A 71,716-nucleotide genomic window follows, 5' to 3' on the forward strand; every position below is an offset into this window, starting at 1 on the left:
TACTTACCATTTTGGCTGCAGGATGTAGAACCTGCATTTGTTTCAGAATAGTTGCACCGTCATTTGTAATTGTCACATCTCCTTTACCATCTTGAATCTGGGGGAAAAAAAACAAAAAAAACCCACCACATATTTATAACTAAGGCTGACAGTTTGTCAAGGAGGTCACGGATTTCATGACTTCTGCAGTGGCCGGTGTACCTGGACAGGGGACTGCCTGAGCAGCTCGGGCAGCCCCTGGGCCAGTTGCACCAGCCACTGCTGGGGCAGTATCCAGCCACCCCTCCCCCATCAGAAGCAGGAGTCTGGGTGTGGGAGGGGCATGGGACAGGGAGATGTGGGCTCTGGGCAGTGCTTACCTAGGGGGCTCCCCAGAAGCTGCGACATTCCCCTCCCTCAGCTCCTAGGCGGAAGTGTGGCCACAGGGCCAGCTCCAAGCACCAGAGCAGCAAGCAGGTGCTTGGGGCAGCCAATGGGAAGGAGCGGCATGTCCAGCTCTTTAGCGGTGGGTCCCTCACTCCCTCTCGGAAGGAAGAGCCTGCTGCCGAAGAATGAAGCGGTGGCGGTATAGCTGCTGCCGATCTTGGCTTGGGGGGGGGGGGGGAGCCACTTGGCGCAGCAAAAACGCTGGAGCCAGCCCTGTGTGGCCAGACAGCTCTGCGCACTGCCACCACCTGCTGGCACCACCCCTACTGGCCATGGTTCCCAGCCAATGGGAGCTGCAGAGCCATTGCTTGGGGCAGAGGCAGCGTGAAGAGCTGGCTGGTCACACCTCCACCTAGGAGCTGAGCGAAGAGGCTGTTGCCCCTTCCGGGGAGGCATGGAGCCCGGTAGGGAGCCCGCCCAGCCCCCCAAAGATTTAGTCAGGGTATATGGTAGAAATCATGGACAGGTCACGGGCCGTGAATTTTTGTTTACGGCCTATGACCTGTCCATTACTTTTAATAAAAATACCCATGACTAAAACGTAGCCTTATTTATGAGCTTAGATGCAGAAGACATTTTTTAACATTAAGATCCATAAAATATTTGATGTTCCCTTTAAACCAAAGGACTTCTTACTACTACTAAAGTTTCAGTGTATTGCCTCTTCCAACAACAATCATCAATACATATTCATGTAACTAGAAGTTATCTTGATGATTAGCAAATACAAAAAAACAAAACTATTCTTGTAAAAAACCGTTGAAATTTGCTTAAGTATTTATAATTGGTTTTAAAAATAATTAATTAGACACTTGTCTCAAAGCTTACCATTTTATCCATTCCTTTTGGTCCAAGGCTTGTTCTAATAGCATCAGCAACGGCTGAAGAGGAAGTGAAAATGAGATGCTTTTATGCAATAGTCACTGACATTCAGCTTTAAATTAAAACTGGTAAATGCTAAGAAAATTTACAAAAAACTTTAACAGTCTGAACATAATCAGTTCTTCTGTACAGAAAAGGACAAACAACCCTGATAAACTCTCATATGGAGCCATTTAGTTCCACTTTATTAAAAGTCTTACTAGTTTATTAAAAGTTTGAAAAACTTACTGATATGGCATAAATACATGGTCGATTCTAACACCTGGGCCTTGTTTACACTACGAAGTTTTGTCACCAAAAGCTGCCTTTTGCTTACAAAACAGGGGTGTACACACTACAAAGCTATTTTGGCGGCAAAACTCTGCTGTCTTGCCAACAAATTAAAGCCACCTCAATGAGAAGTATAAAACTTTTTGCCGCAAAGTTAAAGTGACAAAGCGTTAGTGTAGACACTGCTGTTTGTTTTGTCCACATAACTGGCTTCTGCCAGTATCCCACAATGCCTGCCCTGACCACTCTGCTCACTGTTTTGATCTTTGCTGCCCTGCAGGCATGTGCTCCTCTCCTTTCAAAGCTCTGGGAAGTAACTGAGAGCTGAGCATGCTGCTGCATTTGGGGAACAAAGAGCAAATCACTACCATGAAATGCTCCTGTTCTGCCCTGCACTAGTAACACAGGGGCAGGCAGACTGCTGCTGCAAGGAGCAAGGGGGGGGGGGGAGAGATGGGGCAGACTGCTGTGCTGCTTTGACATTCCTCAGCAGGGAGAGCTCACAGAGTTGCTCCCAGCAGCTGAGGAGGCTGTGGAAGAGCTTAAAGGGAATCAGAACCATAGGCAGGCAGAAGGAGCTGCTTCGGACAGCTGTGCAGAGGTGGGGCTGATGAGGGGGGTCCCTGTCCCCCAGGACAGGTTGGCCAGCCTGCAGTCTCCCATGCCTCAGACACACCACTCTGCTCTCCCTACACACTTCCATTGAAAAAGCAGCTCACAATCTACTAGGGCGCCCCTGGAACCATGGGATTGAGAAACAGGGATCATGTGAAGCTGTACCTGCCCCAAGAGGCATTGCAAATCCTTTCCAAAGCACCCTGCTGCCAATTGCAGTGGGATAGGTACCATGGTGCACTGCTCTCTGTGTCGATGCCACAGCTGTTAGCGTGGCACTCTGTCGACACAAGCAGGTAGTGTGGACATGCAACAGTGCTTTTCATTAAAGTGCTTTAATTAAAGTGGCATAACTTTTGCTGACAAAACTCTGTAGCGTAGACCAGACCCTGGGATGTAATAAACACAATCAACACTTGATTTGTATGAAGTATTTTAAAATCCAATGGGGGTACTAATGATATTACATGACACACAGGCTTAAAAATGCTGAAGGGTTTCACTCATCTGATAGTGGGTTATAATGCCTTTTCTCCAGGTACTCTGACCAGGGCTTGTGTCAATAGCCACCTATAGCCTTTCCCTCCCACCAGCCTCTGGTCCTGGCGCCACACAGTTACGTTTAAATAAAACCCCCACACTAGCAAAAAACAAAACCAAGGAACAAACCCCGAACAAGTCCAGCGGGGTGGGAAGCGGCTCTTCCCAACAGAAACGGCCCATGCCGTGTTCACTAAAGGGCAGAACTGGCCCAGCGGCTGTGCCTGAAGCGGTCAGGCCCACACGAACAGGAAACCCGCACACGATGATGGAGCAAAACGGAACCGCCGAGCCGGCCTGACAGCGGAGGGCCCCGACTGCCCCACCACTCGCTCACAATGAAGGCGTCTGGCCCCGCCGGCGGGGGAGGGGCAGGGTCCGTGTGATGGAGCCGCCCCCCGACTATGGGGCTAAGGAGGGGGGGGGGGGGGATCAGCGACTTCAGGAAGAAGCTGCCGCATCCTCATACTCCCCACACAGAGTCCGGAGGAGGAAACGGACAGCGAGCGAGTCTGAGCGAGCCGCTCCCCGGAGACCCTCCCCCGCCTCCGCCCGGAGCTGGGGGAGAAAGATTCCCTCAGTCCCCTTCCTTCGCCTCGCCAGGCCAACCCCCCTCCCGCCCCCCGCAGGCCGAGCCGCTCCCTCCCCTGCCCCGCTACAGCCCCACCCGGCCCAGGCCGCTCTTCCCCTACCCCCGCCCCGCCACAGCCCCTCCCGGGCAGGCCGCACCTTTGCCGGCGGAGATGTTGCTGAAGCGGATCTGCGCGGGCTTGTCCCGGTCCTGGTAGGCGCTTCGCTTGCGGCCCCCGTTGCCGCCCGTGAAAGCTCTGGACCCCGCGTTCTCCGGCATGGCGACTCCTCCGCGCCCCGCTGCTGCTAAGCTCTGGATGGAGACGGATCGGCCTGGCCTGGCCCGCCCGCACTAACGATCCCCGCCGCGAAGCTTCCAGAACGCGCCGCCTCAGCCTCTGCACTTCAGGGCCGACAGGAGAAAGGGGGGAGGGGCTGGGCTGGAGCGGCGCGTGACGTCACTGCGGACCGCCTCTCCCGCGCGTGCTCGTCGGCCGGGGCCGGAGGCAATGTCTGCGCGAGGGGAGGGGTGGGGCTGGAGCGGCCATCTTGGGAGGCGGGGCTTCGCTACTAGCAACGGAAGCTCCAAGTCCGCTACCTTGCGGCGAGCACAGTCCGCCGGCTGCCAGCCCTGCCCGCAGAAGGAGCGGCTCGTGCGGAGTGGGCGGGGGCGCTCTCAGGAGCGGCCCGAGCCTGGTCCGTGCGGAGCGGGACTGGGAGGGAGGGTCTGTCAGGAGTCAGAAGCAGCCTGGGCATGGTGCAGTGATTTCCCTGTACACCCCCCCCCCGCATTTCCCCAACACCCCCTCCAGTTTTGTGAATTAGTTACATGCCAAACCTGGTGGCTGGACTTTGCGGCTTTGTCCTCACCCACAACTATTTCCCTTTTTGGGACACTCTATACCTTCAAGTCAGCGGCACTGCTATGGGTACCCGCATGGCCCCACAGTATGCCAACATTTTTATGGCTGACTTGGAACAATGGTTTCTTAGCTCTCGTGCCCTAATGCCCCTACTCTACTTGCACTACATTGATGACATCTTCATCATCTGGACCCATGGAAAAGAAACCCTTGAGGAATTCCACCATGATTGCAACAATTTCCATCCCACCATCTACATCAGCCTAGACCAATCCACACAAACACTTAACACTACTGTTAGCCAAAAGGAGCTTACCTAATTACACCAAGGAGGCACGGAGGACAGGAAGACGAGTACCACACCCTTTATTGATCAGTCAGCTGAGCGGGTGTTCTCATCGGCTAGTGCCAGAAGAGAGAGACACTCCCCAAGCCCGGACAGGCCCTTTTTATAATCAGTAACAAACAACTTAGCCTACGTTCGTCTACGTCAGTTGGCTGACCTGCAGAACCTGTACATGTATCTGGTAGGGGATAATTGGGTACGCAGGATACATATATCATTTTGTGGGGGACACAAGATACATCTGTTGAGGATACATTTGTCATTCTAAAGGGGACACAAGATACATCTGTTGACCCTTTGTACTAAATACTTTGGAGACTTACATGGGAACACAGCTGCATACACTTGGGGAGCCAACATATACTTGGGGAGCCAAACAAAACTGATAAGCGAAATAGCTGACATAGGTAGAAACACATCCTTTGTTCTATTGAGTTCTTCAAGCTTTCCAACACTACTGTGCTAATAAGCCATGGGCACATAAACACTACCCTATAGCAGAAACCTACTGACTGCTATACTTATCTACATGCCTCTAGCTTCCATCCAAGACACACCACACGATCCACTGTCTTCAGCCAAGCTCTAAAGTACAACCTTATGTTCTTATGTTCTTAACTGCATTTACTCCAATCCCTCAGACAGAGACAAACAACTATAAGATTCAAAGATTCTTAAAACTACAATACCCACCTGCTGAAGTGAAAAAAACAGACTGACAGAGCCAGAAGAGTACCCAGAAGTCACCTATTACAAGATAGGCCCAACATAGAAAATAACAACGCCACTAGCCATTACCTTCAGCCCCCAACTAAAACCTCTCCAGCGCATCATCAAAGATCTACAACCTATCCTGAAGGACAACCCCTCACTCTCACAGATCTTGGGAGACAGACCTATCCTCGCTTACAGACAGGCCCACCAACCTGAAGCAAATACTCACCAGCAACCATACACCACAGAACAAAAACACTAACCCAGGAACCTATCCTTGCAACAAAGCCCAATACCAACTCCGTCCCAATATCTATTCAAGTGACACCATAATAGGACCTAATCACATCAGCCACACCATCAGGGGCTCGTTCACCTGCACATCTACCAACGTGATATATGCCATCATGTGCCAGCAATGCCCCTCTGCCATGTACATTGGGCAAACCAGACAGTCCATATGCAAAAGAATAAATGGACACGAATCTCACATCAGGAATCATAACATTAAAAAACCAGTAGGAGAACACTTCAACCTCTCTGGCCATCAGTAACAGATTTAAAAGTGGAAATTTTGCAACAGAAAAGCTTCAAAAACAGACTCCAACAAGAAACAGCTAAACTTGAATTAATATGCAAACTAGATACAATTAATTTAGGCTTAAATAGAAACTGGGAATGGCTGAGCCATTACACACATTGAATCTATTTCCCCATGTTAAGTATCCTCACACCTTCTTGTCAAACTGTCTTAAATGGGTCATCTTGATTATCACCACAAGTTTTTTTTTCTCCTGCTGACAATAACTCATCTTAATTAATTAGCCTCTTAGAGGTGGTTGGGCAACTCCCACCTTTTCATGTTCTCTGTATGTATATATATATCCTCACTATATGTTCCATTCTATGCATCCAATGAAGTGAGCATCCAATGTAGCACACGAAAGCTTATGCTCAAATAAATTTGTTAGTCTCTAAGGTGCCACAAGTACTGTTCTTTTTGCGGATACAGACTAACACCGCTGCTACCCTGAAACATGCCAATGTAGTGACTGTTTGGAAATTTGAATTGAAATTGAAACATTAATACACACTTTAAAAGCATATACAGTGTATGATAAAATACATGTATCTGAAAAAGTATAATAGATTTCAGAAGTATGAACATAGACTAGCTTCCTTATACAGCTGCTGTTTTTTATGACAAGGTCAGTGCATTCATTTCAGTGATGTCAGCCAAGAGCGTGAACCAACCTAATAATTTCAAATGATGATTCGTAAGCAAAGTCTAAATGAGCTCTCTCTGACAGCTAGTAATGAGCTGGGGGCTGGGGGGAAAAGCCTTTGGTGGGTGCTGGGCAGGTGGTCTGGGGCGGACCCGTCTGTTCCGAGGCCATCCTGGGGGGCAGGGCATGGACCCACGGGCACGGGGCAGCAGGTTTCGTGCTGGGCGGGGGCAGCTACGAAACTCCGTGTCACAGCACCAACCCTGCTGGCAGTGCCTCTCCCGGAGGCAGCAGCTTGGGGTCCTCCTGCCCCCCTGGGTCACCAAGCGAAGTGCTGCCCTCACACTTGCCGTTGCAATGCTGAGCCCGCGCCCTTCCCTGGCTGTGGCGGCCTCACTCGGCCCGCAGGGCTGGCGCTGCTTGCAGGCGGTGACCGTTAGTACTGGCGGGAACAAAGACCTGCTGCAGACCCCCACCTCAGGGAGGTTACAGTGTTAGGCCCCAGTTCCGCACACACTTAAATGCCACTGTAAGTTTTCATAAACTGCACTGAATTCCCATACGCAATAGGTGGAGTACAGCAAGTGGGATTTATTTTTGTTGCACATCTACAGCAAGAGACTGCATATCACGGGTTCCCAGACTCGGCACCCTAGATGCCCTGTTTAAAATATACATTGAAGTAAAAATGTACCCTCAATTAGCCACACAGCACAATATCTCACTATATGCTGGGGATGCACCAGCCAGGAAAGGTGGAATCCCCATCCATACAACAACACAGCTCCACTTAGGACTTCCATTAATGAAGATGCAAAGCAACCCATAACAGTATCACCATCCCATGGAGGTATCATCTCTCTCTCCAGCCGAGGTTTCCCCCACAACCAGCTCCTGGTCCCTGCAGATATCTCTCTCAGGCTTTTCCATCTAACAAGTGCAGAAAGCCAAGTCCTTTCCTGATCCTGGGGCTCCCTTGTCTGTTGCCTTGAAGCCATATGTGCAATTGTGGCAAGGCACATGACTAGAAGCAAGCATGTGACTTAAAACTAAATATCTGAAGTTTAAAGGACTAAAGCGGGACAATAGGCATATTAGGCCTATTTGAAACTGTGAAGCTGTTGGAGCATTTAAAGGGGCTCCACAAGAAGCAAGGCCTAAACATGTCCAGTTTTTTAACCTTTTCTCATAGGTCAGGTTTTCTAAACTTTTAGCATTTTTGTTGCTTTCCTCTGGATGCTTCAATTCATCCACATCTGTCCTACAGTGTGGCACCCAGAATCAGACATAGTACTGCAGCTGGGGCTGCCCTAGTGCCAATAGAGCAGGAGATGTCCTACATTCAACACTCCTGCTAAAACACCTGAGTGATACCAGCCCTTTTCACAGGAGCACCATGGGGCAGGCTGGCTCCTGTTCACCCTGGCTTGTTCCAGTAGCGCTACCCCAGCTGGTTCTTCCACACCTGGTGGCAGTGCACGTCTAAATCGGCTTCTCTGGGGAACTGCCGCCAACCTCCGTGGCAGCCCTATCAGCGAGGCTGTGCCCCGATGGGGCTGAAGGGCAGGTGATGGGTGAGGCACAACAGGGTCTGGGCAGGCAGGGAACAACGCCACCCATAGGACCCACCCGGAGGCAGAGCCTAGGCTGGCAGCAGGCCCCCTACTGGCCCTGACGGGAGCTTGCTCTACCCAAGCCTTGCCCGCGTGAGCCCCACAGGCACGTGTGGAGACACGGGAACCGCCATTGCGCTCAGGCCTCTCCCGTCCCGCCCCTGTTAAGGCGCACACGTGCGATGGGGGGAGGGAGAAGAGCGCATCGATGATTGGGTGCGCGATATGTCGATTGTGCATGAGCTCGACTCTTCTGCCTGCGTACGTGAGGTCACGCGTCAGGGTGCGGCGCGCGGCGTTGGGAACGGTGGGCAGGCGCGCGCGCGGGCAGCGAGTGCAGCCGGGTGAGGGACGGGTTTGTGCCCCGTCTGCCCCTCTGCTGGGCGATGCGGCGCGGGGGACCCCGTGCCTGTGTCCGGGGAGGTATCTGGGGCGCTCCCCTCTGGGGGCAGGCGCGCTGAGCCTGTCTCGGCGGGCGGGCGGGCTCGCCCAGCCGCGTTGGGATTGGCCCAAAATAGCCACGAGCTGTGAATTCCTCAGAGCCGGGTGTGGGGCAGCTGGGGCGAAAGTGGCTGGGTGCGTGGGCGGGCTGCATGAGGGGGGGGCTGGGGTGCTTGGAGGGGGGCTGGTGTATGGGGGGGCTGGCTGTCAGGGCCGGTGCAAGGATGTTTTGTGCCCTAGGTGAAACTTCCACCTTGCACCCCGCTCTGAGGCCCCCCCCCATGGTAGCTCACCCCTTCTGCCCTGAGGTGCTGCCTCCCCCCCTTGCGGCAGCTCCATACCCCCCACCCTCTGCCCTGAGGCACCCCCCCGCCCCAGCTCACCCCTGCTCTGTGCACGAGCACTCTGAACATGCCGTCGCTGCTTCACTTCTCCCACCTCCCAGGCTTGCGGCGCCAGTCAGCTTAGGCACCGCAAGCCTGGGAGGCGGGAGAAGTGAAGCAGACACGGTGCGCTTGGGGAGGAGGCGGGGCAGGGGTGAGCTGTGGTGGGGAGTTCCCCTGCGTGCCGCCCTCCCCCCCTTACTTGCTGCAGGTGGCCCTCCCCGTGCTCCCCTGCCCCAGCTCCTTCTGCCTAAATGCCGGTGGTGGCCGAAGGTCCGGCCGCTGCGGTCACTGCAGAAGAAAATGGTGCCCCCCCCCAAATCCCAGCGCCCTAGGCAACTACCTAGGTCGCCTAAATGGTTGCACCGGCTCTGCTGGCTGTGGTGTATGAGGGGGGCTGTGGTGTATGGGGGAGGCTGCGCTTGGAGGAGCTGGCTGTGTGGTGCAGTGGTGGGTCCATGCAGGCGGTGGGGGGGCATCGATGTTTATATATGAAAGCGATAGGAACCATAAACACTTCAGAGCATTATAGATGAAAAGGGCAGTGAAAGAGCTGTGTGGGGATGATCGTGGTACAACTGCCCACGCAGAGCTTGATGCTTTCTCAGTGACTTGGGTCCCTGTACTAGGCTATATCTTTCTGTACCTTGAGAGGTGATGGACTTTTGTTAGTATATGAAAAGTGTATAGCTTTAAAACCTGTGTGCTAGAAAGTGCTTCCTTTTCACCGTTGAGTGAGACAGTTCTGATCCTGTTTTATATAGGCTGATTCTGGCAACACCTGTTTGACCTAAACAAACTCTATTATTATGAATTTATCTTCATAAATGTAAGTATTTTTAACACATTGTGCTTGTTTCTCTTTTTTCTAGGCTCTTGTATAAGCAAGTTAGAAGATGGATATCAGACCAAACCATACCATTTATATCAATAATATAAATGACAACATTAAAAAAGACGGTATGAATAATTTAAAGTTCATATTTTTCATCAGTGTGTTGGGGAAACTATCTCAGAGTAGTATATTTTTACTATCTTCTAGAAATATAACCTAGACATAAAATGCACTAGCAATCTTGTAATGTCAGCATGTTTGTGCTGTGCCTAGCCCAACAGAATCCCAATCTGTTTTGATCTCTAGGTACTACTGTAATGCAAATCAATAATTATAACCAAAGTAGTCAGAAAATATAAATTAAGATCTCTATGCTTAATTACTGCCAATGGGGAAGAAGTTAAAATTGGTAACTTCAGAACTAAGTGTAAGTCTTAATGCACATTTGGGTGGCTTTTTTTTTTTTTAAACTTTCTGGCTTTCTTTTTATCATCTTAGGGTCCAATTCTACAAACCCTTATGAATGTAAGTAATTTAGTTGTGTGGGTAGTCCCACTGAATCTTGCGTTTATCTTCAGATTGAGACTCATGGCTCCAGTCTTGCAAACCCATACTTACATGAATAGTCTTTCATAATACAAGTGATTCTACTGACTTTATTGATACTGCAGTACTTGTGAGTAGTCGGTTATCAGATCAGGCTCTCGTGGTCTGGATGTGGTTTTCCAAAAGTAGTGGTGGTTCTTTTTTCATAGACACACTCCCTGCTGGGATGTAAACAATGTGGAATTATTGTGTAACTAAACCTAGTGAAATAACAGTGGTAATTAGATAGAAACCCAGGTGGTAACCAATGGAACCTGGCAGCCAGGTGATGTGTTTTGGGATCCTCCATATGGAGATGTGTATCGGTATAAAAATGTAAATGAAACTAAAAGCACTGTAGAGTTGATAGCAACCAGTGTAACTAGTTACCAGTATACATTCAAGTTTAATACTGCTGTAAAGTGGTGCTCTAAATGTCTGAAAATTGAGTCCCAAAGATTGCCCCTTAGTAATGCGAAGATCAGGGAGTGGATTAAGAAAAAACAAACAAACATAGTGCAAGTCTCCATGATTCTTAAATCTCCCGATGGGATATTGAACATATTGATGTATGTCAGGAAAGCCAAGTAGGAAAAACTAGAGAAACAGGACAATGGGGGGACACAGTGTGCTGCCAAAAGCCAGTTAGAGAAACAATCCTTAATATCGAGTAAAGGGTAAAAGTGGTCTGGTCAAGCATGCATGATCAGCAGAGATCTTAGAAATCTGCTTGCTGCTGAAAACCACATAATTTGTGTTTTTTACAGAGAATTTTTAGTTTTAACAGTTTGTTAAAAATAAATAAAAACACACTCAGTGGAACCCTGATTATTTGATATTGCCCCAGTATCAATTAGATCAATTAGGTAGGGCTTTGGCTATCAACCCCGGGCAGTGGGGCTCTGGCTGTCAGCTTAAAAATTGTAAATATATCAATAAAACATCGTGTTCAACTGATACCTATATATATTGTGGCTAGGAAAACTAAAGTTCAGCGTTTCATTTTAATTGTGGAAAAACACGGATTACTTTTTTTTTTTTAAATCAATGTTTTTTAATCACTGGAAAACTAGGATCCCTGGTCATCGGTGTGTGAGAACTGGAAATTAATTAATTAGAAAAGAGAAATAACATGAAAATAGCAAGGACAGCAAAAGTTATGCCCATTTACACATGCATATTGTATGAGTTGCATAAGATATGTGATAGTCATAACACTTTATGATGATTGGAAGAGAACTAAATGAATATGTAATTTGGATATGTATAATATGTTGGAGATTTTAAGTGATAGAGCTTCATAGAAGAAATCCATTGTGATTGCCTGTGCACCAGAAGGTAACTGGCCATTTCCTTTTCTGTATGTGTCTGTCTTTTCTTTAATAGTAATTGTAATCAAAAGGTATGCTTTAGGCTCAAAGGTTTGAATTAATAAAGCTGAGTGTCTCAGACCTGAGCATGTAGCATTCTCGCACAAGAAATACCTAACCATTACCTGGCCTTAGCGTGAAGCAGTCTTATTTGGGCCTGCTGTGGCTTAGCTCCATGAAACCAACTGCCTCTGGCAGCACAAGCACTAACTTCCAGTGCCTCTGCCAACCCCCCTGCCCACTGTGAAGGCCTTGCTCTCTCTGTATGTCTATAGGCACACACTTATCCCAAAGTCCTTAGAGTGTTCCCTGCAATGTCTAGCCCGGGGTAGTCAATAGATGGACCATGGGCCAAATCCAGACCACCAGATGCTTTTGAATGGACTTGAAAATCTTTTTATTTACTTATCATTGTTGGGCTTTAAAAAAAAAAAAAATTCTGGAGTCTGGACTTGACTATATCTTGACCAAGAAATTTGGACCTTGACAAAAAATAGACTACCCCGGTCTAGTCTCTTATCCATTGAACACTCATAAAATTACCAGGCCTGCTATTCCCCAGGGAACAGTACATCCCAGCTTGTGAAATTCAACAGAAGACCATCACTTTGCTTAACACCACAGACCTTAGATCAGGGTTTCTCAAACTTTTTTGCACTAGTGACCCCTTTCACACAGCAAGCCTCTGAGTGCAACCCCCCTCATAAATTAAAAACACTTTTTAAAAAAAATATTTAACACTATTATAAATGCTGGAGGGATCCATAGCAGGGTTTGGGGGGTGGAGGCTGATAGCTTGCAAACCCCCACGTAATAATCCCCAGTTTGAGAACCCCTGCCTTAAATATACTTCTAGTGGGGAAAAAAAAAGTTTATTATCAAAGAACAAATTAGAGTAATAGTAAGAATACTGGAAACAAATGGTTACTTAAAACAAAATCATGTCATGCTTTCTAGAGACTAATCTAACAAATTACTCTTGTATCTAAAGAAGCTGATCTCATGCAGGATTCTTTCCAGTATTTTTAGCCAACCCTACTTGAGACCCCTTTTTCATAGAGCAAGAGTGCTGTTCTTTTTCTTCGTCAATGAAGGATGCATGGGCGTCTTTTCTGCCCCAAAATATAATAAAGCAAACACCTTTGTGTTCCTCCAAATAAGGTTCTGTGCACCTACTGTGTTTCTTTCCCTTTTAGTTTTCTGAAATTCTTTCTTACAATCCTTCATTTGTATTCAGTGATGATGTAGCTGGGTCAGTCCCTGGATATATTAGAGAGACAAAGAGAGTGAGTAATATGTTTTATTGGAGCTGTTGGTGGGAGAGACAAGCTTTCAAGCCATGCCAGAGCTCTTGTACACTTCCCAGACCTGAACTAAGGCCAGGTCCTTACTACAGACCTATATTGGTATAACTGTGTTGCTCAAGCGTGTGAAAAATCAAGAGCGTCTCCCGTTGACATAGCTATCGCCTCCACCAGTGAGGTGGATTAACTATGCTGACAGGAGACACTCTTCCCTCAGTGTAGTAGAATCTTCACTAAAGCTGTAGCACTGTACATGATGACAAGCCGTCAGAGTGGCACAGCTAAATACAAGGTGGAACAGATGGCTTAGTGTAAACAGTTAACCTGTATCAAGAGACTGTTCAATGTGAAGTAACTCTTTAGCGGACCTCCAATCATGGGGGGTGGGGGGGGAGGAAGAGAAGGGGAGGCAGGTAGGGGAGTTGTTAGTGGATTATAGATTTGTTGGAATAAGCCATAAATCCAGTGTCTCTATTCAGTCCATGATTTTTAGTGTCTAGCAAAGTTGTGAATTTAAGCTCCTGGGCTTGACTTTTGAACGTGTGCAGGTTTCTTTTGAGGATAAGGTCAGAGTTTTCACAAAGTGTTCACCCACAGGTGACATGGTGTTTCTGTCTTATATCATTTTCCTTGTGTGAGCTCATTCAAGAGCCTAGTGATTGTCTAGCTTCACCCACATAGTTGCTATTGAGGCAATTAGTGCACCAGAGAAGGTACACCACATGTTGTGATAGGTACATGTAGGACATACGGATCTTGAAAGGTGTGTAGTGTTGTGGGTATTGATCACTCTAGCAGTAGAGGTATGTCTGAAGGTTTTGCATCTGTTGCTCTGACAAGGTCTGGTACCGATTTGAGTTGGTGTGTCCTTGTTTGTGGGGAGCTTGTTTCTGATGATAAGCTTGAAGAGGAGGGTTCTGGAAAGTTTTTTCACGATGTGGATCCCATAAAGTATGGGTTGTAGTTTGTTTGATACCCTGTAGGGGTTCAACTGTGGGGTGGTAGGTGGCAAGTAGGGGTGTACAGTCAAAGGGGGTTTTGTATCTGTATTGAAGCAGATTCTCTTGGGGTGTATGGGTGGCCCATTATATGATGCTTTCTCCTTCTCTGGTGGAGCATCCTTGTTTTGGTGAAGGCGGTTCTGAGAGTGTTCAGATGTCTGTCCTGGACTTTTCTTGGAGCATATTCGGTGGTATCTGAGTGCCTGGCTGTAGGTAACAGATTTTTTTTTTTTTTGTGTGTGGTGTGTTTGGGGGTGGTTACACACACAACTCCTTACATGGTATCTATATTTTCACAATGATATCGATGACCAGCATGACACTGGCTTTCATTTGAGACCCCACATGACATTCTTAAGTGAATTAGAATATACATACCAGAATCAGGAGATTCTGGTAATCCTTTGTACCTCCTTGCCAGTTGACATTGAGGTTCTTGGGTCACTTTGCAATATTATACAATGCACGTTACATGATAGTGTCTGAATGTTCCAGTGGGAAAATTAAGCATAGTTTTCATTTAGAGCACACACTATATTCCCAATAAACCAGAAGGTTGGCATTGTGGAAAATACTTGGTTATAGTCTTTGAAGGGTAAAACTGCATTTAGAATACAGCTTTTATACCTACAACTTTCCATTACCATAGTGTACAGGAGAGCATTCCTTTTAAAGGGAGACTTTCATGACATAAATTTAGGAGAATCTTCACACACAAAGCAATTTATGTGGCCATATGTATCTGATTTCTTGGTCTGTGCTTAGAGAGATTGTCTCTAAGTATGTTTTCTCCCAGCTTCTCTTGCATGACTTGTTATGGTCCCTAAAGTAATATGATTGATGTCAGATAATTTTTGTTTACCTTAGTTGAAAAGAAAAACACAAAAGAATCATGATCTGATATTGTCAGACTTCAGCAATGACAAAACAAGATACTTGATACTTCAACAACTGAAGTATCAGGGGGTAGCCGTCTTAGTCTGTATCCACAAAAAATAAGGAATCTGGTGGCACCTTAAAGACTAACAGTTATTTGGGCATAAGCTTTCGTGGGTTAAAAAAAAAAACAACCTCACTTCTTCAGATGCATGGAGCAAAAGTACTGAAGTATGTATCTTAAATGCAAGAACAGTGAGGCAATAGAATAAGTGTTCAGTGCAGGGTGATGAACATAGGTTAACTGGATATGTTTAAGGCCAGACTTTGCACCTACTTTTAAGATTGTGACAATTCAGTGGGATGGGCTGATGATCCAGAAAGCCTATTCTAATTCACATTTAACTCTTGAAAGAACTGGTTAAGCAAGACAGACATGGAAAAAATCTCTTAATGCTATCACCTGCCTGATTTTAATTAATAATGTGATTGAATCAGGAAGAATAATAATAATAAACAACCCACATCAGTTCTTACACTAATATGAGTGGTATGGCTTTGATTTTATAGCTTTGGCTCTGACTTTTTTGAGTAAAGTAGAATAGCATGTGTTATGTATTTTTCAGAGTTGTAACTTCCTGTTTGAGGATAGGATAACTTTTATAAAAGCACAGTGACATATCCAACCTATATACAGTAATGGCTTTTCTATGTTCTCAACAGAACTGAAGAGATCCTTGTATGCGCTGTTCTCACAGTTTGGTCATGTAGTAGACATTGTGGCTCTAAAGACGATGAAAATGAGAGGACAGGCCTTTGTCATATTTAAAGAACTTGGATCATCCACCAATGCTTTGAGACAGTTACAAGGTTTTCCATTTTACGGCAAACCAATGGTAAGTCTCTCTCTCTCTCTCTTTAATGGCACCAGGACAGTACAGTATTTTGCAACTGGGAATCAGATTTTTGTATTTTTCTATCTAGGGTGTGTCTGCTATTTATTTTTCATTGTCATTTTTTTTTCTATGTGAACATATATATATATTCATGCATATTTGAGGGGCAATATGCTTAGCTTTCAGATAAGACTGCTTTATTCCAACATCATACTACTTTACGTTTATAAATTAGAAGTCTAAATTTTGTATGTCTTCTAAATAAAGGCTTTCAATAATTTTTCTGTGGCAGAGTAAAATTGTATGACATTTAAATGCCTCTAGTTTGCCTTTTTGTTTTTTGTCTTGTATAAGTCCAAGTTTTTGTAGTGATGCCATAACATTTGGCTGCATTTACTTATGTTGAGGTTAAGCATTTTTAATTGTTCAATGTTGTCATAGTATTTCTACTTCATAATAAATATTGCTAATACTGAAACTGTTACCCTCTTTAGGATTACAAAATAAAGTTCAGAACAATTTATATGAGATGATGATGCTAGATTCTGAATTGCCTTATACTACAAGTATTTACACATTGTATAACTATGCACATGAGTAGTCCTACTGACTTCAGTGGCTTTGTGTGAGAGAGCGCTTTTTTCCTATGTTGGTGAGCCTAGAAATCTTGATTTGCATGCGTCTTCCACCCATTTTTTGTAGTGTGGAGGAACACACGAACAAGGAAACTCTGTACAGAGACATTTTAATATAATACACACACACAGTTGTCTTTGCTGTGTGTGGAACACTTTCCAATAGCTTGCCACTCTGTCTGCATCCACCTTCTCCATATGTGAGAGAGAACCAGTAGAATTCATCTGTGCATGGTGTGGGAATAGCCAGATATTTATGAAATTTTATAGTCTAGCAGAAAAAACAGATGCTTAGACACCTGTGGTACAGCTCTGAATTCTCCAAACTAAAAAGATACTTCATCCATCCTGTTCAGCTGAACACTTCACTTAAAAAATTAATGTGTTGAGAAATGCTGATGACGGGTTCTGCTCAATAACTATCCAAAGCTGCGTGCACCAACGCATGTTCATTTTCATCATCTGAGTCAGATGCCAGCAGAAGGTTGATTTTCTTTTTCTTTTTTGGTGGTTCAGATTCTGTATTTCTTCATCAGAGTGTTGCTTTTTTAAGGCTTTGGACTGTATTTTCCACATCTCATCCCTCTCAGATTTTGGAAGGCACTTCAGATTCTTAGACCTTGGGTTGAATGCTCTTGCTATCTTTAGAAATTTCCTATTGGTTCCTTCTCTCACTGCAGATTTGACAAGTGTTTTAAAATCGAACAACATATGCTGGGTCATCCTCTGAGACCACCCATAACATGAAATATATGGCAGAATGTGGGTAAAACCATGGAGCGGGGAGACATACAATTATTCCCCATGGAGTTCAGTCACAAATGTAATTAACACATTTTTAACGCGTATCATCAGCATGGAAGCATGTCCTGTGGAATGGTGGTCAAAGCATGAAGGGGCATACGGATGTTGAGCATATTTGGCATGTAAATACCTTGCAACTCTGGCTACAACAGTGTAGTGCGAATGCCTGTACTCACTTTCAGATCACATTGTAAATAAGAATTGGGCAGCATTATCTCCTGTAAATGTAAGTAAACTTGTTTGTCTTCGTGATTGGCTGAACAAGAAATAGGACTGAGTCGACTTGTAGGTGCTACAGTTTTTTACATTGTTTTTTAAAAAAAACATTCTGCATATGGAAGAGCAACTTACAAGATAGAACTTGAACTACAGTACTTGTATGAGGTATTTTTCAATTCACAGTAAGAAAGATAAAAAGAAATAAAATTTATAATATAAAGTGAGCACTGTACACTCTGTATTGTGTTGTAATTGAAATAAATATTTGAAAATGTAGAAAAAATCCAAATATATTTATAATAAATGTAAATTGGTATTCGATTATTGTTCAACAGTGCGATTAAAACTGTAATTAATCATGACTAAATTTTTTTTTTTATTTGTTTGGCGTTACTCAAGTTAACTGTCACCAGAAAGTGAGAGCAGGCATTTGCATGGTACTTTTGTAGCCAGCATTGCAAGGTATTTACGTGCCAGATATGCTAAACATTTGATGCCCCTTCATGCTTTGGCCACCATTCCAGAGGACATGCTTTCATGCTGATGACACTCGTTTTTAAAAAAAAAAAAAAAAAAAAAAGCGTTAATTAAATTTGTGACTGAACTCTTTGGGGAGAATTATGTCCCCTGCTCTGTTTTACCTGCATTTTGCCGTACATTTCATGTTATAGGAGTCTCAGATAACATGTACTGGGTTATCGTTCATTTTAAGAACACTTTCACTGCAGATCTCACAAAATGCAAAGAAGATACCAATGTGCAATTTCTAAAGATAGCTATAGCACTCGACCCAGGTTTAAGAATCTGAAGTGCCTTCCCACATCTGAGAGGGACAAGGTGTGGTGCATGCTTTCAGAAGTTTTAAAAAAGCAACACTCAGGTGCGGAAACTACGGAACCCGAACAACCAAAAAGAAGAATCAACCTTCTGCTGGTGGTATCTGACTAAGATAATGAAAATGAACATGCATCAGTCCACACTGCTTTGGATTGTTATCAAGCAGAACCCATCATCAGCATGGACGCATGTCCCTTGGAATGGTGGTTGAAGCATGAAGGGACATGTGAATCTTTATCGCATTTGGCACATAAATAGCTTGTGACGCTGGCTACAACAGTGCCATGAGAATGCATATTCTCACTTTCAGGTGACATTGTAAACAAGAAACGGGCAGCATTTTCTCCTGTAAATGTAAACAAACTTGTTTGTCTGAACGATTGGCTGAAGTAAGGCTGAGTGGACTTCTAAAACTTCAGAGCCTACATTTTTTGAGTGCAGTTAGGTAACAAAATTCTACATTTGTAAGTTGCACTCTCACGACAAAGATTGCACTACAGTACTTGTATGAGGTGAATTGAAAAATACTATTTTTACATTGCAAATATTTGTAATAAAAATAATATACACTTTGATTTCAGCTAGAACACAGAATACAATATATATGAAAAGGTAAAATAAAACACCCAAAATATTTAATACATTTCGATTTGGTATTCTATTGTTTAACAGCACAATTAAAACTGCGATTAATCACAATTTTTTGAGTTAATCGTGTGAGTTAACAGCGACTAATCGACAGCCCTAGTATTTTTTATAATTACTTTTCCAAGTACTTGCTTTAATTGCCAGAAGGATGTTCAGTATTTTGGGATGGGATGGGAACTGGTCTACATGACTGCATAGAAGAGAGGAAGTTACCACATGAACCATCTCTCTACTAAAATGATATTGATTTCCCCCTTTCTCTTGCACCTTTTTCAATGTCTTGCATCCTCAGTGGTGGTTTTGCCTCCCTTTTACTGCCTCTGCTGCTAGTTTCTTGCCTCAAGAGTTTCCTCAACTTTCTTTACTGCCAGTAATAAAGGAATGTCATAGTGACTATCTCCTTCCAGTTGCTCTAATCCAGTGGTTCTCAGCATGCAACTGACATGCTCAGGGCCATATAGGCAGTATTGGATGTGGCCACAATGGTAAATAAGTTGAGAACCACTGCTCTAATCCATGCCTGGGGATATGAATTTGAACTGATGGCAGCATAGTAGCTTTCATATAAAAGAGAATGTCCTATAGTTCACATTATTCCTCTATTTCATTCTTATTCTTTTTTGTTCTCTTAAGGTTCCACTGTGACTAGTTTATAAACCCTTTTTGGATACTCTTTAAGTGTTTGTTTAAAAACATCCTTTTTAGCGGAGTCATTTAACCATCCTTCATCAACCTCTTCTATCTTTTGCATGTTTTAAACAAAAGACGGTTGGTGAATTCAGCATATTCTGTGGGTAGTTTCTATTAGAGTGAAGTTTTTAATGTAAGATTCTTATAGGAATTCCAGGGTTCTGCTAGGTATTTGGGGCCTTAATGAGGCTAGTGCAAGCTGTTCAACATAGTGAAATATAAAATGTTCTGCTTTCTTGTTTAAACAGCGTATTCAGTATGCAAAAACAGATTCTGATGTGATTTCCAAAATGCGCGGTACATTTGCTGATAAGGAAAAGAGGAAAGAAAAGAAAAAGGCTAAATCCCTGGAGCAGTCAGCTAATGCAGCAAATAAAAAACTCGGTCAGGTAAGTGGACTGTGTAAACGAAAACAAGATTCCTGACTTCTAGAACAAGTTTGAAGGTTGTTTTTCTGCATGGAACAAACTCCTTTAATGTAATAGTTACAATCCTCCTTGTTAAAACTATAGGTATTTTGGGGGAATGTATGTAAGAGACTAATTCTGGCCTTTCCTTTGGCCTGTTGGCAGCCCCTGGGGTTGTCAGAAAATGCATGATGGTGATGGCAGCCTTACTCGGAAGGCAAGGCGTTTGAGTCTACCCTTACCTCGACGACTGGTTGGTCCAAGGCCCAGATGAAAGCCAGCATCAGTCTGGTCCAACCTACCTTCTGAGTCCTGGGCTTGTTGATAAATGAGCAAAAGTAAACTCGTCATCCCCATACAGAGGATAGAGTTTGTTGGTGCAGTGCTCGATTCTACCTAAGCCAGAGTCTTCCTCGCAGAGACTAGCTTCTAGACCATATCGACTCTGATATCAAAGGTCAAGGCCAACCCTGTCATGACAGCCTGTTTTTGCCTCAAACTTTTAGGTCACATTTACGTGGTACAGCATGCAAGACTTTGCATCAGACCCCTTCAGGTTTGGCTGGCCTCAGTGTAGTTGGCTGGACTCAGTGCTTACAGTTCCTTCCCCAGTCCTTGCCTCTCTCGACTGGTGGAGGGATCCCTGATCAGGGGGTGTGGGCGTTCCCTTTGTCACTCTCCAACCAGCAGTATCCCTAATTTCGGACATGTCCAGTCTAGGTTGGGGGCTTACTTCAAGCACCTTGGGGCCTGCGGTCCCAGGAGGAGCTCTTCTTGCATATAAAAGTCGGAGCTCAGAGCGGCCTGCCTAGTGTGCCAGGTGTTTTTACCGCAGAACGCAGGCAGAATTATATGAGTGCTCATGGACAACATGGCAGCCACGTTTTACATCAACAGAGAGGAGTGCGTTGCGCCACCCTGTCAAGAGGCCATTCGTCTGTGAGACTTCAGAGTGAAACCCTCCATCCACCTTGAAGCTTCCTACCTTCCGGGAGCCTGGAACGCTCTGCGAGATCATCTCAGCAGGTCTTTCTCCTCTCACCATGAGTGGTCTCTTCACCCTGGCGTAACCATATCCATCTTCCATCTGGGGTGTTTCCTCATGTAGACCTGTTTGCAACCAAGCAGAACAGGAAATGTCAGCAGTTTTGCTCTCTGCGTGGTCACAGCCCAGGTGCTCTCTCAGATGCCTTCCTACTCCTGTAGACAAAGCTTCTGTTCTATGCATTTTCCCCCTCATTCCTCTGGTACACAAGGTCCTTCTGAAAGTCAAGCAAGATAAAGCAAGGGTTATTCTTATTAGCCCCTGCATGGCTGCATCAGCACTGGTTTGGCACACTACTGGATCTGTAAGTAGCAACCCTATTGCTGCTCCTGCCCCTCCCAGACCTGATCTTGCAAGATCATGGCTATTGGCTCCACCTGAACCTCAAGGCCCTCCACCTGACTGCATAGATCTATGGTTGAATCCAGCACTGATGGCCTGTTCAGAACAAGTCCACCAGGTCTTGCTAGGTAGTAGGAAACCATCTACTACAGTGACTTACCTAGCCAAATAGAATAGTTTCTCGGTGTGGTCTTCCCAATGAGGCCTCTCACCAACTCAGTCACTCCTCCAGTCAGTACTAGAATACCTGCTTTATCTGAAACAGGGCCTAGCCATTTCATCGGTCAAGGTGCATCTAGTAGCAATCTCAGCCTTCCATCCTCTCATGGACAGTAGGTTGGTCTTCTCACATGAGATGTCCATTCACATCTTCAAGAGATTAGGGAGACTTTACCCTCAAATTCGTGAACCTATCCCACTCTAAACCTGGTCCTGTCAAGATTCCTGGGCCTGCCCTTAGAGCCGCTGGCATCGCGCCCCCTGTCGTATCTCTCCTGGAAGGTCACCTTCCTGGTAGCAGTTACCTTGGCCAGGAAGATCTCAAATCAGGACCCTTACGTTAGAGAACACTGTATACAGGGGTTCTAAGGACAAGGTTCAACTGTGCCCCCACCCAGCGTTCCTCCCAAAGGTGGTCCTGCAGTTTCATAGTAACCAGGCTATTTTCCTGCCTGTTTTCTTCCCAAAACTGCACAAGAATATGGAGAAGCGGTGTCTCCTGGCCTTTTACATTGAGAGAACCAAACTGTTCCATAAATCTACACAGCTCTTGTTGGCAGTAGCAGACAGGATGAAAGGCCTAATGGTTTCGGTCCAGATGGTTTTTCATACTGGATTACTTCCTGCATTCATAGGGCAGCTATGAGCAGGCAGGTGTCATACCTTCTGTCATCTTGACAGCCCATTCATGAGAGCTCAGGCTTCATGAGTGGTGTTTCTGGCTCAGATCCCAATCCAAGACATCTGCAGAGCAGAGACCTGGTCATCGGTACATACTTTCTCCTCCCACTAGCAGGCTAGGGATGACGCCAAGTTTGGTAGAGCAGTGTTGCAATCCGCATGTCCATGAACTCCAAGCCCACTTCTGCAGGTAATGCTTGGGAGTCACCTAATGGGGAATAGAAATGAGCAAACACTCCAGGGGGGGGGAGGGGGAGAGGGAGAAAGGTTAGTAACTTTCTGTAACTGTTTTCTCTGAGATTTGTTGCTCGTGTCCATTCCATGACCCACCCTTTTGCCTCTCTGTCAGAGTTAGCCAGTAAGAAGGAACTGAGAAGGTGCAGGACAAGCTGGACCCCTCATACCAGTGCATAGTCAGATCAACAATGTAATAATCAAAATTCTTTATCTTCTGATATAGAAAACAAGTAACTTTTCTCCCCAACTACCCCAAAATTGGGTCCAACTCCGATTACATACATATGTCTAGATGATCATGACTGTCCCTTCTGGACTTAAAGTCTGACTTTATAAGCAGTAGTAATACTAGCAGTACCCAAAACATAGTCTGTGGACTCCTAGTGATCCCTAGACCACTTCCTAGTGGTCTGTGGAGAAGTGGCTGGTCACATGGTGCTGCTTGTCTTACTTTCCAGCTGAGAGAAACAGAAGATATCTGAGAGAAGACAAAATGAACAAAAGTAGGAAGTGTGATTAACTTTTTTCAGAAATCACTTGCTGATCTTTAATGTTAAGTAAAAATACACAAATACTTCCACAGTATTACTCTGCAGTGTGTAATACTGTAGTTGCACCTAAGCACTATGCAATAGCAAATGGGAGGGGAGCTGGTCCATGCAATCGCAGATGGGAATGGAGTTGCCCATAAGATATTATCTCCATTAAAAGGTGGTCTGCACTGGAGAAGTTGACTAATGCTTGTATAATAGAAAACACCAACATTAAGAATAAACAGTAAATTCTGTAGATCGTTTTGGTAGGTGTTGTAGAGCTATTGTTGCCTTAACTTCACCACCATTTTGAAATCACTTAAAGAACTCAAATACTGATTTTGAATTTGTGCTGGAGGAGTCTATATGGATTTATCTGTACCTCAGTCAGAAAGCACGTAGTACTGTCTTCAACAGAGCCATGTTTAGAAACACCTCTAAAATTGCCTTTCCCTGTCTGTGGAATCTACCTTTTCAGGAGGCAGATGGAATACAATAATTTGCTATATCTACTGATTCACCTTAGAATCTATTCTGACCTAATGGCCGTGTCTTCTCCAGCAGTCTGGTGGGGGTTCAAAACCCAGTGGCTTCATGTTTCCTACTAGCAACTATTCTGCAAACTATGAACGGTCCATGGACCACAGTTTAGGAAACAGTGCCTTAAGATTAAAGGGTTGGTTAGGATTAAGATGCTCTCTCAGGCTCCTTGAAAACCAAACTGGTATGGATATGTGCTTTCAAATTGAAAATTATAGAAAACTTTTCAGTGCTGATTTTTTTTGGTAAAATCATGTTTTTTCTAACTGTGCTTAATCTCCCAGGGAACAACACAGAATTCTTTGAATGTCCAAGGGGCTTCGTCACAGAATCAACAGGTAATTCTTATTAGTTTGTTTATGCCTGCCATTATGTTTTCTGTTTGAGAACTAGCAGGAAGAGAAAGCACTACACAAACATCATTTAATATTTGTGTTATACAATAGAACTCCAGTATTTTAAAAAAAGCGTATTTTACTAGTTTAGAATTGTTTTAAATTGGACTTTGGTGGGGAATTTCTGTAGTATATAGAATGAGTTCATTGTACAAGCTCTGAATTTTGTGTTATCCTCCCCCCTTCTCCCTTAACTGACATGTATGGAGAGACAGCTGCTATTATAAACTTCAGGCCTGATTTTTAGTTTTTTCCCAGCTCTTTTTATTTCACAATTCCCGTGGCATAAAGGGGGCAGAAACAGCATCTGGAGAATATCCCCAGTATATGGGATTTTATTGGACGCCATAGAACTGTCAGAACACCTATATGTTGTCCTCTGGATAGTCCCCTAATGTAGAGGGTGTATTGGAGAATAGAGGAAGTGTGGCCCGGGCACCCCCAGATGACCTCGGGCAGCTGTATGTGTTTGAGCTGCCTCAAGGCTGCTCTCACATAGATTGGGAGTTGAGTAGGCCCCTTAACATGGCCAAGAATTCAAAGAAGCCAGAAAATTGCGGAAAGCTATTTTTGTGCTCTTCCCCCCCCCCCCCCCGTTCTTGTGCCAATTGCAAGGATCAAGAATTGGACCCAGTGTCTTTGTGGGAACAAACAGAGACAGCTGTCTGAGTTCATCTAAGGGTGATCTGGCAGTTGAGACTAGCTGGAGCACAGCATGCTCTGGACCCAGCATCTGTGTGGGAATTGTCCCCTCTTTGCTGTTGAGGAATTTAATATATATACCTTCATAAGAAGCATGGCCAGAAAAGTGTAACGGACAATGCTGAATGTTCAGGTCTCTGTACAGCCCTCTCCCTTCAAAGTTGATGACTTTGTAACTAGTTGTAATACCTGGCTTATTCTTCTCAGCTGAAGGGAATTACCTAATTATACTAAAGCCAAGTAAAGTAGAGATACTTTGCTGATCCCTGACATTGAGACACCTCCCTGTTCACTTGAGAAGGTACTGAACTGCTATATGCAAAGCATCAGCAAACCTGTCTCTAGCAATGAATATTCAGTGGGCCACTGAAGCAACATCAGGAAGTATACATATCTTCATATAGAATGGTTACTCCCTCGACTTTACTACAGCATGCTGTTCAAAGCTGGTAAATTCTATGGAAGTGATAACTGACATGGTCAACTACCTTTTTAGATATTTATGCCTTTTTAAAATTAGCAGTTCTACATGCTTACAGTAAATGAATTTGAAATACCTCTGTCCCCCAACTTACTGCATCTCTTGATATTATACTAATAACATACTAACACTGATAGCAGAGAAAATGGACCAATTAAAAAATGTACTAAAGGGATTGTGAAAGATACAGTTTAGCCAATAAGTGACTGAAGTCTAAACCAGTCTTATGAGGAACATTAACAGTACGTTAGTTTCTTTCCAGTAGTTTCAGTGGAAGTATAAAGAAAGTAGATGAGTGCTACTTATATTTTGCATGACATGTTGAATTATGTTCTTCTGTTGTTGTAGGTGCCTGATAATCCACCAAACTATATACTCTTCCTTAATAACTTGCCAGAAGAGACAAATGAGATGATGCTGTCTATGCTATTTAATCAGTAAGTTGTGTATATAACATTTTTTTCTCCTTTCATTCTCCATTATATGCACGCACACTCACTCACTCACTCTTTCCTCAGCCTTGACCTGTAGGGGATACTTAAAAATATGAGAGTTCAGTCTTGGGTCCATTTAATCCTTGGCCTTACTGCTGAAAATACAGCCATGTAAATTGTGGTGGCTCTTTAATATGAACACCTGCCCATTAGGAACTAGAGAGACAAGGTGGATGAGGTAATATCTTTTATTGGACCAGCTTCTCTTGGTGAGAGGGACAAGTTTCAGGTCAGACCTGAAGAAGAGCTCTGTATAAGCTCGAAAGCTTGTGTCCCTCACTGTAGCAGTTGGTCCAATAAAATATATTACCTCATGTACCTTGTCGCTAATAACCTGGGACCCACACAGCTACAACAGCACTGCGTACAGCATTAGGAACTAGCTCAATTCACATAGACCACCTACACCCAGCAGATGGTTATGACTTGCAACCAATCTGGGTTAGAGTTCAAGCTAGTGACTTTGCAGTGAAAGACTCCAGTCACAGAAATGACTACAGAATGTATATGATTTTAAGTCAATCTCAAACTTTTGGAAGCTCCGCTCCCCCTTTGGGAAGATGAAACCCACTTTCTTCCTCCTTGCAACCATCATTTGGTTTTTAAGGTCCACTTATCTTACCAGATGCATCTTCCTCATGCTGGCTAGTCTTTCATGTGGTCCCAGGAATATACAACCTACTGTCTTGGGCATGTTATAGAGCTTCATAATATGATCCTCCTCCTTTCTTATACAATAAATATCAACATTTTAAACCGTCATTCGTACCTGAGTTAGCATTCAGTGAAATTAATGGGGAATTTCACATCTTGGTGCTCTTAGTTCAGGCTCTCTGCAAACGCAGGCAGATGTTGCTGCATCATTTTAATTTGCTTCTTGTTTTGAAGGCTTTCTTTGCAACCATAACAGCTAAACACTTCATTTAATAAAAAAAAAAAAAAGAAAGCTGAGACAATTGAAAGTATTGTACATGCTTTCTGAGACTTGGGGTGTGCTCCAAACTTTGTTTTGCTCATGAATAATTTGTCTGTTTTCCATTCTCATTTGTCTTATAGTGACACTGTTTGTTTGTTTCTTCCTTCCTCCTCTGCATTTCCTCACTTTCTAAATAACTTAAATGGCTACATGAATTTACTCCATCTGCTCAGAAAATTCACTACTGGGTTGAAATTGATTTAGGAAAGTTTTAGCAATTCAGGGACAACTTACAATTATAAGCACATGCAATGGAGTTATAATCTATATGAAATTGTAATGATGATCTTTGCTGTACTGTGTTCCAGGAATAGGAAATGTTACTTAAATAACTTTAAAGTATTAATCTACTATAGCAATGATATTCCACATATGCTGCTTTGGGCCTGGATATGTAGCTCTTGGGGAATCTTTGAATTTCAGTGGAGCCATTCTTGGTCTCATCCAATGCAGCATAGGGACTGAGGCGAATGGAAGTACCACGTTCCCTCAGGTGAAGCAGGAAAGTGCGGAGAGTGGGGAGGAGGTGGGAAAACATCCCTCCTGGGGTCCCTGTGTCATGGGGAGAAAGCTCCATTTGATGGTCTATCAGAATAGTATGACATCCTGACTTTGCTTGCTTGATGTTTTTGCCCTAATGCCCCACACATAATGGAGCAATGACCATGTAACCTCGTGTGCTGCAGATATGACAACTGCAGTGTGGAGAATGAGTTTCTCTCCCACTTCATTCACTAGTCAAGTAGCATCTCATTTCCTTAAAGATGAGAACTACTCTGCTACTTTTAAATGTGTTACTAGTAGTGACTGTTATAGTATTGGGTGCTTATGATAAGCCTTAACAGTTGCTTGAGAGATTTACTGTCAGATATAATCAATGTCATTTTATCTGGCTGACTTCTCCTTTATTTTAAAGGTTCCCTGGCTTCAAAGAAGTACGTCTAGTGCCTGGGAGACATGACATTGCTTTTGTGGAGTTTGAAAATGAAGGGCAGGCAGGAGCTGCTCGTGATGCTCTCCAAGGGTTCAAGATTACTCCATCCCATGCAATGAAAATCACATATGCTAAGAAATAACCATGGATGTTAACTTAAAAGGACTGTTTTGTATAACATGATACCACCTTTTTGGCCATCTAAAATTTTCTTTTTTTTTTTTTTAAGAGTAAGGAGACATTTGTGTAAAAACTGTAAGAGTTACTCAAGTAGGACAACTGTAGATTTCTACATCTAGTGGATACTAACTTGCTGTGCTGAAATCCTAACTTGGTAAAAATAAATGCTATTTTTATTTTGTCGAAGCTATGGTTTTGCATCTGTTTTATTGGCTAACGATTTTCCTACTGATGTTTCACTGTCTCAGAAGACTGTTTTGTTTTTGTTTTTAAAAAAAAACAACCAAAGCATAACTTTGGAACAAGAATGATGGAGACAGGAATCCAATAGGTTTGGATTAAATACAGCATCATATTTACACTGTTTTCAGTTTGATTGAAAAACAGTCCTTTCTTTGATAAGGAGGTCAGGCTCTTGTAGCCAAAGGAAGCAAGAGGGGAGTGGTGATTCGCCAGTCCCTGAGAGTAGGGAGTGAAGCATGTCACTGGTGGCTTCATCCCCTGAAACTGTGATACACGTAGAAAAGGAATTTGTGGGCTGGGTGGGGCAGGGGAAGGTGTGCAGGTGATAGTTTGGGTCTCTTTCCTGCTTTCCTATTCTTGTATCTCTGATCTCTATATCTAGTTTCTAATGATTCTGGAGTCTTTAATGGCAAGGAGGTTTAGGGGACCTTTCTGGTACTCTACAAAGCTGCTGCAGGATAGCTTAATGGTGCATGCAGCCTTGTCTCTTGTTAGGTAGGATTTCCTGAATCCCATTTTATTTCAAACCATTGTGACTAAAATAGGAACTTGAATTCAATTTTTTAAATACATGACATTTAAGGGCTTGTCTTCACTACCAGGGTAAATTGACCTAAATTATGCTACTCCAGCTATGTAAATGTAGCTGAGTCGTCGTAGCTTAGGTCGACTTACCACGGTGTCTTCACTGCGCTGCATAAACAAGAGTCACTCTCCGGTTGACTTACCTTACTCTTCTGGAGTACCAGAGTTGACTGGAGAGCACTCTGCCATCGATTTAGCGGGTATTCAGTAGACCCGCTAAATCGACACCCACTGCATCGATCACAGCAGTGTGACTACAAGCCCCTATACACTGTAAGGTCCTAAATGAACTGCATGTTAAAGTGCAATCCTGGGACTTGGGAGACCCAGGTTCAATAAGTTGATTTGTCACAGACTTTGTGACCCTTGGGCAAGTCACTTAGCATCTTTATGCCTCAGTTCCACATCTGTAAATTGGAGATAACAGCACTTCTGTATCTCATGGGAATGTTGTGAGGGTAAATACATTGAAGACTGTGAGGTGTTTAGATAAATGCTGCATGATCCTCATTCATGCTAACGCATTTTTGTAGACCAAGTGAATAAAGAAACCCAATTAAAATACACATTTATATTCTGGATGAAACCTGCACTGGAACTGTTGGGAATTTGTACTGCAGACTTTCCTGGACATTCAGACCTAGTCAATGTAGATCTGGACAAACAAGTGTCAGATTTGCCTTTAGCTCTCCCCACATCTTTAACGTCTAGACCTGTTAGGCCACTAAAATACTTTGGATGAGGATGAGGTGTGGCTGAGTGAGTCTGGTGTGGGTTTTTCATGGGACTTTTTTGTGGGGAGGAAGGGGCAGCCCAGGTCTGTGCTATTGTTTCTGATCGAGGCACCAGCTACTCAGGACTACGCCCTTAACCAAAATTAACATGGTACCTTTAGTGAATAGACTGAACCTACCTGCTCCCAAAGCAAATCTGCACCATAATTGCTAGTTTGACCAAAACTTAGCATCTTCAGGAGAGCATGAAGCCACTTTAGAACAAGACACATTCACTTTTTGTATGCTTCTTGATTTGATATTGGTATATAAAAATTGTTGTGGAATAGGAGACTGTGCTATATTTCAGTAGGACCTATAGTGATCTCTGTATAAATTCTCATTTTGTTAAAGGAGACTCCAATGGGAGGATTTTTCACTTTCCACCCCAAAGTAAATTGCAAATTTAATAGTATATTCATACTTCCCATATCTTTTGCAGTAATTTACTTGAGCACACACGATTGAAAGTTCCACTTAGCAATTACTGACCTAAGACAACTGGTCAGATGCATATTTGCCATGAATGTCCGAATAACTTGTTTTTTTCTGATGTGTTTTTGTTTTGTTTTTAAAAAGGATGGGAGGACATTTTTGTAGGTGCCCTGATTCTGAACTAGGGATTCCACTACCTTTTTGATGCATGTAATGGAGTCTCCCATATTGTTTAGCATTTAGACCAATCCATGGTACATAATTTGGGAAGGAGTGTGCTGAGATACAACAAAGAGCAGCTAGATGTCAACTTCACGTTGAGATGGAGAGCAAGGAAATGGCCGGAAGATCAGGGAGAATGTAATTAACATCATCAGGATATGACAAGGACAATGTTAGAGGGACAAGGTGGGTGAGGTTATATTGTTTATTGGATCAACCTCTATTGGTGTGAGGAAAAACTTGTGTGTGGCTCGAAAGCTTGTCTCATCAACAGAAGCTGATCCAATAAAATATATTAACTCACCCACCTTGTGTCTCTCATATTGACACAGCTACAATCACACTGCAAGGAGACAGTGTTAACATTCCTACTTTATGAAGAATCCCATAGGATTTGTAATAACTAGCTGACAGTCACTGCTGTTTTGTTCCTTACCTGAAAAATGGCACGTTTATCAGCGGGGCGGGGGCGGGGGGGCACTTAAGCATTGATTCAGAACTGACTCTCCCAAGAGTGCCATGTAATCACTTGCCAAACTGCTATCAGGTGTACCTAGATCAGTGATCTCCCCTGCAAGTACTGAGCTGCCTTAGCCTTCCATTACTTGTGAGAATGGTGGGGATCATAGAAATAGGTGGTATGACTGAAGGCCACTGTTCTCTTTATTATCACCTTTTTCTTCCTGTGTAACATACTGGATTTTAAATGTGCTGACCTTTAAAATGCTGTCTTCAAAGAGTAGAGATCAATCTGTTACAACATATGCAGTTGCAGTTCAGTGCCTCAAGTGCACAACTTCTGCAGTGAGAGTCTAGTTATGCAACAGCATGCTGTGAGATTTTAAGGGAGGAATGTGATTCTATGGTCGCATGCAAGACATGACCTCACACATTCGGTGGGTGCAAGGTCATGCTGTGAGGATACTGCAGTTATGTAAACTAGGATGGAATGGAGGGCTGTTCTGGCATAAGCTGTTAAATATGTTTGCTTTTTAACTGGAGCACCCAACGAAATTAAAGCTTTGTCCACGCTATGAATGTGCGGTGCCTAAATTTCAAATGTAATTTGCTGATGCACAGAGCCTTTCACTGAGATTCAACTACCTGTGCCACAGACTAGGTTTATTTATATTTGCAGTAGTGCCTAAGGGCTCTGTAGAAACATGATACAGAGACAGTCTGCCCCAGAAAGCTCTGACTTTATTGTTTTTGTACATTTCATGAGAATCAAGGATTTATGGACTTTAAGGGATGTTATGTCATTTGCTGCTTAACAGGGACTGATTTTTTTTTTTATCTTCAGACAAATTTTGCCTTAGGTGGTGATAAGAATATTACACTTAATGAAGGCCTACAGGAAAGTATAGAATGTCTCTGTAATACAGCAGTTTATTGAAGCAATGGTACAAAAAGGCTTTGGAAAGGAATTGTATTTGGTAAATAAAACCTGAGGGTCCCCTGGGGCCCTGTGGTTCCTCTTAAAGTAGTGGAATGTTAACCTAATCTCTTCCCATTGGTCGGGGATGTTTGTCCAGATGTCTAGCTTTTCCATAAAAGATAAGTATTACCAGACTTGACATGCATTTGAGAGAGAAGTGCTAGCAAAGAAGAACACCGATAGAAAAATGACACTAACTATTGATTTGGTTATACTCTTTTTATGCCTTGGAGTTGCATATCCTGGTGTGACTGGAACTTTTATGGACAAACTTGCCAGCAAAAAGCTCTGTGCTGACGAGGAGTGTGTTTGTAAGTATTTTTCTTTAAACTTTAGTAGAGCATATGATCAAAATTAATTTTTTTTTATATACACAAAGTTGTGTGTGGTTTTGAAATGAGAACGAGCTGCTTGTTAGCTTTGCTGTATTATATCGGTCTCTTTGTACCTTTTAAAAAAAATGTAATGTGGCAAAACCACATGTGAAATTAATTTATATTCCACATACTGCTTTTTCAAGGATTTTGTTTCAAAATCCATTATAATCAAAGGTAGGTATAGTTAAAAACATTTTTCTGAGCACACCGTTGTAGCTAATGTTTTGATAAAGTGAGTGTGTCTGGCTTTACTTTACTTTGCTTAGTACAGACTGAAAATTGTGTAAGATGAAATCTGGCAGCCTTTTCTCTGATAGTCTAATATATATGCTTTATCCACTTCCTTTTTTTCCGTTGCAGACACCATTTCCCTTGCCAGAGCAGAAGATGATTACAACGCACCAGACTGCAGGTTCATTAATATTAAAAAAGGGCAGTTGATTTATGTTTATTCAAAACTAGTGAAAGAGAGAGAAGCTGGAGAGTTCTGGGCTGGAAGTGTAAGATGAAATTCTTCTTTATACAAGCATTAATTTACCTCTAGTTGGCTAGTAATGTTTCTTTGTCAACATCCGCTTTTCAAAAAGCAGATTTTAGCAGCGGAAATAAATCTTGTGGCTTTTTTAAAGACTGCATCTGAGATTTTAAAAAAGCGAATATACAAAACTCTCCAATCCAAACTTCACAAGCATTGATAAAAATCTCTCTCATATTGAGAGACCATATAACCTATTAAAATATAATTAATAGTATAATGGAACTAAATGCACTGAAGCAATCAAAATAAAATCCAATGCTCTTCTTCTGCAGGTGCAAAGATTTTACAACAACCTAAATCTGGGAAGAGACACTTTGATGACAATGGATCATTAAATCTTAACTCCAACCTTTCATTTAAAGGAAAATAAAACTGCCACTCCACTTTTATCTGGAAGATCTTACAAATAATGTATTCTAAATGTAACTTATTGGAGTCGTGTGTGCTTATATTCATGCCTCCTTTTGAAAAAAATCTTGTCCTAGTTAATCAAGTAGCATGAAAACCAGAAGACCACAAGACGAGAGAGAGAGAGTGTATGATTGCTGCTTTTGACAAAAACTTGAACTAGTTTAATTTGGATGTGGGCTGCTTTATTGCGTCTAATTATAGCTTTTCTTGCTCTAAGGTGTATGGTGAGCAGTATGAAGACCAGATGGGAACAGTTGGCTACTTCCCTAGCAATTTAGTCTCGGAGCAGCATGTTTATCAAGAAGCTAATAAGACAATCCCTACAACGGTAAGGAATCTGCAAAAGGCCAGGGGGGTTACATAAATATACTCTGTGTAATCTAATTTGCTCTAAGAACAAATCATCGCCATGCACTACACCATCCCACTGTTGACTGTAATAGTGCTGAGCCACACACAATACCTGGGGCCCAATCCTGTTTCCAATACTTTGTCGAGGAGCCCCACTGAACTCATAATTTAGGCCCTGATCTTGCTAAGATTTAGGCACCATTGAGAGCTGCATGTAGGGTTTGATCCTGCTCCCCATTTGAGTCAATTGAAAAACTCTCTTACTGACTTGAATGATGTAGATTTAAGCCCATGATGCATTGCACACAAGATTCCATTTGCAGCGTATAGCAAGTTTTATTGGTCCTAAAGAGCCGGAGAATCATGCTGCATATTCATGAGCACCCTATATTGTCACAGTCTCCGTTAATTATTTACACAAATAGAGATCTGTCTCTTTTATAGAGAATTCTTGTCATGAGCACATGCTTCACTTTGCTTATGTGATAGCAGCCTGACTGAGTTCTGCTATCTACTGCAGTGGGAATGGGAAGAGGTTTCAACTGCATGTGAAAATTCACTCATTCTCAATTCAGTTCAATATTAGACGATGCATTCCAGGCTATTTTTTTAATACCAAAAGGGCTTTTTTCTAAAACCACCCAGTATTTTTTTGTTTTAAAATATAAATGCGTCTCAATTTACTAAACCAAAACAATGAAAAGGAAAGTTTTAGCAAATTTTAAAGGCACTTTGTATAATCTACGTGCCCTCCACCCTGTGTGAGAAAAGCTTGTTTACTCATATAAGGAGAAAGTGTTAATACACAAAATTAAAGTGATTGGAAACATATTCAAATGTTTATTTTGAAACAACCAGGCTGCTTTATTTTAAAACACAGCCTTCTGTTGCACTGTATCAGACTACTGTAGTTTCTCAAGCTTTCCACTGCCCCATGGAATTTTTAACTTTACTGAAGACTTGTAATATATTCACATAAAAAACCCTCAATTACACTGTGAAGCAGATGTTTGGTTTCTCAGAAGCTAGTGTGTTGGCACAGAGACTCGGATTGCTTGGTAGCTTGTCTCTTTAAAACCACTTTCATTAAACCCGTAAAACATCTTTCATTGAACAGGTTTATGGTAATTACCTTCATTAATATTGAATAGTAAGCCATGTTCTGTTCAAATGTATGACTCCATTCAAACAGGAAAGCATTTGAAAAATCCTCTTCAAGCTATATATGTGTTTCATCGTTGTTTTTATGTTCAAAAGTATTTTATTAGCAGGTGTGGTCCAGGGGAAATTCACAGAACATATTTCTATGGATAAATGAACTGAACAGTTACTTGGTAGGACTTGTACTTTATCAAGCAAGTTTTATTTACAAGAATTTAAAGGGCCAAATTTAGTTCTACTATAAAGTGGCCACATCTCCACTGAAGTCCATGGCAGGCCACTATATTACACCAGGACTGAATGTGGCTCAGTGTGTAGCAACCATTGATTAGCCATAATAAATGAAAGAACAAAAGAGAAACAAAACCAGAAAGGCTTAGTAAAAAGCATTATCTAGTCAATATGGAACTCTTCTCTAGTGTTCTGAGACAAGTTCCATGATTTATACAGTAGAATTTTAAGGTGGTAATTATTTAACATTTGCTTCTCCTAGCTTACCTTTTCAAAATGTATTTTGCACCTTGATTCAGTTTATACCCAGTTCTTATTTGGTCTAACAATGCCTGAGAGCCTTTGCTCATTTTTCTAATGACTGTGTCTTTCAGGCCATTGACTTCTTCTGTGAATAGTACTGGTATGTGGCTGGGTCATCACCAGGTGGATACCAAGAGACTCTGATGGATATAAACCTGAAAACCCATGGCTGACTACTCCGAATTCTTTCTTTCTTGTTTGTAAAAGAATGTTTATTTCTAAATAAGAATTTGTTGAAAGGGAGTGATTGCTGGGGAAAAAAGTTTAAAACCTTAGATATAAACCACATGGCATATGCTTCAAAAGTCTTTGTACCTGAAATTACTTTGTTATATTCATTGGTAAGTTAGCATACTTTAAACTACTGCATTGTCATATTCAAAGTTATCTAATATTTGAGGTAAGACTTTCAGTATCTTATGTGCTTGTATAGTGAGAAAATAAATGCAACATTTTATGTTAAATAAAATTACATTAAAAGTGCACAAAGCTCTGTGTGAGACACAAACAGAAGCAAGGAAATTTACGGTGTATGGGGAAAACCATGTGTACGCCAATACTAAGTATTAAAAAACAGCATCACCTTAACTGCGTGCTGAGGGCTGCTAGTGTGTCTAGCTTTACACAATGGGTAAAGAGAAGGGTACATGGACCCTTAAACACATTTCTACACAAGGGCTCCCTGAATTTCTGTGCTTGTGCTTCTGGGGCCTGATTCAGCACTGCACAACCTGAGTGTTCTGATGGTGTAAACTGAGACTAGCTTTGGCATTTATATTCCCAGACTTCAGGGATGAAGGCAGTACCCGTCTGTACCCTATTCCAGTCCCTATTCACCACTCTGCCTGTGCATGGGGCTATAGAGGAACAACAACCATCTGGGGGAGAATTCCTGCTGTGCAGCTGCTGGATAGGGCCAGTGGATATGACCCTACGTTGTCCCTCTTTGCAGCTTCTACTGGGGGCAGGACAGGGAGTGTTCATACAGCAGTGAGCGGCAAAGTAGCCTACCAAAAATGTAGGGAGTCTAGAGGAATCTGGGCAACCTGGGTTCCCCATCCCAGGGGTATGCCATCAGTGGTGTGCCTTTCAGCACAGAATCTAGCTAGGGGCCTCAAAGACTGACTCGGATCCTAGAAAATCTAATCCTGAAGAAAAATAACATTGGGATTTCACCCTGTAGTTAAATTTGGCATTTCCATAGAACATCTGGTTGCCTGGAACAATGACTACATCAGGCAGTGGAGAAGCAGTATTTGTCTGCTGGAGCTGAATTCAGTGTCTGTTCACCAGCTGTGCCATTTGTTGAATGGCTCTCACCCAACCCATCTTTAGAAATGTCACCAAAAAATTCCAGATGTCTATTTTACATGCTGGCACTGCAAGCACTCCTGATCTCACGATCACTAGTGACCTATGCAGGATCTGAATTAAGGTGAGACAGGCTGGGTGCATTCATAGCTGCTTCCCTTCTCTAATCTATATGATCCACTTTAAAGTTGTCCATAGGGGAACTGTAACTGCATTACCTACTATATTTTCGGCTGAATGTTAACTAAGAGATAAAGCAAGGGGAGGCACAGGATGCAATTGATGCAGTGATTCTTGATCTTGATGGCCAGGCTTTCTTGAAAGCAGGCCTTTACTGCTCAAATACAGTGCTGTAAAAATTTAATGGGGCAGATCAACTTTGCCTTGGTTAGGAAGGGACAGTTCCTGCATCAGTGAGGGCCTGGGTGCTGAAGTGGGGGTTCACACCAGCGGAAATGCATGTAGTATTTCTATCACCGTCATGGTGGGGCAGGTGGTTAACTGAATCAGTTGAGCACTGAGCCCTAATTCACCGTTGCCAACTCTCACAATTGTATCATGAATCTTGTGATGATTGGTCTTTTTCTTAATGTTCCAGCTGCTAGAATCAGGTTAGTCCTAGAGAATCTCATCTTTCATTAAAGAAGAGAGTTTCTAGCCCTCCTGGTTGCAGAGAAAAGCTTGAAAACTTGAATCCTAAATGTGCCAGCACTAAAGAAAAATAAAAAGAACCTAGTTTTTAAATCTCATGATATTCTGGGGCCTGATTCATGGTTCTTGAACACTTGAGGCTGGCAGTACTGCTAATTTAATAGTCAGTTGAAAGTATATCAATAGTTTTGACATTAAATATAGCCCAACCAAATGTGTAGAAACTGTCTCCTTCATGTTCTTGGGTGCAACTCATTTCATAACCACGCAGCTTGGCATTCAGACGCCTGAGCCTGTAGGGCAACACCTAGAGAACTGGTTGAATAAAACAAGAAAGGACCCACAACACAGGGAGAGAATTGACAACATCCCACTGGTAGACTATAGCCCCTCCACACATTCATCACAGACAGTCTACAGCCAGACTGGTGGAAAAGCTATGTGCAGATCCAGGTCTCCCACTGTACACAGACATTTTCAGTCACCCTGCTTATGTTGATGCATCGTTGATACTGAATTAAATCCGTCAGTGCCTTACTTACTATAATATAAGTCAGTACATTTGCATGTATGGCATTATGGACAGGCACTATATGCTGGGAGGTGTAATTTCTAGCATGCTAAAATAGCAGCATTGCTGTGGCAGCTTGGGCTAGCCGCCTGAGTATGTAACTAAGATCTCGAATAGGGTTGTACTCACAAGTCCAAGCTGTGGTCCTTGCTGCCCCAGCCATGCTGCTATTTTTAGCACTCTAGCTTGTGCAGAGCTACCACGTGTATGTTTACCTGAGCTGGTTTCAGAACTAAGACTCTAGTTGGAAGGCATAGCTAGAATCCCAGGCTGAACAATTTGCATTTAAGCTTTGTTATTTAAAAAAAAAAAAGCTGCTCTTAATTTCTCTATCCACCAAGACCATATGCTCTGTCTACTATGTCCTCCAGCTAGATTCTGATTTTGAAACCATTACCTCTCTCCCTGTCCCCAAAAACTTGTGATGAAGAGAAGCCTTCATTGCTTCCTACTTGGTGTTTGTCTTTGTTGATCATACACCATTGTGCAGTGGGGTTGTGTTGCCCTCCAGTGGTTGTTTCATGCTCCAGGTTTGAAATGAAATGATTGATTACACAGAAGTATTCCATCTCCTGAGCATAGTTGTTAACACTATGGATGAATGGTTTTATAAAAGCTTTACAAATGCTTACCTAATTTTACCCCATACTCCCAGGCAAATACTTTATGAAAGAAGCATTTCTTATTAGCAGTGCATGATGCTGTATGTGGTTTATTATTCTATGTGAGATAAACAATATGTGTTAAGGATTACTAAAGATGGCTTGGACTTGATTATTAGGGCATGTCTACACTTACCTCCGGAGTGATCGATCCAGCAGGGATCAATTTATTGCATCTAGTGAAGACACGATAAATCGACCGCTGAGCGCTCTCCCATCAACTCTGGTACTCCACCGCCGCAAGAGGTGCAGGTGGAGTCGACGGGGGAGTGTCAGCAGTGAAGACACCGCAGTAAGTAGATTTAAGTACGTCAACTTCAGCTACATTATTCATGTAGCTGAAATTGTGTAACTTAGATTGATCCTCTCTCCCCCGGGGTAGACCAGGCCGTAGGCTTCTGCTTAATGTTTTTACAAATGCAGTCTTGTCTAGTTTGTAAATTGCTTGCCTTAGTTTCTCCAAAGGATTAAGACCATATATCTGCTGTAGTGAGGGGGCATGACCTCCCTTAAAGATTGATGGAGAGGAACCCCGCTCATCCCCTGGTGGGCGGAACCAGGACATCCCACCTGCCCTGCCCAAAGCAGAGGAGTGGGACAAAAAGTATAAAAGGGAGCCCTGCAGCTCAATTGGACTGGGGCTGCCAGAGGAATCAGATGCTTAGATTAAAAACTATGAGTGCTGCAGGAAATGGTGTTGGCAGTTCAAAATGTGAACTTTTGATGCAGAATCAAGTTCTTAAACATTTGTGGTCATTAAAGATCCCATGGTGCTTCTAATCACAGTCTGGATGGTGGTACCAAGCGTGTTAACCCAATTAATATAGTAAATCTGCCTACCTAGTATGTCTCCTGCAGTTTGAATTGTATCCAGTTCTGTTCTCCCTTCCTTCCTGTCCTAAATTCTGATGGAGCATTCCTATGCTCTGTTAGCCAGCATCACAATGGGGTGTTTGTGCCCCTTCCTAGGTAGAATGGAGGAAGCTGACTTTTATAAGCTGCTTGAGTTGTCAGCTGTGGCTTGTGTGGTTGCAGTGGGGAGGAATTGGCAGCTGAGCCATATGAATGAAGGAGCTAAGAGAAGAATGATGAGCTGCTTTCTTCTAGTCTCTTCCTAGCCTAGGGAGCACCTGGTATAGAGTCAGGCTAGGAAAAAAGTAACTGGGGGTAGTTTACTGCCTGCACTAAGGGGGATTATGCGTCTTCCAGAGATGGAACTCACAGTTAGACTTTTCGCTGTTTTTGTTTATTAGGCTACAAGAATCTGCCTGCCTTTGTTTTGTTTCCTTGGGACCTGTGGCCAAGCAGAGTTGTTGTCTTGCCTTCCAGTGGCTGAAATTGAAATGTTCAGGGGGCTTTAAGGGGTCTCCCCCTTTTGTTTCTGTAACCCTTCTGCCCCTCTGAGTTGGCAGCAACAAGGGCCGGGTTCAGTATCCAGGGGTTCCATTTCAATAACACAATGCAAAACTGGCTCGAGCCCCCACCCAGTGACCTGGGACAATTACCTACCACCCCCCCGGGCGCCTCTAGGAGGCAATACTTCCCCACTCGCAAGCACAGAGTCCGAGTGTCGCAAAATCCTTTTAATAAAGGAGGGAACCAATGCGGCATCACGTTGGAGAGACACCACAAACAGGACTATACACAAACCATAAGCAAAAAACCCACCGCCAAGTACATTTGGCAATGTCCTTTCCCCCTTAGGGTCTTAAGTCCAATCACCCCAAAGTCCAACAACCCAAAAGTCTCTGTCTCTGGTCAGTGCCACCCCAGAGTTCAAAAGTTTATCTGCAGAGTTTTACCACCCCCAGCCTGGGTGGAAATGGGGGGGGGGGCGCACACAGGGTGTTAAGGGGCACCTTACGTGGGCCAGGGCCGACTGCCCTGCTTCTCCGTGGAGTTCTGCTGCAGCCTTCACCATGACTGGCTCCACTCCACCAGCTGTGCTGTTCCTCCAGCAGACCCGTGAACCACGTCAGCCGTCCCAACAAACCGTTCCACACTGCTCACTGTTCTATGGGCTGCTCCAACATGCTGCAGACTGCTCTGCTCTGCCAGCTGCTTAGTGATCGATCTTCAGGCTCCCCCACTCAGTGATCTCAGCTCAGTAAGCTTAGCTCTTTTAGTGATTTCAGCTCTTAGTGGTTTCAGGTTGTAGTAGGGGAGTCCCAGTGCCACATTGGCCCAACGTGAATTCAGGTCAGCAGCCTCTAGATGGACTCCTAAAAGATTCAAAATTAGCTCTGCTCTTTAACAGTGGAGAGAGGAGGATGTGCAATTGGTGTTCCAGGCCCTCAAAAGGGGCCCATACCATCAGGTACACACACCAGTCCCCAACCTCTCTTCCTCTCACTGGGTTTTGGAACCCATGTCCCTTGTCTAGCAAGTACTATTTAATGTAGGTTGAGTCATTTCTGTCATAAAGCAGTCTCATAGTTCCTCATTCACATAATTAAGGTGACAGCACTTTTTTCCTTCCTGTCTCAATAACAAAGAAATTGGGGATCCCACAGCTATGAAAATAACCATCCCAGGCTGCTGTGTGTTATGCTAAGTGGAGTGGGTTTACCAATGCAAATGCACATTCTTGAAATTCCTTTGCCCACTCCTCATAATTTACCACTGGATGTCAGGGTAGAGCTCATCCTGACTCTGCTTACATTTCCATTTTGTTTTTTGCTGTGACCCCCAAATCCCAGGGCTGACTGGTGGTCCGGTTTGTAAGCTGCTTCAGAAATGGCTGCATTTCAGTGGTGGGTAAAAGGACTTCTTGACGTGCTTTGGGTAAATGCAGATTATTGTGAGCTAGTGTGATGCTTGTTGCTCCTCTGCTCAGATCAAAGTAACGTTGTTGTTCCATTAAAATGGGGGAACTAAAGCGTATGGCATTGACTAGCATTACATGGACGTCTCTTTAAAAGAGGTAGCAATTTCAAGTAATACAGAAATCCACAACACAGCTATAACAAGTGTGTTATTCATTTAATCCTGCCTCTGGGAATTCCCAATTTGTCATAACTCTGGAACTGGAAAAATGTAGCTTCCGATCCTCCAGGTTGCCTGAGCAGTGATCTCCACAAGACCGGGGCGAACGAAACGGACTCAGTAGGATTTTGTCCAGTTCCCAGCTCTCTCTCAGTAAGTCTGTGGGGATATTTTTACTGCAGAGTTAATTCAGGCTCTTACCCCTCCTCCCACACAACCCTCCCTTCAGAATTTAATCCTTCAAATCCTGGGGGCGTGAGTTAGAGCCTGATTCTGCTTTCAGTGACTCAGGCTGGTAACCCACCCATTTTGCAGTGAGGGCACAGGCTTAAACAACTCAAGGGCCGACAGTCCACCGGTACCTTCCCACAGTTCCCCCTGTGTGCCCAGAACAGACAGGTTCTCCTACCGGGAAGGAATCATAGAGAAACTCAATGTGTTGTAGCCCAAAGTACCATGGGAATGTGCACCCAGCCGTTTTAGGCTACGTCTATGCTACAAACCAGTATGGGTGGCATGAAGCGTACATGTAGCATACCTCCTTTTCACTGCGGGCTGCGTCCACACTGCAGTGTGTAGCTACACATGTCAAAGCTCTGGCTCAACCTTACCCTGCTGCTTCCCTGCTGTTGGGGTCTGTCGTCATGGCAGGGAGGTGCTCCAGCAACGGGGAGCTGGAAGAGCCTTTTCTCACTGCTCCTCCTGCCTGCCAGGGCCTTTCCGTGCCGTGGGGAAAGGGTCCACAGGGGGAAGCTGCCCAAACCGTTCCCTGCTGCCTCCCCACTGCCAGAGCCTGTCCATGCTGGGGGAATCTTTTCCTGTGGTGGGGAAGGGCTCCAGGCTCCAGCGGCAGGGAGGCAGCATGACACTAACTGCTAAAAATAGCCGTGTAGCTGGGGAGGCAAGGCCTGGGCACGTGTAGAACATGTAGTGTACTCGCATACATACCCACACCCGGCAGGCCTGTCTTTACTTGCCTACGCTGTGTTGCACCAGCTACACTGCTGTTTATACCAGTGCTGGGAGAGGGGCTATGGGGGCGTGTACTCTGCACGCCACTGAAAGAAACAGGCCGTGTAGACATACCCTTAGAGAGAGACATGGGTAAGTGCTGCACCGGTGAGGCACAGTAACTTGGGTATGGCTTTGTAGTGCGACTGCTCATATAGGTATCACCCATGTGGGTGTCAATCACCTGAGTTAGCACCAGCATAGGTGGTGGGACTGGCGGGAACTGTCTGTCTGTCAGGTCTCCCTTTTCCACGGTGGTGATATACAGCTTTCTCTGTGTGTAAAGTTATGCCTGTCTAATGAAAGTGACAAGGGGGATGAGGTAATATCTTTTATTGGACCGACTTCTGTTGGTGGGAGAGACAAAATTTTGAGCTCCACAGAGGAGTTCTTCAGGAAGAACTTGTGACTTTTAAAATTGATTTAATTAAATTGGTGCAATTCTGTCTGTGTAAACCTGTAAATGTACAGAGGTTGGCTAAACCAATATAGATTACGTGTGTTTAGATTAAATGTGTCCAAACTTTGGTGCAGTCAAATTGGTGCAAGTTGTCTTACTCTCTGTCTGCAGGTAGGGACTGAGTTAAAAGGGGATAATACCAGCCTAGGGCAGGGAGGGTGGAGAAGATACATTTTATATTTGTGAGGTGCTCAGATTCTATGGTGATAATTAATAGCTTATTAAATCCCTGCTAAATTCTCCAAATCTGCACCGAGCATGCTGCACTCCAGGTCTCCAGCTGAACCACTTTTGCTGAAACATTCAACTTAGGGCAGACACCCAACATGGCTGAATGGTTAACGTTTGGCAAAGCTGTAAGCAATTGAAAACAGTGTCTTGTATGGGATGACGAGGGCAATACAACGTGCTGTATAGCATCTCGACAAATACTGGGTAGTAAAGATGCTTGGAAGCTATAGAATTTTCAAAACTTTGATGTATAACTTTCACAAAAAACGTTAAGTGTTTTTTGGGGGAAATACTGTCACCATTTTTGACCCACTCCGGTAAGCAGCATTTTCATAGATCAGTGATCTGAGGCAGCAGAAACACGGAGCGGGAAACACAGGTTCCCCAAGCATAACAGAATGGCAAATAGGTTTTTTTTAGGTGGGGGTCTGCCATTAGAACTTTTAAAAGGGAAAAATTCTGTTTTTTGGATTGGATTGGCTCAGCCAGCACAGTTGAGTGGGAACAGGTGAGAAGTAAGCAGTGTAAGGAAAAGGCCTAGTATAGTTTGTTTATTTGAGCTAAGGGCTACTCATGGTCCCATACTCGGGCAGGATTCCAAGGTGGGATTGGACCTCAGAGAGTGCTAGTCTAATGAGCGATAGGGAGGTTCTCCCACTCATCCCTACATGTGGGAAAAGGAGAAGAGTATAAACTTTTTGTTTACTGCCTTAGGTCTAACAGATGACGGTTACATAAAGCCATTACAGATGAAAGGTCTCTCAAAATAACAGCTCTTCATGTTCAGATAGTGCTTTTTATGGATTTGGAGCTCTCCATCACCAGCAATGAAAATTATTACAAGGCATGTTTCTCCTCCAGTTACTTTAAAACATTTTTTTACTCTCCAGATGCTAAATATTTCTCCCTAAAAATGTAAACATTTGTTGGAAGAGTGTACAGGTTGACCATGAAAGGCAGCCTTATTTTTTCAGTCCCAGCAATAACTTGTAGATAAAACACAGTAAGTTCAACATTTTCAAATATTTGTGCCTAATTATTGCACACCTAAATTATTGGCCTAATTTCAGAGCTTAGCACCGACGACACCCATTTGTTTCAAAATTGGGCATAAAACTTGAAACTGTTTTCATGTGTTCCTTCTTTCAGTTAATCCCTTTTCATCTTTCTTGCTTCAGATGTGTGCAAAAGGAATTTCCCTTTTAAGATTATATTGTGGAATTTGCTTTAAACAGTCATTTAACAACCTCTAAATTGCACAAGCACATCAAGTGTCTGTGCACAGAAGGCCTGATTTTTCCCATGCTGGAGTGACAAGATTATTATCAATAAAACAAGAAAATGAGCACACTGGGCAGGAGGCACTTTTAAGACAAATACACCCCTACCCCAATATCACGCTGTCCTAGGGAGCCAAAAAATCTTACCATGTTATAGGTGAAGCTGCATTATGTTGAACTTGCTTTGATCCACCAGAGTGCATAGCCCCGCCCCCCCGGAGCCCTGCTTTACCGCGTTAGATCTGAATTTGTGTTATATTGGGTCGTGTTATATTGGGGTAGAGGTGTATATATTTTCCTAATTTTTTTATCCGAATTCCACAGGTTTTTACTGTGCCAGTCTATGGATTTCAGCCTCAAGTTGCTGCTGTGGCAGATGGCTGCAAACTCTGCTCCAGTTTTAAAAAAAAACCCTCTTGTTTTTTTGTTTATATGGGAGTCAATTGTTTAAGCAGCAAGGATGACAAATTTGGGACTTTTGCCAGTCTTTGCTGAACAGTAAAAATGAGAGATAAACATGGGAATGTCCTGGGATTTTCAGTGACTTATTTAATGTGTCTTGTGACTACAATTACAGTGATAACAGCATGTTCTAGGGAGAGGCCAATGGCAAACTGCCTGCAAGTTACTCCCTGTGCAGTTACATAGCAAGATGGTTTCCATTTTGGATATGAAAACTCTCACCAGGATCAGATTTATGTAGTACTTTCGTACACCTCTAGATGTCCTCCTTGTTTAAGCTAGGAGGCTACCCAGATAAACACTGCAGTTCTCATTGATACTAGAGAGGGATGAACCTCAGAGGGTTCCTGGGTCTCTTTAGATAAAAACTCAGTAATTTGGCTGTGTTGGGAATCTTCTAACATTTTCCAATCTTCAGTTGGTAGATCCAAGAGGAGGCTTTTGGTGCCCTCCTGTTTTGAACTGGGTTGGAAACAGCATGAGATCAGGCTCTCTTACCAGCATCTGGCTTTTTTAGGGCATTGCTTTTAACTGCCTCTTTGGTCATAGGCTTACAGCAGTGTTGCAAAATATACAATCTGGGCAGGATAAGCCAGACCCTTATTAGACAGAAGGAAAAAGGAGAGGGATAGGAAAGAGATGAAAGGTGGGGAAGAGAAAGGACACATGAGGTCAGGGGACAATAGTATCCCATCCCAAGTCGTAGCTGGGATTTAGCCAGCCCCCGTGGAAGTGATTATGCCATCTGGTCACTCTCCTGCCTGCTCTGGTCAGGACATATCTCAATGCAATGTTCTCATGCTGGACCCTAGGGTCCAAGGAGATGGTTGGGGGTGGCAGCCATGATGGTGAAACTTGTTCCTTCCTGTTTTTCTGTCTTTGAGTCAGCCAGTGTCCACTAAATTCCCCCCCAAAAGTCTCTCTTTGAGGACCCCAAAAGGGAATGATGGGTGGAATAGCCCATTTCTTTGTTGTTTTGTTCAACAATTAGACTTCCTTGCATACCAAATGTTGTCCATTGATTTCCATTCCCACACGTCTTTTATTTCCCAGGAATGATCTTGTGATACTCTCCAGGGTTAGGAGGCACCTCACCACCAGCTGTCCTTACAATGAGGCAGTCTTGTTTGTACCAGCTGTGGCTCAGCTCCCTGAAATCACCAACCGCTGGCAGCACAATCCACTACCTTTCAGGGCTTCACAGGCCTTGCTCTCTCTGTACAAGTAGCAGTAGACACACACCAACTCTTGAATACACAGAGCATTCCTTGCAGAGTACAGCCCCTTATCCACTGAACAGAATTACCAGGTCTGCCATTCCCAAAGGAACAGTGCACATCAGCTACTCAGAACCATCACTTGGATTAACACCACATCATTTAAATATATTTATAGTGAAAGCAAGAATAAGTTTATTAACAAAGAACAGAGATTTAGGTGATAGTGAGTAAGAATATTGGCAGGAGTTGGGACAAAGGCACTGGGGGGAGGGACAGCTCAGTGGTTTGAGCATTGGCCTGCTAAACAGAGAGTTATGAGCTCAAATGAGGGGGCTATTTAGGGATCTGGGGCAGAAAAAACCCCAACAACCTATTAGGGACAGCACTTGGTCCTGCTAGTGAAGGCAGGGGACTGGACTTGATGACCTTTCAAGGTCCCTTCCAGTTCTATGAGAGAGGTATATCACCATATATTCTTTGTGGCAAGAGAGAAAAGTTGGCTGGGCCAGACACCTAGTTCTTTGTTAAGTTCTCCATGGCTGGAAACAGATGCTTACACATAAAACTAAATCATAACATGTTTTATGGAGACTAAACATAACTAACTGGTTAACCCACTGTCTAAAGAAGCTTAGATCACCCAAAGTTCTCTCCAGCTTTTTCAGCCAAGCCTGGTTGAGACCCCTTTTTCATAAAGCAAAAGCACTGTCTGCTTTCTTCAGAAGTGAGGGGTGCCAAGAGGTTTTCTCTGCCTCCCAAATATATTCAAGCTAACCTTTGAAGTGCACCTCAAGATAACGTTCTCTTCCCCTGCTGTTTTTCTCATCTTATTAGTTTCTTTCTGAAGTTCTTACAAGCTGCCTTTTGGAGTTAGTTCAGACTGGTGGTAAGGAGGCCTATTGTGGGTGAGACAATACTCAATTTACAAAAACAACTAAATGGATAAACCTTTCCTGTCTGATAGAAAACCTGTTTTTCACCTTTGCTGGTGACCATCTTCCTCCACCTCCTGACATAAATCTTGAGAACATATTTTCAGTATATACATACACAACACCTTATACGACATCTGCACATGCATTTCAAAATGATATTGATGACCAGTGTGACAACAAGCTTTATCTGAGACCACACATGGCATTTTTTGGTGAACTAGAATGTACACACCAGACTCAGTAGATTTCTGTAAGGTATCTGCACCCTCCTTGCCATTAAGAAGGTCACAGATCTTAACAGGGTCCTTGATTTGTGTTGGTAGGCCTTTTGGTTGGATTAATTCAGCCTGGGTCCCTTTTGTACATTTTCCTACTAATATTTGTTTGTTTATTGTAACATTTTATGAACTCTCACTTTCCAGTTGTGCTCCTAATTATGGTAAATTTGTAGGCTCAATTATTTCAACAGGTCATCCAATGCATTCATCTGCCTGGGCAGGATTGTCCCCTACAGTATATTTCCCCCAATACTCTGTTGTGCAGTTTTAGATTCTTTGGCAATGGGGCATCCCTCACTTTCCCTTGAGAGTCTATGCCACAATCTGACAGTCCTTATGTTTCTTTATATTTCGCCCCCATTGTCGTCTTGGTCATCTCATTCATCCTACCCGCAGCCCATGGATACCTTGAAGGGGATTAATTAAATAGAGTTGTTAAGAAACTGTTTCATCTATAAGAAGCTTATTTGCTCATAATGCTACAGAGACCTATCAAATATTTCATAAAGAGGAAAAAAATCTCCTAAAGAGCATGAAAAGGATAAATTTGGGCAAACCTGCCTGTATCAGGAAGAGCTGAACCTTTAAAATAGATTACAGGCCCAGTATAGCCCTGTTTTTGGTTCAGCTCTGAAGAAGAGAAACTTGTGAATTGTAGTTCCCAGCCAATTGAAGTTATGCTGGGAAGGAACATCAGAGCAGATAAACAACCCTTTCCCTCAGAGCAAAGAGAGTGGGGAAAGACTAAGAGTTATGGGCTATTCTGATAAGTGCCCTGGAAGGAGCCTGGATTTGGTGGAACAAATGAAGCAGCTTTGTGGCAAGAGACAAGAAGTGGGGAGAGAGTTGGTTGGACCTGACAGCCGGTTCTTTGTTCACTTCCACATAGCTGGAATGCATGGAGGAGGGAGAGTGGGAGCTCCTGGAAAGAGAGAAGATTGCCAGACCCTTGAAGGAAAGCAGTGACCCAGGGAAAGGCATTGGGTGAAGGTTTGAACTTCTGATTTTGGGAGGATTTTTGTTACCCCAGCGGGTACTCACTATTAAAATTGGCTGAAAAATGCAAAACTAACATCACAAAACTATGCAGCTGTTTTTGTTTATAATCAAAGTGATCCTGTTTTTAAAAAAAAAATGTATCGCAAATTTTTTTAAATAAAAAAATTATCTACGGCTGTTGACATGAAAAGGCAAAAAGAAAAGGAACAGGGCCGTCTGCAAAATATAGTCAATGTCTGTATACAAATGCAAGGAGTATGTGGAAGAAGCAAGACGAACTGGAAGTCATGGCATAAGAAGAAAATTATGACTTAATTGGCATCACAGAGACTTGATGGGACAACTCTCATGATTGGAGTACCAGCATTAAGGGATATTTCCGAAAGGATAACTATGAGAAAAAAAGAGAGGATGTTGTGCTGTATGTCAAGAATGTGTACACTTGCTCTGAAGTCCAAGAGGACATGAGCAACAGACATACTGAGAGTCTTGAGTGAGGATAACAAGGGAAAAGAACAGCAGCGATATTATGGTGGGGATCTGTTATGGATCACCAAATGAGGATGAGGAAGTGGATGAGTCATTCTATAAGCAGGTAACAAGATTACCTAACACACACAAGCTAGTATTAATGGGGGATTTTAACTTCCTTGGTATCTGTAGGATGTATTATCCTCTTATTTTGATCCTCTTATTTTGCTGCAATAGTCTTCCAACAAATTCTTAGCATGTGTAGGAGACAACTTTCTCATTCAGAAATTTGAGGAAAAAGCTAGGGGGTTGTCCATTGTTACCAATAGACATTAATTAGTTGCAAATGCGGGGTTGGTCGGGAACTTGTGAGGAAGTGATCATGATCTAAGAATTCAAGATCCTATGGAAAGGAGGACATGAAAACAGCAAAACAAGGACACTGGACTTCAGAATGATGGATTTCAACCGACTCAGAGAAATAGTAGGCAAGGTCCCAAGGAAAGACCAATTAGGAGGAAAAGGAATCAAAGAGGGCTGGTAGTTCTTAAAAGATGTAATACTAGAGGCTCAACCTCAAGCTATTCTGATGCAGGGGAAAGACAAGAGCCACAGAAAGCCAGTGTGGCCACACAAAGAGCTTTTTAGTTATCTAAAAACCAAGAGGAACACATACAGTAAATGGAACGAGGGGCACGTCACCAAGGAAGTATTCCTGGGAATAGCACGAGCATGTAGGGACAAAATCAGGAAAGCCAAGACAAAGAATGAGTTACAGCTGGCAAGAAATGTTAGAGATAACATGACGGGGTTCTTCAAATATGTCAGACAAAAAAAAAAAGAATGATCAAGGGCGGTGTGGGTCTGCTGCTCAATAGAAAAGGTAACGGAAGAGGATAGGAAGGCAGAGCTGCCGAATGCCTACTTTGCTTCAGTCTTCTCACAAAACAACAACATGTGACTAGCAAAGTTACCGTAGACAATAAAGGGGAAAGGATGAAGATTGGGATAAGTAAAGAATGTCAGAGATCCTCTGACCAATTTGAATAAATTCAAATTAGTGGGGCCCAATGTTATTTACTTGGGGGTACTAGAGGAATTAGCTGAATAAATCTCAGAGCCACTAGCAATAATATTTACAAACTCATGGATGACAGGAGTGGTCCCAGAAGATTGGAGAAGGGCTAACGTAGTGCTAGTGCCCAACTTTAAAAAAGAGGAGACAGGGATCTATAGACCAGTCAGCCCACCTTCAATACATGGAAAGCTACTAGAGCAAGGTATAAAACATTTAATTTGCGAACACCTGGCGGATGAAGGGGTAATCACAAGCAGCTAGCATGGATTTACCGAGAACAAAACATGCCAAACCAGCTTTATTTCCTTCCTTGATAGGGTAACTGATGTGTTGGATAGGGGAATGCGGTGGACATAATATACCTGGACTTCAGCAAGGGTTTTGACACAGTCCCACATGACATTCTGATAAGTAAGCTGGAGAAATGCAGGCTCTACAGAACTACCATTAAGTGGATACATACTTGGTTAAACAACCGCAAACAAAGAGTAACTATTAATGGAATGATGTCAGATTGGAGAGAGGTCTCGAGTGGGGTTCCACAGGGATCTGTACTGGGTCTGGTGGTGTTTAACATCTTTATTAATGACTGGATGTAGGAATAGAAAGCATACTGATCAAATCTGCAGATGACACAGCTGTGGGGAGAGGGTTGCCAATACTTTGGGGGATAGAGCTAAAATTCAGAGGGATCTTGATAAACTGGAGAGCTGGGCTATAGACAACAAAATGAAATTCAACAAAGACAAATGTAAGGTGATACACTAAGGGAAGGAAAGCCAAATGCACAAATACAGAATGGGGAATAATTCTTGGCAGCAGCATGGCTGAGAAGGATCTGGGAGTTGTGGTAAATCACAGCCTCAACATGAGTCAGCAATATGATGCTGTTGCAAAAAAAAAGCAAATGCCATTTTCGGTTGCATTAACAGAGGCATAGCATGCAAGTCATGGGAGGTGATAGTGCTGCTCTACTCGGCATTGGTTAGGCCTCAGCTGAAGTACTGTGTCCAATTTTGGTCACCAATAAATAGAAAGGATGTAGAGCCAACTGGAAAGGATCCAGAGCTGAGCAACAAAGATGATCAAACAATGGAATTGACGCCATGTGTGCAAAGGCTGAAGGAACTGGGTATGTTTAGGGTTAGAGGGTTTTCCCTTCACCCTCCCACTTCCCTGGTTCTAGTCACGCAAACAGCAAGCAGCAAAACACCAGAAGTCCGAAGTGCAGACAATGCGATGTTTATTGGAGTTAGTTTCCAAGCAAGCATGTTCCAAAGCCCTTCACACCAGTCGGGGTTATCTCTATACAACGACAGTCTATTCTTCAGTGTTCTGTTCCCAGCTCTGACACCACAGAGCCTTGCCCGTGTTCTGTTCCCAGTCCCTGTTCCTGTTCTCTCCTCACTTAGCAAGCATGATTCCAATTTCCCTTCCCTCCACCACTTTCTATTTGACCCCAGTTTATATAGTAATATTCTCAGCTATACCTTAACCAATCATTTTACTGAAATTTAACTAACCAATCCTAACATATTGTAACATAATTCTCTAACCAATTATATCCCACTACCGTAATTAACTTATACCTGTATAAAATTATTTATACAGCAGACAGAAACAATTAGAGAACCAGACAGATTAACAGTAGAGAAAAGTGGGGGCCAAGAAGATAAAGCAATACAGAAATTAAGGTTTCACAAGCACATCCATTGATAAGTGATTTCTTGCCAGACAGGATGCTATTAAACTAAGGTTTCTTTAACCAGCTTAAGATCTGTTTTTTTAATCTGGTGGTGATGGGCACTATCAGGACAGGATTGTCTTCCTAACAGCCCAATAGCACCTTATTTCAATGTGACTGGTTTGGGATGTGAGGATGTGACTGTTTGCCTCCCATCTTATGGCTGTCCCTGCTGCTTAGCCAGAGGCCTTAGCCTAAGAACAAGGCCTCAGACTATCCTAGTGAGAGAAGGCCCATACACAGGTGGACTGTGATTTTGATTCTTTGTTTTGTACCTCTATAACTAGCTAAGTGATAAAAATACACTGAAGTTCTTAAAGTATCCACCTTTACAGGCAGGCCTGAATATCTATATTCTAACATTTAGTTTGGAAAAGAGGAGATTAAAGGAGGACATGATAGCGATCTTCAGATACTTGAAAGGCTGCCACAAAAAGGAGAAAAGTTGTTTTCTCTTGGCACAGAGGGCAGGACAAGAGGCAATGGGTTCAAACTACAGCACAGCAGATTTAGATTAAATCTCAGGAAAAACTTGCTAACTGTAAGAACAGTAGGACAAACCAAATGCCTTGGGTGGTTGTGGAAGCATCTTCACTGGAGGTTTACAAAAGGAGGCTGGGTAGCCATCTGTCTTGGATGGTTAAGATATAACAAATCCTGCATCTTGTCAGGGGGTTACACTAGTTGACCCTTGCAGTCCCTTGTAACTCTCTGATTCTATGGTTTTTTGTTTACCAAAATCCCAGGTTTTGGTAATGGAAAAACTCAATACCCATTTTGAGATTTTTTTTTAAAAATAAAATGTGAAAACACTTTTAAAGGGCACAATTTTTTAAAAAGACCATTTTTTAAAAATTAAAACTTGCTTATTTTTTTTTTTGACCAGCTCTACACTCAACTAGGTTGATGTAAACTGAGGCAGCAGCAGCTACCTGGTGGAAACTAAGGACATTGCTATGTTCATACTCACCCCCTTTGATCATTCTCATCTGACTGATCACAATTTGCAGTTATATGAAATAGAAGCATTTAGGGAGCTTACTGTGCTCTACATGCATAGAAGCCAAATCACCATCTTGTAAGAGTAGCTTGAATTCGAATAGGAAAATTAAGGCCAAAGCAGGTCAATCATATTAAACTGGCATTGTTTAACATTCCCATGAGCTGTACCAGTCTCTTTCTGCTACCCAGGGGCATTCAAAAACATTAGATGCGTTCATCATCTTGTCTTGTAGTCATTTCCAATTTGATCGGTATGATGAGTGAGCGACAAAGACATCACCAGCAATGGAAGTGTGGCCCAGATTCATCCCTAGTGTAACACCAAATGAAGTCACACGAACTACATCAGGGATAAATCCACTCCCAGCTTTTGGAAAGGAAGTGTTGAACAACATAGCTAAATGACCACTACAAAGTGATCAGTAAGACTGAAACCACTATATCTTGTTTTGCACAGCGCAATGCTTTATCTTTGAACAGATTTCTTTTGGACATTGCTAATCAGATTCCATGATCCTCTTATTTTCCATTCTCCATTTGCTGTAGATATTAGTATTCTGCAAACATACGCAACTTGATCTTTTTTATATAATATGAAGATGAAAATTACTTTTCCAAATGGATTGATTGTGGATTCTCACAGAGACAAAGTGGATGAGAAAAAATTGCTGAAGTCGTATGTTACAAATTGCTTACTTCCTGTTTATAGAAGCCTCTAATTTAAAGCTCAGCAAAGAAGAATTATTTATATTTACACATGATCGTATACACTCAAACCTAGATGTGTATTCTCTATTTGGAGAGAAAATTAAAATTTAATGCAATATCACTTACCAACTACAGTGATTGATTGAGTGGAGTCTTTTTAGTTACTAGTCTTCCTGCTCAAATGTACTGGAGTAATAATGGATAAAATGCATTTGGTGTCAAAGTATCTTTAGTGAATACTCAGTTGGATAAAGCTGGCAAGAAGGAAATAAAGGAGGAATAGTGTGATGCTGAGGTGAGGGGGGGAAGAGGAGATGGAGCGAATAAAGTGAATTCCCAATGCCAGAGACATGTGAGGGGAAAAAAGGACAGAAAATAATGGCCAGAAGGGAAGAGAGCTACAGAAAGCGTTTTTTGAAAAGTGGGCATGATGTTGGGGTCAGTAAAATTTATCTTTTATTCATTAACGGTTGTTTGTTTTTTTTTAAAGGGTGAAGCTGTGAACATTTTGTGTAAGATCTTCTGGTGATCATCAGAGAGTCTTACAAGTTCTGTTTATGAAAATGTGTAGGCGTTAGATCTTGGAGAAACAATATGTTCTTGATCTCATGCACAAGTCTCTTTGGAAGCTGTTGCACACACGAGTTAAGTTTATTCTCTGACAACCGTAGAAATAATTCTGAGGCACAGAGCTCGTAGTTATTGCCACCAGTGAAGTCATTACCTTTTCTTTGGACTCCGGGTGGGAGGTTGCAGACAGCTTTCTCTGCTCACTTTGCATAATATATTGGTTTTGTGGTGGTTTTTTTCCCTCAGAATGAGGCTGTCCCTGTCCAACATAGTGTCTTGTAAAAGCCTTCTGTCTAAATACAGGAAATGCATGGGAGGGAGGGGTATGCAAATTACCCACTTCTGGATCCATCTGTCTGGAGCTGTGCCTTGAGGAGAAACCAATTGTCTGTCTGATTACCTATTCAAGGTCTCTTCAAAGACCCAAACTGAATAAAAGGGGTGACTCAGATTCATGAGGGTGCTTGTTCTGAGCTAACAGCAGTTATGGGCTTGTGACCAGAGAAAATCCCCTTGATGGGGTTTGAAGGGCTGTTCACTGGCCACAGCCCATGTTGGAGTCAGAGAGTGATCTCTGTAAGCTTATTAGCATGTGTGTAGGTTCTTTTATTTTTTTTAAATATGTAAATGCTCTGTAATGCTTTTATCCTAAGAATAAATGGGCTTGCTTAGGAAGAGCTGTGCAGCACATGGTAGGTGCTGGAGTTTTTAAAGTTTGAAGGGCTAGGGTTCTACTTCTAGTTCTCCTCCCCCTCCCCATGTATGTGATTCATACTGTGTTTGTGTCTGTTATCTTCAGCTCGGATCCATTACAACAACAACTGTACGGTGGGTTTTTTACAGGCAAAAAGCTTACAATTTGTGGTAGCACGTTAGTGAGACTTTTTTTTTCTTTGCTTAATACACAAGCTTATATTGTTGTGACGTGATGACAAATCCGAGAAAGTTTGGGAGTTATTTTTGCTTAGAAGGGATCGATACATTGTAATGAGCTGGTTAGTGTGTTGTATTTGAAGGAATTGGAACTGCTTAGCTGGGTATCATAAGCCCTCTAGTGCCATGGACTATCAATGGCTCTTCTTTGGCTCAAGTGGCAGGTGCCTATGCTCGTGGAGTAGGAGTATGTGAGTTCTAGCCCAGGTGCTGCTGTGAAGTTCTAAATGACCATGTTATATAGTGTATAGTAGCACAAAACATGAAGTCCTGACCAGGATTTTATACTGCACCTGTCACCTTAGCACAGTGGTGGGCAACCTGCGGCTCGTCAGGGTAATCTGCGGGTGGGCTGCGAGACAGATTGTTTACATTGACCGTCCGCAGGCACGGCCGCCTGCAGCTCCCAGTGGCCACAGTTCACTGTTCCTGGAAACTGGGGCCTGCGGACGGTCAATGTAAACAATCTGCCTTGCAGCCCCCCCAGCGGATTACCCTGACGGTCCGTGTGTGGGCTACAGGTTGCTCACTACTGCCTTAGCAGCTGAGTGCAAATAGCCTAAGTTAGGAACCTACACAGAGCCCTTGCTTCCCACAGCTTTTGTTATAACATTAAGTTCTGCAGACTCATTATACACAACACCACATTTATCTAGTAGTGTGATTTTCTATATGATCAGTGACTTGTTTTCCAAACAGAAGGTAAAACGTATAGGTTATTTTGAAACATTTAAAATAAAAATAGCAAATATTCATCCATGTGAAGAACTGGAGACTCTAACTGGAGCTAAAGCGCTCGAAATATTTAGTCCAAGTCCTAGTAACATGCAGCATGTGAAGTCTAAGGAGCATCCTCCTTTGGGTGTGGATGTGGATGGAAGTTAAGACTACATGAAGAAATTAGACACTTCAGCAGGATAGAACGGAAATCCAGGCTTCATTTTTTTTTTACAGGATTGACAGTTGTGTTCAGCAAGAGATACTGACTGAACATGGTTGCTAATGTCTGTGTTATTGCATTTCACACATTTGTCTTTGGTCCTTGTCAATACGCTCTCACTTATCGTTGTAGCTGTCAAGACAAAGTTGGGTCTTATGACAGACCAATTCATCTGATCTATTATTGCCACTTTGTGTTTGTTTGCTACCTTGCAGCTTTATGAAAAATACAGAAAGGTCACCTCGTCCTCTGTGGCCTAGCCTCCTGCATGATACTGTTCTCCTTGCAAAAACTGTTTTTCCTTATTTTGGTTTGCACTTACCACTAAGCTAACTAGTTGCCAGTGTTGGGTAAACTATGACAGAGCCTATGCAGGGTGCATAGACCCAGTAAATCTAGAAGACTGAATTTGGAGCTGATGTAAGCAGGTTCAACTTCATTGACTTAAATGAAATTGCACCTATTTACACCAATCTGAACGTGACCCAATTAATTCATATGCTTCCGGAGGTCAGAATTTAATGTTAGGTAAGAGGCAAAAATGAAATAAATTATCAGAAGTCCTGTATATTGATGGATATAGAATAAACACAATATGGAAGTAGACAATATTTAGTTCTCTTTTCAAATAATAAACAGGAAATATGGAGTGGGACACACACTTTCCACATAATTGGCCAAATTCATCCCTGCATAACTCCATTGAGGACATCTGTTAGACCAGAGATTAATGTGTTTCAATTTAATTTTGTACTGCCTTTCCCATCAATTTGCCAATACCTAGGGTTGCAGTTTTGGTGGCTATGGAGGGTTTAATATTAAGCTTTCCTATAACATGTGCTCCCTGCGGTGTTTTATTTTTTAAATAAGTATTGCACTTTTAAAGTTGTCAAAAGAGATCAAAGTTGATGGCTGCTTTAAGAACTTAACGGGATGGTCTAAGAACTCTGTTTGCTGAACTGGTTCAAAACACATTAGTGTTCCTGGAAGCTTATTTCAAAGGGGGAAAAGATTTTGGTTGTAATTCTTGGGCAGAATCTCGCTGTTTGGTTAAATTTAATACCTACTGAGTCTACTCCCACTCCACTACATGACCTGCCTCAGAGTCAAAAATTCAAGGCCCAGATCTGCAGCTGGTATAAACTGGCTCTGTTGAAGTCAGTGGAGCTATACTGATTACATCAGCTGCATATCTGGCCCTTGCAGACAAACAGGTGAAACTGGGATACTGAAGAGTTGAAGCTTGCTGTTTCCAGAAATTGGTTTGCTAATTCCTAGTTCAGAGCTGTGTGCCTGAGCTGCATCTTGCCTCTGGGGGAAAAGTAAAGGGCTTCTACCGCCAGCGCTGTCAAGATTTGTTGGAGGAGCTAATGCCAGATATACCAGCAATGAAAATGTGAGGGGGTGGCTAGATGCTTTCCATCCAGCAGTGATGGGCTATGACAGCTTGTGCAGTCTATGTAAACAGACCTGACAATTAAAATGTGCTTATTCGATGTAGTCAGAGGAGATGTGCTGCACCGCACTGGCTTTCTGAAATCTGAAATAACGATTTCTCTCAGCAAGTATTTTCTCAGAGATGGAGCTTTTAAAATTTGGGAGGATTAAATAGTAATTATAGGGCAGGGAATTTTTCTCCTGTTTGTCTGAATTTTATTACAGTGGAGAGTTCACCTGGTTTTTGTTTTTACACTTCAGAATGGATTTTTCTCCCCTGTGTTTCTCCTCTCATTTCCCGAAACAGATGGGATAACAAGTTCTGACCGAGCAATTCTGAAAACCTGCCTTGTTTGTTTGCTCAGAGACCAGCAACACTCAGTCTTGCAAAGGAGATTAGTTGGGCTCAGTTTTGGGCAAAAAGTGGTGAGAAACTCTCCGGTGGCAATGAATGGACACTATTGTATCGCAGAAGTGCCTAGAGATTCCTATTCAGATTGCCAACAACAAGAGGACCCTAATGTACAAACACACTGAGATACAGCTCTGCCCCTAACAGTTTACAAGATTAGTCAAGACAAAGGGCAGGAAGGGACTCCGGGACACGGCAAGGTGAAGTAGCTTGTCCCAGGTCAACTAGTAGTTTAGGGACAGAGCTGGAAATAGATCCCGGCTCACCCAATCCAGTGCCTTATCCACAGGCTTCCTAACTGAATGAGCTCGGTGTGGTTATGGACCGGGATGTAGGTGGTCTGACCTATCAATCGACAGGAGTCATGTCTAGTGGGTGCAGCAGGCATCCAGGGTGGGGAACAAAGCCAAGGATCAGCACCAGAGTCAACAGCCAGTTACCAGAGTCAGGGGTGGAGCCAGAGTCAGAACCAGGAATCAAAGCTAAGGATCAGATCAGAGGTCCCATACCAAATACCAGAGTCAAGTGTCAAGCTAGAGTCAAGGTCAGAAGTCAGAGGCTGGGGACGGAGCCAGGACTGGTCACTGAGGATTAGAGGCAAATTGCAAGTGCAAGAGGAAAGACAAGGATCAAGCATGGAGCAGGAGCATGGTGGGAAGAGGAGCGAAGGCAGTGTGAGGCAGGAACCACGAGTGGATCAGGACTCAGGAATAAGGTTGGGTGCAGGAGGCAAACATAAGCAAGGTCCAGTGCAGCCACAACAGGAAATCACCTTGTGCTCAAACTTCCTGTTCCTCTCCCTGGCTTAAAGGGCATAGCTGGACCAATCAGTGGAGCCAGGCAATCCTCCAATCAGAGCTCTCATGGGTGGTGTCTTGGCAGGGGCTATAACCCTACCAGATTCCCAATCCACCTATGTTCAGTAGGCCTTGGGTGGAGCCCAGGGTGTGGTGGCTGTCTGGGGACTCCCAGGTCTAGGTTTAAGACCTGGTACATCACAGGTGCATAGAAAGCAATAAATAGAGATTAAGGGAGCATGCTATGACTATAAAAGATTTAAGCTTTCTATCAGTGCTGTAAACCTAACCCCTTGATGGCTTTTTTTGTGGCAACAGGAACAAGGCACAATGAAAAGACTGGACTCTCTTAGAAGCAAGTGATGTCAGTGACTCTTGCACCACTATTTTGGACAAGATAAAGAGGTGAGAGGAGGAAGCTGTAGTAGCTGAGATGAGAAATAATTGGGGCCTGGATGAGGGCTTTGACAGTGGGGTTAGAAGGGACTGGGCAGATTCTGGAAATCATGTGTAGGAAAAAACAGCAGGTTTTGGTGACCATCTCGATGTGACAGAAGAGTTGAAAATTAAACCAGGTTGTGAGTCAAGGAGAATGGTGGCATTGTCAGCAGTGACAGAGAGGAGGAAAGGAGCTTTTGGAAGCAAGGTGAAAAATTCAGTTTTCAGTGTCGAGGTAGAGATGGTGGCAGGGAGTCCAGGAAGAAAAGCTGGAGAGGTAATCGGGATGGCAGGGAACGGGAGGGCTGGTGAGAGAGATTTGGGTCCTCAGTCTAGAGTTGGTCTACCACAGTGGTGGCCAACCTGTGTCCTGTCAGGGTACGCTGCTGGCAGGCTGCCAGACCATTTGTTTACATTTGCATGGCTGCCTGCAGCTCCCAGTGGCTGCGGTTCACCGTTCCCGGCCAATGGGAGCTCCGGGAAGCAGTGCAAACCTGGCCACCGCTTCCTGCAGCTCCCATTGGCCGGGAACAGCGAACTGAGGCCACTGGGAGCTGCGGGTGGCCATGCAAATGTAAACAAACTGTCTGGTGGCCCGCCAGCAGATTACCCTGATGCCCACCACTGGTCTACTATATAGTCTCATTAGGAAGAACACGTAACTCATTGTACAGGATAAAGAAATATGAAATTTAACAGACTACACTTAAATAACCTTAAACAGCCTAAACTAACGTCTCAGTTCAACATCCTATTTTCTTCTTGAAATGTTGGGCCAGACCATGGTCCCTGCAGTAGTCCCTTTGTGCAGTGGTTTTCAACCAGTGGTATGCAAATATCTTCCAGGGGGTACATCAACTCATTTAGATTAGGACATTCGATTAATCAGAGTTAACTCGTGCGATTTACTCAAAACAATGAATTGCGATTAATCGCCGTCTTAATCGCACTGTTAAACAATAGAATACCAATTGAAATTTATTAAATATTTTTGATGTTTTTTCTACATTTTCATATATAATGTATTCTGTGTTGTAATTGAAATCAAAAGTGTATATTATTTTTTATTACAAATATTTGCACTGTAAAAATGATAAAAGAAATAGCATTTTTCAATTCACCTCGTACAAGTACCATAGTGCAATCTTTGGCATGAAAGTGCAACTTACAAATGTAGATTTTTTTTTGGTTATATAACTGCACTCAAAACCAAAGTAAAACTTCAGAGTCTACAAGTCCACTCAGTCCTACTTCTTGTTCAGGAGATAATGCTGCCCACTTCTTATTTACAATGTCACCAGAAAATGAGAACTGATGTTCGCATGGTATTTTTGTAGCCGGCATTGCAAGGCATTTACGTGCCAGATATACTAAACATTCGTACGCCCCTTCATGCTTTGGCCACCATTCCAGAGGACATGCTTCCATGCTGATGATGCTCATTAAAAAAATAATGCATTGATTAAATTTTTGACTGAACTCCTTGGGGAGAATTATATGTCCCCTGCTCTGTTTTACCCTCTTTCTGCCATATATTTCATGTTATAGCAGTCCCAGATGATGACCCAGCAGTTGTTTATTTTAAGAACACTTTCATGGCAGATTTCACAAAACGCAAAGAAGGTATCAATATGAGATTTCTAATGACAGCTACAGCACTCGACCCAAGGTTTAAGAATTTGAAGTGCCGTCCAAAATCTGAGAGGGATGAGGTGTGGAGCATGCTTTCAAAAGTCTTAAAAAAGAAACACTCTGATGCAAAAACTACAGAACCCGAACCACCATAAAAGAAAATCAACCTTCTGCTGGTGGCATCTGACTCTCATAATGAAAATGAACATGCGTCAGTCTTCATTGCTTTTGATTGTTATTGAGCAGAACCCATCATCAGCATGGACGCATGTCCCCTGGAATAGTGGTTGAAGCATGAAGGGACATATGAATCTATAGCGCATCTGGAACGTAAATATCTTGCGATGCCGGTTACAACAGTGCCATGAGAATGCATATTCTCACTTTCAGGTGACATTGTAAACAAGAAGCAGGCAGCATTATCTCCTGTAAATGTAAACAAACTTGTTTGTCTGAACTTGTTCGTCTGAACAAGAAGTAGGACTGAGTGGACTTGTAGGTTCTAAAATTTTACATTGTTTTACTGTTGAATGCCATTTTTTGTATGTAATTCTACATTTGTAAGTTCAACTTTCATGATAAAGAGATTGCACCACAGTACTTGTATTAGATGAATTAAAAATACTATTTCTTTTGTTTATCATTTTTACAGTGCAAATACTTGTAATCAAAAATAAATATAAAGTGAGCACTGTACACTTTGTATTCTGTGTTGTAATTGAAATCAATATATTTGAAAATGTAGAAAACATCCAAAAATATTTAAATAAATGGTATTCTATTATTGTTTAACAGTGTGATTAATTGCAATTAATTTTTTTAATCGCTTGACAGCCCCAATCTAGATATTTGCCTAGTTTTACAACACGCTATGTATGTAAAAGCACTAGTGAAGTCAATACAAACCAGGGCTTTGGAGTAGAGCCCGGAGCTGGAGTGCGGAGCAGTGGAGCTGCAGGTTTTTGCCTGGAGCTGGAGCAGAGCCAGAGCACAGCTCCAAAGCCCTGGTACAAACAAAATTTTATATAGACAATGACTTGTTTATTCTGAGCTATATACTATACACTGAAATGCAAATTCAGTATTTATATTCTAATTGATTTATTTTATAATTATATGGTAAGAATGAGAAAGCAAGCAATATTTCCGTAATAGTGTGCTGTGACACTTCTGTATTTTTATGTCTGATTGCATAAGCAAGTAGTTTAAGTGAGGTAAAACTTGGGGTACACAAGACAAATCAGATTCCTGAAAGGTGTACAGTAGTCTGGAACCATCCCTCTACTGATGATCAGTCCATGAGAAAGCAACAGGCGCTCTCTTTAACACCATCTAGGAGGATGTAAGTATGTCTGTAGTAAAGGCGGCTCTAGGTATTTTGCCGCCCCAAGCATGGCAGGCAGGCTGCCTTGGGCGGCTTGCCTGTGGGAGGTCCCCAGTCCTGCGGATTAGGTGGCAGCCTGCGGGAGGTCCGCCGAAGCCGCGGGACCAGCGGACACTCCGCAGGCATGCCGCCGAAGGCAACCTGCCTGCCGCCCTCGCGGCGACCGGCAGAGCGCCCCCTGTGGCTTGCCGCCCCAAGCACGCGCTTGGCGTGCTGGTGCCTGGAGCCGTCCCTGTCTGTAGTTATAACTGGTACGTGGATATATTTAGGAATTGCACATTTACAATTTTGTTGACAACTTTAATAAAACTACTAAAAATTAGTGAACTTTGTTCTTGTGATTGTACGTGTAAGCAGAGTCAGGATGAGCCCCACCCTGACATCTGGTGGTAAATTATGGGGAGTGCGGAAAGAAGTTTCAAGTGTTTGCATTGTCATTTCAGTTATTTGCATTGGCACTCCCACCCCACTTAATATACCGCAAAGCAGCATGGGATGGTTATTTTCACAGCTGTGGGACCCCCAATTTCATTGTTATTGGGGCAGGAGGAACGAAATGTTGTCACCCTGATTAAGTAAATGAGGAACTACAAAACTGTCTTATGATAGAGGGTTTCATTATCAACTAAATAGCACTTGCTAGACAAGGGACATGGGTTCCAAAACCCATTGAAAGGAGAGAGGCTGGGGACAGATATCTGTACTTGGTGCTATAAGCTCCTTGTGTGAGCCAGAAGCACCAGTTCCACCTATGTCTCTCTCCACTGTGGAATGTCAGAGTTAATTTTTGATTCCCTTAAGAATCTAGATACAGGTTACTGAGCTGAATTCACTGGCACTGGGGCTCTCCTACTATGAGCTGGAATCACTAAGAGCTGAAATCACTGAAGAGCTGGACTTGCTGAGCTGAGAGCACTGAGTACTGTGCTAATGAGTGGGGGAGCCTGAAGCAATACCGTGGAGCAGAGCAACTGGCAGAGTGGAGTGGAGCAGTTTGTGCAGCCTTGGGTGAGTGGAGCCAAGCAGCTTGCGAGGACGGCCGGAGCAGATCACAGGACACCTGGTGGACCAGAGCAGCTGGCAGAGAGAGCAGCCCACAGAGCCAGTGGAGCTGAGCTGTTTGCAGGGACGGCTGGTGGAAGCAGAACCCCACGAAGAGGCAGGGCAGTTGGCCCCGAACCACGTAAGGTGCCCCTTTCTACCCAGGCTGGGGAGGGGGACCTCTGCAGAGAGACTCTTGAACTCTGGGGCTGCACTGACCCAGGACAGAGACTTTTGGATTGTGGGACTTTTGGGACTGTGGGTGATTTGGGGGTTGCTGGACTCAAGGGCCCAGAGAGAAGGACACAGCCCAATTTGCTGGGGTGGGTCTTTGCTCACAGTTTGACCTGTGAATTCTTGTTGAGGTATTTTCCCAATTTAATGCTTGTTGTTTACCTCATGTAATTAAACCTTTTCTGTTACACCAAGAGTCTGTGCTTGCGAGAGGGGAAGTATTGCCTCCTTCAGGCGCCCAGGGGTGTGTGTGTAAGATTTTCCCAGGTCACTGGGTGGGGGCTCGAGCTGGTTTGCATTACGTTGTGGGGAAGGGACCCCTATGTATTGAACCCGGCCCTTGCTGCTATCAATTCAGCCTGGCAGAGGGGTTACATACGTGTTACTTTCTGTCTTGGGGGAACAGTCTAGGGGGCTGGCAGGGGTTAGGTGTCCAGCACACAGTCTAGGGGGCTGGCAGGGGTTAGGTGTCCAGCACACAGTCTAGGGGGCTGGCAGGGGTTAGGTGTCCAGCACACAGTCTATGGGGCTGGCAGGGGTTAGGTGTCCAGCACACAGTCTAGGGGGCTGGCAGGGGGTTGAGGATCCCACAGGCAGTCTAGATGGAGGGGCTCAGGCAGGAGTTGAGCACCCAGCAGGCAATTTAGGGGGCTCAGGCAGGGGGAAACGCCACCCCAGTCTGTCATTTTGGCTCTTGTGGGTGACAAACAAATGCAGGCCTCTTGGCCTAAGGAGGGGGAGTACTGCCACCCTAGGGGTGGGGTGCCAGGGGCAGGGGGATGCAGGCCCACCCAACTCCACTGCGTCCCAGCCCAGGGCCCTAACAGTGGCAGAATGGTCTGTCACTGGGTCAGCGGGGAATCCCACCGCAACACGCTGACCACAGTTCAGATGCCTCTGCAGCCAGACTACAGTCGGCTAACCCTGGTTTTCTTTCTCCCCTCCTCTCCCCTCCCCTCTGGGTGTACCTGAACCCCGGGGCTGGCCTCTGTCTCCTCAGATAGACTGCCAGTGGCAATCTCAGTAGTTCCTCAGCGTCGGGCGTGCCTGGCAATCCTGGTTCCTGGGAGGTGTCCTCAGGGCAGCAGAAGTCTTCCACAGCTCCAGCACCAGGCTGGAAGTATCTGCCTCCCTCAGCAGCTCCTGCTAAACTGAGCTGCAGGGCCCACGTCTTATACTCCTGGTTTCTGTCCCACCCTTCCGCTTCCAGGGTGGTGGCTTGGGTCTTCCAGGTTCTGCCTGCTAGGGGGCGTCTGGATCTTCCTTGCTGTCAATTTCTGAGGGAGGCCATGCCCCTTAGCTACACTTGCCTATGGTTTCACATGTACCTATGAGCTCTAAACCTAGAACGAACAGAGATAACTCTGTTTAACTTGAAATTGTAGCCACCAGAGCCGAACCCACTGTAATTAACATTAAATAAAATAAAAGGCTACAGAATTGGCACCCAACATGGAGTCATAGATGATAACACAAAACCAATGGAAAGAAAGGTCTGAGCAAAATTAGGTCAAAAGTCTTAATAGACTAAAAGGGAGGCTTCCTGCTTTTGCTTATCCTGGCTTGCATTTTATCATTTTGTTTGTCTATGTGATGTTGCAAGAATTGCACTGAGGGGAAAGTTGGTACCAAAATAGGGAATTGGCAGTTGTGTGTGAGGGTCCCAGCACTCATGTACGGGTAGAAACCCTATCAGGCATGACAGAGTGAGTCACATGCTTTGCTGTCATCCGTCATTAATAAACTCTTCAAACTTTGGACTCCTTTAGACTGCACCACCAATGAAGGATCAAGGAAAACTTTGTGGGGTACCTTGGTCACTGCCCCTCCTCTTGGTGGACTTGAGCTGTAAACAGCTGAAGGAGAAGTAAGCACCACAATCCCTTCTCAATAGAGGAAATCCCTATAAAATAGTTATTAGGAGCAAGGAAGGGATGCCTTCTACTATTTTTGTCAGGGAAGTATGGAACAAAATAAAGTATCCGTTCAGGCATTTGTTTTAACAGACCCACAAATGCCCTTGGAGACCTTTGTGCGAACATGTGGAGTAGGGTTAGTAAAAAGAAGCAAGTAATGGAGTTCTTTGGGCACACAAAAATCCATGACATTTAATGTGTTCTCTCTTTGAAAAGAAAAAATTAAATATAAAAGCTCAAGAGGCGAAAGGACTCACCATGGATTGTGTATATATGGCATGTAATATCCTGGAAAGAAAATTTAAGAGAAAAGTAGAGCAACTGGAAGAGGCAAAACAAGCCTTATCCAAAGAGCAGAAGACCAGCAACACATTAAAAGAACAGCTTAGTCGAACAAGGGAAGTAAATTCCGTACTTGTTTGTCAAAAGAATAGTCTTGCAAAAGACCTGACTTATAGTAAACAGCAGTTACGAAAGGCTGGGTGTAAAATTATGATGTGAAAAGAAAGAGCGATGGGTCAGAAACATTCATTTGGGCAAGAAGCGAGAGTAGCGGAGCTAGCTCACGAACAGGCATTAGAACAAACCTGTGACCTTCTAAAGAATACGTACTGTCAAGTAATAAATATTAAAGGTGAAAATGGGCAGACACCTCAAAAAGATAAGAATGACTGTATGGAAATGGAGTTGCCACCCCTATATGTTGTGAATTCGTGACCCAAAGTCCTCAGTTTTGCACACCCAGGAACTATTGTTAGTAGTAGTTAGTTTTGCACACCCATATGCCTACAGTAAGAACAGAGATTGCACCTTCTCTGACGGTCAGAAGAATGTAGTTTATTTTGTGAACCAATTTGTATGCATCTATGTACACTGAATTTATCCACTAAATACCTGATGTACGTGAATACATGATCTGCATGTATATGCTTGTGATTAGTGATGATTCTAACTGGCTGTGTGTGTACACAAGTGCCTCAGTAATGGTCACAAATGGCTTATTTATACAATTAGGAACATACAAACAAATACTTATAAATTAAATATCGATCTTGAAAATATGAACCTTAAAAATCTACATTAAAAATAATCAAGGAATACTTGGTATGGTTTTCTGTGGGCTGTCTGTCTGTAAACTGGAAATCCCAGTTACTAATTTAAAAGCAACTTTTATATATAGTTTCATAATTCCCCAATATGAAATACACCCTTTTCTAACCTGGGAATTCATGCATATATACTACTCTGTAGCAGATTACATCATCTGCTAGCTTTTCTTCTCTGCCTCATTATTTGCAAATTACAGTAGATCTTGTCTGTTGTGATTCCAAGAGTCAGGATACCTTGTGCTCAATAAAATTTCCAACACATTACTTTTAAAAAAAAATCTTTGCCACTCATTACGATTTAGACAGATCATTTTCACCCACAAGCAATTTTCAGTGTTGCAATTCTTCTATTTTACTGGCAGCTTGCAACACATGAATTTAGAGAGAAACTCTTTTTTTTCGGGGTGGGGGGAAAGAGAATTATGAAGTTCATAAGAGCAATGTCATGCCGCGTGAGTGCAACTATTTCATTAGCACAAGAAAAGCTTTAAAATATCTGAAAGGAAGAAAAATACACTGCACTCGTGGTGACTTTGATATCACAGAAGAATGGGTTTTATTGTAAAAGTGATACTTAAAATTGATTTAGGATTTTCAAGGGGATTATTCCCAAACTGCAAACTGAGATGGTTTTTTGGATGACAAATTATTCCATTCCATATATGTTCTTATGCCATGCTAATCACCATAGTATTTAAGCACCTTCTAATAGTGCATTAAGTGACATGACTAACATCTGTCACATTTGTTCTCTTTCTAGGGAAAGAAATGTATGCCGCAGAATGTCTTATATTTGTAGGACATTTTTTTTTAATGTTATGTATTTGTATTGGGCCTTGCACTTGAATGGAAGGTGGTGAGGTTTATGATGGTCCTTAGTTCGTGGGGGTGTTCATTGAACGATCTTGGACTGGCTCCTGAGAAAGTCCTGCCTCCAGCACTGAAGAATACCGTGCAACGAGCCAGCAGACAGCCTAGCCAACATTTGAGCCCTCAAGAAGATATAAATGGGACATAAACCTTGTGCTGGTCCTCTGCATGGGGTAAATTTCACTTATTGGCCTGATTCTTACTTCTAAAGAGCTCTTTGCCCACTCTGCCAGTGTAAAGAGGCCGTGATGGGGTGTCTGCCCCACACAGGGAAAAGCAGGTTAAGTGAGGTCAATTAACCTGACAGGCTGCACTTGGTGAACAGCCAGGGCTTGAAAGTCTGATTGAAGATGGAGCCCAGCCTCAGAAGGAATAGGTGGAGTTGGTATAAAGCTAGGAAGTTGGCAACAGAAAGGTGCTGCAAGGGAAGTAGACTTCAGTCACTCCAGGGGAGAAAGGAAGTATGTTTAGGGCTAAAGATGTAGGTAGTGTGCAGTCACTTGGTGGGAGGAGGAAGTTTGGGCTGATAACCCAGAGAAGTGGGAGGCCAGAAGATAAGAGCAGAGAAGTAGGAAGGAGTGCAGGGAAACAGAAACAGGGTCTGGGTGCAAGCAGACCATAGTTGCTGGATGTAGGGGCCCTGGGCTGGAACCTAGCGTAGTGGTTGGGCTTGGGTCCCCCTACTAGCCACTGAGGAAATGGGATAGACAGGGCAATGGAGCTGAAGACTGCTTGGAACAGTTGGGCAATAGGACTTTGATGCCCTGGAATTGGAGGACTATAGTAACCAGGGTGAAGGGCTGAGTCATGAACAAGGAGTACCCCAAGTCCCAGAGACAGAGGAGCCACAGTGCAAGGAAACGGTTGTTGGCCATGGAAGGAGCTAATCCCCTATGCAGGCAGGAAGGAGCCTTAATGTGTAATAAGTATAATTTACACCTACATAAAGACTGCTCTCTATTGCCAGAGTGGTGGAAAGGCACCTTTGTGTATATCAGAATCAGGTGAATTGTAAATAGAAATAGGGTGGAATTGAAATACAAGCTACTCACTGGTGATGCCATGTGTTCCTATACCCACTAAAGAACCAAGTGATCACCCAGTAATACAGGTTACCAGCTTCAGCACATACATACCAACTGCAGCCACTGGAAGATCCTGCTTGCATCAGAAGAATATTCATTGACACCCTTCTGTCACCTCCAACAGTTATCTTAGAGTCTTTTCTGATGTAAATGGTGCATGAGGGGTTCCCACAACCACACTGAACAGCTTTACAGGGGTGTTAACACATAGCATGACAGGAGATACAATACATGCCCTATCTTTTTACTATTAGAGCATGATATGACTCCCTACCCCAGGGTTAGGGTTCCTGTGGGCAGGGCACCCCAACCTACGGTTAGAGTTCCCATGGGTAGGTCTTCTCGCCTTAGGGTTAGTGGTCCTGTGGGTAGTATACTTGGAGCTAGAGTTAGGGTTCCTAGGCATTGAGTTTCTGGCCCCCAGGGATAGGGTTCCTATGCGTATGGCTCCCTGCCCTAGGGTTAGGGTGATACCAGAGAAACTCTCCAGCCTCCATTTTGTGTGCTAAATAAGCAGGAGTCAGGCCACCTTAAGATGGAAACTGCAGATCCTGAGCATGCTCGGTGCAAAAGTAGGGGGAAAATCAGTTATGAAACAACATAAAATTGGCAGAAAGCCTAGGAATGCTAAGATGGCACTTTGGCAAAAAGCCAAGTGAGGTGAAAGGGTGTTGGAAAAAAGCCAGGTAGGGTAAGGTCAAATGAGGTAATCATAGCTCTGAAGTAAAAACTGGCAGTGAGCACAAGCAGAATATTGGCATATGTCCAGGAATGACAGCATAAAAGGCAGTATGAAAATCAGACACTAGTGAGACAGAAGAGCAAGAGAGTGAAAGCAGGAGCAGGAGAAGACAGAGACAGAATGGAGGAGAGGAGTGAGGCAGAGCAGAGCAAAGATTAAAATACAGATGAAGCGCAGCAGCGAGCAGCAGTGAACACAGACGGCACAGCTGAAGACAATAGAACAGAGTAAGCCTGCCAATTACACTATCAGTATAGTACAGTGCAAGGTAGTATATAGTATTAGTTTGTGTGATAATAAAAATGATAAAATTCTGTTAAGTGCAACTTACCTATGTAAAATTTAGAGTATGTTTAAAAACTGCTGTCAGTGATCTATAGCAGACTGGCCATCCGTTATGGAGCGCAGATTTGTGTCTTATTTTGGATTTTAGATTATACTGTATTAGGGGTTAGTTACATCAATAAAAAGATACTTTATTCTGGAAAGAACAGCGCCTATGTAAATCACTTTATCGGAGGATTTCATCCATTTCCTACAAATGTTTCTTTGACTACTCTGAAAAGCTATACCCTAGGAAGAGCAGATTAAGGGGGCGATAGGCAGGTTGTTCTAGGGGTGCCTCAAAGCCTAAATTTTGGGGTAACAAGTTATTTGGAGCTAGGGTTAGAGTTCCTATGAGTAGGGCTCACCCCCTCAGGTAAGTGGTGCTCTGGGAAGGACTCCCTGCCCTACGGTCAGGGCCGGCTCCAGAGCCCAGCGGGTCAAGCACCCGCCTGGGGCGGCCCTTTCCCGGGGGGGCGGCAGGCTGGGCCGGCGGACCTGCCGCAGTCATGCCTGCGGGAGGTCCACCGGAGCCCCGGGAGCAGCGGACCTGCCGCAGGCATGACTGCGGAGGGGACGCTCGGCCGGCGGCTCCAGTGGACCTCCCGCAGGCATGACTGCGGACGGTTCGCTGGTCCCGCGGCTCAGCTGGACCTCCTGCAGGCATGCCTGCGGCAGCTCAACCGGAGCCGCCGGACAAGCGAACCGCCCTCAGCTGCGGGAGGTCCAGAAGAGCCGCGCGACCAGTGGACCCTCCGCAGTCATGCCCGCGGGAGGTCCGCTGCTCCCGCGGCTCGGGGGCGCCTCCCGGGCATGACTGCTTGGGGCGGCCAAATTTGTAGAGCCGCCCCTGCCTACGGTTAGGGTCCTAGAGTTAGAGTTCCGATGGGAAGGGATTGCTGTCCTAGTGTTAGAGTTCCCAGGTGTAAGGTTCTTGGAAATAGGACTAGGGCAGTGATTCTCAAACTTTTTGCTGGTGACACCTTTCACATAGCGAGCCTCTGAGTGCAACCTCCCCTCAATTAAAAGTGCTTTTTTAATATTTACCACTATTATAAATGTTGGAGGCAAAGCAGGATTTGGGGTGGAGGCTGACAGCTCGTGACCCCCATGTAAGAACCAGGGCTGCCGGGGGGGGAGGGGGAAGTGGGGCAATTTGCCCCAGGCCCCCACGAGAATATAGTATTCTATAATATTGCAACTTGTTTTTTATGGAAGGGGCCCCCAAAATTGCTTTGCCCCAAGCCCCCTGAATCCTCTGGGTGGCCCTGGTAAGAACCTTGCAACCCCCTGAGGGGTCCCAACGCCCAGTTTGAAAACCCCTGGCCTCGGGTTCCTATGGGTAAGGCAGTCATTCTTAATCTGTTTGCGATCAACAATCTTTGGGAACTGATCCACCCTAAATGGTGAGCAGTCACTCCTCTCTTGTTTCCAATCAACAGATTCCACAAACAACAGCCCTGAAGGGCAAACAGTCAGTGCCATCTTATTTGCAATGAAGAAGCTCAGGGTACGTCTACACTACAAGACTATTTCGAATCTACTTAACTCGAATTTGTGGAATCGACCTTATGAAGTCGAATATGTGTATCCACACTAAATACACTAATTCGACTGTCTGAGTCCACAGTAACGGGGCCAGCATCGACTTTGGAAGCGGTGCACTGTGGGAAGCTATCCCACAGTTCCCGCAGTCCCCGCTGCCCATTGGAATGCTGGGTAGAGCCCCCAATGCCTGCTGGGGGGAAAAATGTGTCGAGGGTGGTTTTGGGTAACTGTCATCATTGAACCATCAATCACGCCCTCCCTCCCTCCCTCCCTGAAAGCGCCTGCGGGCAATCTGTTCGTGCACTTTTCTGCTCAGTGACAGCGCGGGCGCCACAGCACTTTGAGCACAGATCCCACTGCAGTTATGGCCGTTGTCAACTCCTCGCACCTTATCGTCCACCTCTTCCACAGTCAGCTGCTGAGAAATCGGGCTACTTTTCAATGGTGCTGCGAGCACTGGTGGACCATGGGGGACGTTTTACCAACATCAACGTCAGGTGGCCAGGCAAAGTTCATGACGTGCGTGTTTTCAGGAACTCTGGTCTGTTTAGACGCCTGCAGGAAGGTAGTTTCTTCCCGGACCACAAAATAAGTCTTGGGGATGTGCAGATGCCTATAGTGATCGTCGGGGACCCAGCCTACCCGCTAATGCCCTGGCTCGTGAAGCTCTGTGCAGGCGCCTTGCACAGCGACAAGGAACTCTTCAAGTACCAGCGAGCAGTGAGCAGCGTGACCTGTGACTGTTCAGTTTCTTTACAGAGAAGCTGAACCTGCCCCTGTTTCTTTACCAAGTTACTGTTGACTAGCATCTGCAGTTACATACCCCGCCCACCCCGCTTCCCCAACTTCCAACACACGTTTAAAAATAAAATACATGTTCCACTGTAACTTTACAAAGGTTTCTTTATTGATGAATTTGCGTTACAGGGTTGAAACTGGGACACGGACTGTGCTGGGTAGGGTGTGCAGTGATGTAAAGACCGCCTGTAAACTCGAGGAATGACAGGCTCCTGCTCCCAGAGCGGTCTGCAGTGCCGGACTGGATGTTTCAATGGAGCCTGCCATCCCTCCTTTTTGGGACTCTGTGTGCGTGGGCTATGTGGCCTTTTGGCGGGGGAGGACGGATACAGATTCCTCTGCTGCGTGGCTCTGTGGTCCAGGACAGGGACCGTTGCATGAGATCTGTAACCCCCCTCCCCCGCTACAAAGTCACGTACCCCCCCACCCACACAGAACCTGCAAACCACCTCCCATACCGACCAGGGTGCGTACTGACTGCAGTGTGTGTGTGACCTGCTGCTGATCCTGCCCCCATGTCTGTAAAGGTGATTGTCCTGTCAAATTACCAACCCCCTTCCCCCCCTTCAAACACAGTCTCCTCTAAAAGAACATGACGGAAACAGTAATTAACAGAAAAGTATT

General features: G+C 43.8%; 3 protein-coding genes across 4 annotated transcripts in view; 2 read left to right on the forward strand and 1 right to left on the reverse strand.

Annotated features, from left to right (window-relative positions):
- CCT4 (chaperonin containing TCP1 subunit 4) overlaps window positions 1-3,730 on the reverse strand; it is a 14,912-nt gene extending 11,182 nt beyond the window's left edge. Inside the window, exons 1-3 of the mRNA XM_045011065.1 lie at window positions 3,463-3,730; window positions 1,255-1,307; window positions 8-97 (exon numbers count right to left, since the gene is read on the reverse strand). Coding sequence (XP_044867000.1) covers window positions 8-97; window positions 1,255-1,307; window positions 3,463-3,583 — 264 coding nt within the window. The 5' untranslated portion in view covers window positions 3,584-3,730. The remainder of the gene's footprint in view (window positions 1-7; window positions 98-1,254; window positions 1,308-3,462) is intronic.
- A 4,616-nt stretch (window positions 3,731-8,346) lies between these two features.
- Window positions 8,347-27,937, forward strand: SNRPB2 (small nuclear ribonucleoprotein polypeptide B2). 2 transcript variants are annotated; one of them, XM_045011837.1, is made up of 7 exons: window positions 8,347-8,409; window positions 9,762-9,849; window positions 15,584-15,756; window positions 19,838-19,978; window positions 23,878-23,931; window positions 25,520-25,608; window positions 27,558-27,937. In XM_045011837.1, exons 2-7 carry the CDS (start codon window positions 9,786-9,788, stop codon window positions 27,715-27,717), a joined length of 681 nt encoding a protein of 226 aa, XP_044867772.1. In that variant the 5' UTR covers window positions 8,347-8,409; window positions 9,762-9,785; the 3' UTR covers window positions 27,718-27,937. The 2 variants fall into 2 exon arrangements, with proteins under 2 accessions (XP_044867772.1, XP_044867773.1); XM_045011838.1 differs by having other exon boundaries at window positions 8,348-8,372.
- Window positions 27,938-31,375: 3,438 nt separating this feature from the next.
- On the forward strand, window positions 31,376-35,300 carry OTOR (otoraplin). The gene is made up of 4 exons (XM_045011575.1): window positions 31,376-31,762; window positions 32,189-32,328; window positions 32,995-33,105; window positions 34,895-35,300. Exons 1-4 carry the CDS (start codon window positions 31,639-31,641, stop codon window positions 34,916-34,918), a joined length of 399 nt encoding a protein of 132 aa, XP_044867510.1. The 5' UTR covers window positions 31,376-31,638; the 3' UTR covers window positions 34,919-35,300.
- Window positions 35,301-71,716: the final 36,416 nt, after the last annotated feature.

This window comes from Mauremys mutica, chromosome 3, assembly GCF_020497125.1.
Source record: "Mauremys mutica isolate MM-2020 ecotype Southern chromosome 3, ASM2049712v1, whole genome shotgun sequence".
NCBI lineage: Eukaryota > Metazoa > Chordata > Testudines > Geoemydidae > Mauremys > Mauremys mutica.

Coding starts and splice junctions, on each gene's coding strand:
- SNRPB2 (XM_045011837.1), top strand. CDS start 9,786: ATGGATATCAGACCAAACCATACCATTTATATCAATAATATAAATGAC. Junction 9,850..15,583: donor TGACAACATTAAAAAAGACG/GTATGAATAATT, acceptor TGTTCTCAACAG/AACTGAAGAGATCCTTGTAT. Junction 19,979..23,877: donor CAAATAAAAAACTCGGTCAG/GTAAGTGGACTG, acceptor TTAATCTCCCAG/GGAACAACACAGAATTCTTT.
- OTOR (XM_045011575.1), top strand. CDS start 31,639: ATGACACTAACTATTGATTTGGTTATACTCTTTTTATGCCTTGGAGTT. Junction 32,329..32,994: donor GAGAGTTCTGGGCTGGAAGT/GTAAGATGAAAT, acceptor TCTTGCTCTAAG/GTGTATGGTGAGCAGTATGA. Junction 33,106..34,894: donor ATAAGACAATCCCTACAACG/GTAAGGAATCTG, acceptor TGTGTCTTTCAG/GCCATTGACTTCTTCTGTGA.